At 40.3% G+C, this 72,089-nt stretch overlaps 1 long non-coding RNA gene across 1 annotated transcript; it reads left to right on the top strand.

The window, feature by feature from the left end:
• Positions 1-11,544: 11,544 nt before the first annotated feature.
• LOC114017855 (uncharacterized) lies at positions 11,545-55,626 on the top strand. The gene is made up of 3 exons (XR_003563141.2): positions 11,545-11,656; positions 27,591-27,653; positions 49,737-55,626. It is a non-coding gene; the product is annotated as an uncharacterized LOC114017855 (long non-coding RNA).
• Positions 55,627-72,089: the final 16,463 nt, after the last annotated feature.

Here is a 72,089-nt window from a genome sequence, read left to right as displayed (position 1 = left end):
GTTATTCTTGGTGTCCTCATGGCAATTTGATCATGTAAGATACAGGAGAGATTGGCTTAGTTGGTTCAGCTAAAGGATTTGTGGCAGAACTGAAATCTATGTGTCTTTACTTCCAGCCCTCTGCTTTGAGCACTAGACGATGTTGGTGGCTAGATTCTTTGAGATTATATGAAAGCTTGCTCAGACACATCTGTTTCCAGGCAATACTACAGAGATATCTCCTTTCTTTAAAACTGATTGTGATTTAAATACTACAATAAACTCCATTTAATATATTGCCAAGCAGACATATAGCTCCAAATTCAGGCTGTGGAGTCTATCATTTTATGAGCAGAAACTCTTCAGTCACTGAGGAAGACCTGAAAATCTCCCACAGTCTGAACCTCTGGTGGAGATCTGTCTTAATACACCAGAGAACAAGGGTCAATGTGGTCTGACAAGAAGCATGAGGGATTAGCAGAAGGAAAAAAAACTTCTAATAGCCTAGGGTATAAACAAGATTATAAGGGAAATTTATAATTTTGCCCAGCAAATTTCAAGCAAACTAGCCAAGCTGCATTAGTATTTTAATGACAGTTTCTTTTACTACCAAGGACGCTGTGCCAGAAGCCCTCAGGCCTGCCTGCAGTCATATTACTATACTTGCAAAGCATACTGATCCCAAAGACGATGCAGTCTATTTCTGTCACAGATTAAGTGACCTCTGCACTTTTTGTGTCTAGCTGTGGAGAAAGCTGCAGGTGGAGGAATGTTCATCCCTCTGTTAGGCTAAACCTTTGTTTGCTGTGTTCACATGAATAACTTATAGGGCCTTGGCATCATGAACAGCAGCGCTGACACAGTTGACATGACAGCACTATAGACTGAATCCCGATCTGCCCTCTGAGGAGAAGATGGGATGTTTGCTCGTTTCACATTTCACCAAGTCGGGCTGTTCAACTATTTATAAGATGAATAGAAATTTCCACTACTTCAGCTGACACACCTGCCTTTACCTAGCAACTGCTGGGAGGGAGTCAGCTGAGACAGAGGAGGCTTTGAGAGGCACAGCCCGGCAGGGAGGCTGCTGCCACCCCTGCCAGCCCCCCCCCTCCCCGTGCCAGCTCTGTCCTCTTGGCAGGACGGTGGCCCCTCTGCTTCCCTCAGCTAGAGCTATTTATACCCACTGCGGCCCAGCAGCGGAAGGGCCTCCCGGCATCGCCTGCCCTGGGCAGAGAGTGGCACGAGAGCAGCATGGAGCTCTGCGGGCACCTCGGGTGGCTTGGGACACAGCATGGGGAGGCTGCCCTGCCTGGCGTGGGGTGAGCACCGCGGTGGCACGGGGTGACCTTCCCGGTGGCACGGTGCTGCCGCCCACCCTGCAGCAGCACAGCCCTGCGTGTTCCCCATGCCATGTGGCCCCTTCGGGGTGCCTGGTGGTCCCTGACTGTGGGAGGCCCACCTGGCACCCAGCAGAGGCCATTTACAGCCAGCTCCAGGCCCATGGGAATGCACCCACCACCTCCTGCCTTTTTGCTGGTTTTGACACAGATAAGGGAGGGTGTGGAGCTTCACTCAACCCACGGTGCTTGGCCAGAACTGTGTTTCCTGCTGAACTGTGGCCTGGCACACATGTAGTACCCACAGTCACTGAGATTTCACATTTGTCTCACATATTTGTAGGGTCTCTCAGGCAGCTGGTTGCCACCAGGCTTCCAGCAGCAGAAAGGGCAGAGCTCCATGACTCAACCATGTTTCTGTGGCAGCATGTCCAGGGGCCCCAGCCACCACAGGCTGATCATCCAAAGAAGCCTCCTAGGGGGGAACAGTGATTAAAATATAGATGAACTAGTACAACCAGGGAAGAATGCATGAAAAATGACACTTTCCTACTGTCATGTTGTAACTGTGGCGAGAGCCTGAAGAAAGTCTGTGGTAACAGGCCCAGAGCCAGAGGAGCCAGAAGACCTGCTTTTACAGTAATACTGAATCCAGTCCTAGCCAGAAATAAAGTTCCATAGTCCTGGTGGCTTCAGACACCAAAAACTGAAGAAGGGAGGGTCCCTACATGGGATGCTAAAGCCCAATTTAAGGCAGCAATTGGCAAGAATATTGAACAGACAAAGAGGGGGTGGCAGCAAGAAGAACATGTGCTAGCACAGATTCACCATGCATGCTGTTGCCAGGCTAAGGAAAAAAAAAAAAGAAAAAAAAAAAAAAAAAAGAACAGATATCCCAAATCAAATCTGTTTGTATTTACTAAGTGTCCCTTCCATGCCCATTGTGAGCAGGAGTGACATGGGGATGCAACTTGTAGCAGTGCCCTGAGTCAGTCAGGAGTATGGCCTGGGGCATCTGGCGAGTCAGGACTTCCTCTCCTTGGGGAAGGGGATCTTGAAGGTGGCTGTTTTCTTTACTCTGATACTTTAAATGTTTATCCACCAGTGTCACGTGGTTTTGGAGATGGAGGCCTGTAACTAAATGTGAGGTACTCTTGTTGCTCACAACATCATACCCGTGTGGCAGCTTTACAAAATGAATATTTGACTACACAGTTTCAGTGCTGAGGATGAAAAGACCGTAACTTCTGCAACATTGTGAATTGTGTTTGTGAAGGAAAGAGTTTACCAAACAGCAGTCAGGAAAGAAGATAAAGCAGGGTAGGTTTTATGTTTAAAATTAGAATGACCTAGGTTCAGATTATACATGTCAGAAAGTAAATGTGGTTTGGAAAGGGAAGGGAAAAGATGTTTCCAGGAGGCATGCTTCAGTTTCAAAATATCTTTTACTTTTCACAAAGAAACAGTCCGTGCTCAAAATATTCAGCAGCTTTTCTCCCTTGTGCTTGACACATGCTCTTAAATGTAGAGCTGAGATCAGATGTGACAGAGGGCAGGGGAGAAGGTTCCCAGCAGCAGGTGAAGCTGAATTAATAGAGCCATCCTTTTGTAGTTCAGTAAGCTTGGCCAGAGACTGATAGTAATCTGCGGGCTATTTCTTCCATTCCTCTCCTCTCCCTCCCTTCCTTTCCCCATTCGCTCTCCTCATCCCTAGCACTGCTGTTCAACTTGGTAGCGAGCTGTTTGAGCTGTTAAAGCTATTCACTGGAGCTCTGGGTGCTCTTTTTAAAGCTGAAAATCATCTTGCCACCATCCACCTTGTTTTAACACCCACCCACTTAGGAAATCTGAAAGCTGTGTTTCTCCTCAAAGGCTGTTAGTGCTATTAATTCTCCTACCTTAACAGTCTACCCAAAATGTGAAGCAGGTTTTCTGCAGATTCTTGGGCTATAGCACATTCTGCTGCATTTCCCATACACATTTCAGTGTCTGTTTCCCATGGTTAAAAATAATAAAAAAAATGATTCAACACGCTCTTATTCAGTTCTTACATGACTGAAACACCATTGTTTTTTACCTGCATAGCATAAGCCTTCACCCCCTAAACCTTATTGTGATTCTTTCTCTGTTTCTTGGCAGGTAGGTTACCCTATTTAACCACACCATTTCCCAAACTCAAGCTAGCTGCTTTAGAGATATCTTGGATCTCTCTAGCTTGCAACATAAACATATCTGTGTGAGGGGCACAACCACTGTTAAAGGTACTATCCAGTTGCCATGGGTCTCACACAACTGCCTACCTAAGCACTGTTAATGATTTACCTATCAAATGAAGGTAATTGCTGAATGACCAGATGCTTTAATTGCCCACCTTACTACACTAGGAAAATAGTCTTAAGGTGCCAAGTTTAGCCCCCCACAATATCATCATCTGGAAATGGAGCAACACCTACCCTGCTCTTACAAAGTTCTCACAGCTTGATTTTCCCTTCCACAAGGCTCCACCATCCCAAGAGGATACAGAAAAGCATGGCACTAAAGCTGATTTGCAGTCACACAAGGGTCTTACTGTTGAACACTGGCTTCAAAAAGGATCTTTTAAAAAAGCAAAAAAAAAAAGGGACATCCCATTTCTATGAAAGCAGTTTCAGCTATCCTAGATTCTATACAGGAGCGCTGGATAAGCTTAGTCCCCTGCGTAGAAGAACATGGGTCCAAGGAGGGCTAGAAAGAGGATGCAAGGCAATTAGCAGGAAGAGTCTGCTCTGTTGGTGACACTCAGCTCCTTAAGTGTGATGGAGACAGTGAAAGCAGACTGTGCTTCAGCACAGAAAAGTTCAGAATGCTATAGGTATAAATGAGGCAGGCCGGCCTTGGCACTGCTTCAAAAGCCCTCAAAATAACCTTACAGACTCAGTTTACCCTATACCTCTTCCCTACCTGTTCTTGATTCAAAGCAGAGAATCTTGCCTGAGAACCAGAGCATGGGGCCAACACTCTTAATGCAGATACAATATAGTGTGCAGTCAAAGGCTCCACCACATTTACTGTATAGAAACAGATGAAAATATTGCAAGGATTTGATTGAGACAGCTTTAGCAGCCCTTGCATTATAAACAACCTTGGTCCTAGAAAAGCAGCACATTTCACAATAAGGCAGAAGAGACTACCTCTGGAGCTGCATGTGTGCTGCTCATGACATGGCCAATGACTGTACTAAGATGAGAATTGTGAGAATAATTTGATTAGGTGAACTGCATTCATGATTCTTCTGATCTAGGGAGAGATCTGACAATATTGATCAAAGCTGGTAAAATATAAAATGCTAACTAAAACAAAAAAATGGGCAGATGAAACACAATAGCATGGGAATAGCTTAATCTTTCCAAAAGGCTTAGTTAATTCAAAAGGTAACTAAGACTCGAGTGTCCCTTGGGAGCCAACACTGTAATACTCCATTTCATTCCACACACTATGACTGAGACAAGATCTAAGGAGGTCATGAGCAGCATAATAGGAAAGATCTTATTTTAAACCTCAGCCACTGGTGGAAATAAAACTCATTCTTCTTTGGACGAATGCTAAAAAGTAGGTTAGAGGTTTGTTTGCAATGAGACCTTTTTGTTTGTTTTACCAGATTTCCAGTAATACTGCCTCGCTCTCAATTGTAATAGAACAAAACATTCTTTCCTTCTGTGGTGACTTCATTTAAGTAGCATTATTAAGTTCAGAGGAGCTTCATGAATAGGTTTGATGTGGTGGGTCTTTTTCTATACATTAAAAAAAAGGAAGATACTGAGTATACAGGCATGGGAATTCTACCAGGCTGGGGAGGACCAGCATCACTCCATGGAGGTGCAGGGAACCAGAAGGAACATGGGTGGCTGGCAGAGCAGCAGGCCCCATTTTTTTGCTTCTATCATGCCTAATGTGCTGCAGCACAGCACTAACCAAATTCACAGCAGGCCCATCACTATAAAGGGGTCCTAGGAGTGGATATAAATGGTCATGAAAACGAGAGCTAAGGTCCATATTTCCTGACTTTCAGATCAGTCTTTTCCCTTTGTACAGCTAACAGTGAGGAGCTCTTTTAAAGATAATGATGTAACAAATTAGGTTTAAAACCCCAGCTTTTTGTAGCTACAGATTTCAAAACCATCCAGAAAATCACTGTGAACTGAACTGCAGCATGTGGAATATCAGCTGAAGACACACATGACTGAGGAAAGCCGTTCAAGCAGCTTGCTTCATCGTCTGTGTAACATAGGCATGAGATCTGAAAAGCTAACAGTATGTCTATGCTAGCAGTAGGGTGATAGCCAAGCTGGATCTGTGACAGCCACGGTGATACCCAGCCCTGACCCCACAGAGACTCCACAGCCACAAAAATGTGGCAGTAGCATATCTTATAACAGAGCATGAGAGCAGCATTACCTGGAGGGAAATACTCACTTATCCTACTTCCCACCTTCACTTGCCATCTGTGCTTGAATTAGCTGGAAGCAAGATGGTCTCAGGAGGATATTATCTACCTTCAGTCCTAAGCTGGTTGCTGCTGACTGCATTGTAATATGTGTGCACTAGCCCCAGTCTACCCTAGCTCAGGGATCTATTTGCTCCATTATAAGGTGTAAATAAACCCTAATTATCCGTTAGCTTGTCCCATCCCTTTAATGCCAATGGACTTACACTCACAAACTCATTAAGAGTTAAACACTGTGGTCCTGAAAGAATAAATAATCCCAAATCTGCTGTTAGGTCTAAAGATGCTTAAATAATTTTCCTGTCCAAGATGAAGTTTTTGCTTTGTTCTCAGGGTTGCACACTCACTGCTGAGTGCTGAGGAACAACGCTGGGGTTGAGAGGATGTACCTTTCAAATGTCATTATAAATGTCCTGAAAAGTTGACAAATCAGAGAACGACACAATTACAATTTAAATATTTGAACACTAACAGAAGAAAACATGCATCCTGGAAAACATCAGTCAGTTGTAAGAACAATCCCTTCAAGTAAGCTCTCTTCATGTCCCAAGAACCTACATACCTTAATGGAGTGCCACGGGCTATTCCTGAACCTAGCGGGAGCCAGGCTGCTACAATGTTCAATGTACCCATTTTTCTAAATTAAAAAGCCTCTGATCATCATCATCATTATCATTGTACTTAGTGTCTGTTTACTCCACAAGGATTTCATTCCTCTTTCCCTGTGGGGCAGAATGTGTTTCTTTTTTTTTTTCCTCCAGGGACTGAACAAACCAACCCACTCACATGATATGGACTGTTATTTCCCCAGAGAAAGCCTATCATAACTTTATTCTTTCTTTTCTGGAGATCATTCCGTGGTCCTCCAGGTTATCCTCTCCTCACCCTGCCCTCTTTTACAAATATTTCACCAACTGTTTTTCCTCCATGCATTTACCTGTAAGGCTCTGCAAGGACAAAAGTATGGCAGCTACTTGAGTATAAAGGTAGTTTAGCTCTACACGCAAGGGCAAAGATGGAGATGGAAATGAGATCGCCAAAAGCAATGCAGCTCTATTCCCCTAATGAAGCAGAACTCTTACACCAAGCTGGGCTTACATGCTGTAATCAAGTACACTTCTCACAGTGCTGGGGTTATGGAGAGCCCTGTGCAGAGCAAGGTAATTATCAGCTGCCACAGCTCAGAAGGGCTCCATTCCCCTCTCCGTTTTGCTCCGTTGTCAGCTTATAGTCAGGAAGAAAATGGGAAAAAAAAAAACCCAACAACAAAAAAAACCCACCACCTGCCTTGTTGGAAGTGTCTGTAGCAGGAGAAAGACATACTTAATATATATGTATTCCCTCCCTGGCCCCTTCCCCATCCCCCACCCCCCCAAAAGAAAAAAAATGGGGGAGAAAGAGGCAGTATTGTTACTTCGGTCACCTTTGTGAAACATGCTTTTGCAAGCATGAGCTAAGTCTAGCTCTCAGTCTTGCATCTGAAGGACTGCATTGTGGAAATGACTTCATAAGTGGTCTATAGCACCGAGTAACTTCAACGGTTTTGATAAAGGTTTTCCCAGAACTGAAAGGCAGAGACTGGTAGACAAGCTAAAGGAGAATGAAAATGATGGGAAGATAAAGTGAGGCAGAGTGAGATAAAACCATGGACCTCCAGAAGGCTTTGGAAGTTTTACTGTTCATCTTACTAAGATTATATCTTGCTCTTCAGGAAATTTGTGCTTCCACTGATTTTGTTAAGATTCCTCCCAACCTTCTTTCCCTCCTTCCTTCCTACCTTCCTTCCTTCCTTCCTTCCTTCCCTCCTTCCAACTGGTGCCCCCCCCTCCCCTTCAGAAAAGGAGCTGAGATTCACAGCCACCCACATTAAAGCTCATAGGGAATTAACATTAGTACAGATAGAGAAGTGTGGTTCTGATGGCATTTAGGTAGTGATAGTAATACAGAGTTGGGGTTTTTTCTCTCCAAGTGTGCAGAAACTGCTTCATGAAGAGTTTGTTTGGAAACTTCTGTGGGACTGCAGGACCTGAGACAAAGTAATGTTTTGATACCTATATGTATACAACTTTCCAGGCACTGCATGCCATTAAAACCTAGCCAGGCAACACATAGAAGCAAAAGGAAATGAGAGGCAGGTCAGAAAATTGCACTGAGCAAATTGTTCTAGAATAATGAGATACATTTGGTGCAAAAAATCACCGGAAAGTTTGATCAAAAAGAATTTATTTTATTTAAGAGCATGAGTAGATGTGAAAGAAAATCACTAGGCAAATTGTTCTCAAAATGTGACCTGCTGGCAAAACTAAAGGCTTACTCCAAGTCACACCAGCATGTGATGCACACACAAAAGCTCTTTACATCTGAACTGTCTCAAAAAAAGCAGACCATGAAGGCATGCAAAATAAGAAAAAAGTTAGAATCTTATAGCAGTATGAGGAAGAACTTCAAAACCACAAAATGTTTGAGGTTGACAGGGATGTCTGGGGATCATCTACTTCAACCCCCCTGCTCAAAGCAAGGTCAACTACAGCAGGTCGCTCAGGGTTGTGCCCAGTTAGGTTCTGAAAACCTTCAAAGATGGAGACTCCACAACCTGTCTGAGCAAACTGGTCCAGTGTTCAATCACCCTCACAATAAAAAAGGGAGGCGGTTGGTTTTAAACCATTTGTGCCTACTGTATCTTTTCCATTAATTGAACACCACTGAAAAGAATTTTGCTCTGTCTTCTTCATCCCCCTCCATAAGGTATTTATACACATTGATAAGATTCCCTTGAGCTTTGCCTTCTACAGGCAGAACAGTCCCAGCTCTCTCAGCCTTTCCTCATATGAAAGATGCCCCAATCCCCTAAACAGCTTTGTGCTCCTTCCCTGTGCAAGTGAAATTTTCATTCAACTGAATGATGATACACTTAACGGTCAGGGAACTACTCTCACAAACACACCAGTGCATATGAAAGCACACAAAAAATGAAACTTCTGCATGAGCTTCTCAGTGACCTGGAAGAATGATCTCGAGAATGATTTTTCCTGATAAGAGCAGTGCAGTCCATGCTTACTTCATCTGTGACAAGGTGGGGTGTGCAAGTGAGATCTTCATTCAACTGAATGATGATACACTTAACGGTCAGGGAACTACTCTCACAAACACACCAGTACATCTCTCCAAATCCATTCCCTTAAGAGGGAACACAAGTTGTGACCTGACCATATTGTAAGATGTTAACAAAATATGTAACTGGCTCCATGTGGAAATTCAATTACATCCATCAAAAAAGCATTTGTTAGTCATGGTCCAAATGCTAAGACATAAATTTTCATATCTGAAAACTGAGCAAAATTGGAGGCACTGGAAAAGAACTGAGGTCATTTACCTCAGACCTCCTCTTTTAAGAGGCTAGCTGGAGTTCTGCAATTACACTGTGGTTCTGTATCACATTAATTACCCTATAATACAAGTATTCACAGTCCCAACCTTTGCCATATGTTCTTAGGACATCTGCATGCTCCTGACCTCCCATCTACTTTCATAGTAGCCTGATTCTACAGCTCTGTCTCAGGAACTTCCTTTCTCCAGCAGTTAATGTAGCTGGGGTTTTGCTTTGAAAAAGAACGTTTCAATGTTTTGGTTTGTGTTTTTTGGTGGTTTTTTTTAAATGCCTGGAGAATCTAAACCACTTACCAGGACCAAGAATTTGGTGATGAATGGAGGAAATGAGCAGAGGTCTGTGCACACAGGATGCCGGAGGCTGGAGGAAGGAATCCTGCAGGGAACAGTTTCACCCCAGTTTGGTTTGCAAGTCAAATAGAGCTCCAGATCTGAATCATAATTAGACTCCTGCTGAAAGCTTAACCCTTGGTTTCTGAATTGCATAGTGAAAAAAACCGAATATGAATAATGATGCCTCAATGCATCCCTCATCAAAAGCAACACCAAGTAGCCAGCAACATTGAGGACCCAAACATTTAAGTGGGCTAAGATATCCTCAGAACTTGACCCATCCCACCTAAGCAGGTAGCAGCAAGGCCATATCAGCTGTATTTGTTTTGATTGTCTTGGAAGAATTCATTCTTCAGGTGTATATATTCCTCAGGAAAACTATCGGTATTCTATTTTTATAGAAAACAATTCATGGCAGAAGTCCAACAATATGAATATAAATCTGGGCATCTGCCAAAGAGTGGTTTGGTAAACATTCAGGCTTTGTTTCAAGTTTCCAAGAAGCTGTTATATATAATTCAACAATTCCCACTAATAAGACATAGCAATAAGAAAAATCAGACTTAGCACTGAGTTGGGGGAAACCTAAACTAAGGAGCTTTGCTTGAGGATCCGAGTTGATGGAAGTGGGCTGAGGAGTTAGCAGCGACCCAGAAGAATGGCAGAAGACAGTAAAAAGGTGGTAGGCAAGGAGGCAGAGGCACACTGCTTGAGGGCAGCAGGTGATCCAAGAACTGGAAGGAAAAGAGAGAAAGCAGAAAGTATAGCAAGGGGAAAGAGTAGGGAAGGGGTGAGGAGTCAGAAGATTGAAGGAGGTGGGGTACACAAAGAGGAAAAAGCAGTGGCAGTGACACCTAACTTTAGAAAGGCAAGGAATCACTCATGTAACATCAAGAAGAATGTAGCATTGATTTTAAAGCTTTAGAGATTAGAAAACAGTAATAATTTTAGCTAAAATGTAAGTCTTCTAAACCTCTCCTAAATCTCTAAATTGGGTGAAACCCAAAAGGTGAGCATACTGCTAAATGAATGAACAATTGCAATAGCAATGGAATTGAAAGTGAATACAAGTCCTGCAAAATGTAACAAGTGGTTATTAAGAGCAGCTGGGGAATGTTTCTGAAATGAAAGGTAAAGGCACTTAACATTTCTTCCTGATGAACCATTAATTCTATCTAATCAGGACCTCAAATAACTTGTTTCTTTCTTTTTATTATTGTATTTCCTTATAACAACCAGGGGAATGCATTATTCCCATCAATGTGTAGGTTCTGATGTTGAAGCATATGGAACCACAGCTATGTGGGTTGGGAGAACTGGTATTTTTCTGTGATAATAACACCATCTCTGCATAACTAGCCACTGACCTTTGTTCTTCTCGTCAGCAAATAGACCATCTTTTCAACAAAAGTAAAGCTGAGGGATTTGAAAATGTCAAAATAGCAGAGCAACAAAGAGCCCTTGGCCCATATAAATATTTACATTTGAAATACCCATTTGCTGAACTGAATAGTTCAGCTGTTGAGGGCAGCCTGAATCTCATTACATCAGCTCGCTAGGCCTATTGGTGCTCTTGCTTTGAACACAGACAAGAGCAGCACTTTTATTGTGTGATATGCACATTCCAAGCACCCAGCACACTTACAAAGTGGGTTGTATTCCAGCAATGCCATGTCTCTGCTATTCAATTCTTATGATAGCATCCAGACTCCACAGCTGTGTAGCTTTCTAATATTGAATACAGATCCCTCACAAGACAGCTGTCTTGGATTTTTTAAATTTTTTTTTATTAACAAGAAGGCAAAAAAGCCCTTCTACAACCAGCCTCAGCAACACATTGCCTAGTGGAAAATCCATTTTAATTCACTAATTATTCTGATCTGGAGCAGCAGTGAGTAAAATGCTATTCAATCCTTTCAATTCAGGCAGATTAGCACATGCAGCCCTTCATCTAGTAGCAGCCAGCTCAGCTCCTCCTTGAGCCAGTGATCCTCATGATAGACACATAAAGAGGAGCCTTTGTATACAGACCTGGTCCTCCGTCCTGTCAGAGATCCTTCTGCCCCCATGCCCTTCTGTGGCACCAGGTCTTTGCAATAAGACTAGAGGAGAAGAGGGAGGAAGGAATATGAAGGTATGTCTTCTCCCTTTCACCTTGTCTTGCAAAGGAAACCCTTGCAAAAGGCACCCCAGCTCCTTTCTGAGAGCGTCAATATAAGTGGACTGCAGGGACACCTGTCAGGTCAATAGTCCTTGCAACCATGGCTCTATTTAATGGCTGCCTCCCAGGAGAAAGTTTGGGGGCAATAGGCTGCAGGTGTAATGCTGGGAGCAAAGGGTCTCCAGTGCAGTCACCCTGGCCCACACCATAGGTGTTGTCACCCTTGCCCCTTCCACTGGAGGCAGCCCACCCCAGGAAATGAAACAGAAGCCCAGGAATGTGATGCATTTTTCTCCTTTACGGGTGTTTGCTCCACAGAGAGCAATCCAAACTGGCTTTTTTATGTAATACAGTGTGGTTGCTCTATAGTTCTTCCAACTTCAGTGTGTATTTTGCATTGAATACTCCCAACTAGATGTATATTTACTCTTCCAGATCATTTGGAAGTGTTTTGGACAGGCTGCTCTGTTATTTCTGTAGATCTCAACATGCCAAATAAATAGCTGAGGTGCTGTTTTGGGCCCCTTTTTAGTATCTGCCAGTCTGTTTCCATACGCATGCTAAATATCTCCACTGTGTTGCCTTCACTTCAGGAAAGGCTCTAAGTCAAGCATTAGTGGCTTGAGTAACTTGAGTCCTCAAAAGTCCTACACTTCCACTTATTTCTAACAGATTTGACTCAATTATTCCTTAATGAATAACCTGGTAAAAGGTGGAGCTAGAGAAGTTTCCTGGTCTTCAGATTATATTCCAGTTTGCTTTTATTTCATCTTACTTGTCGGCATTTCTATGACAAATATTTTCTACTGCTCCTGTTAATATTTTATAAACCAATAAACATCTGTGAAATGAATCAAACCAAAGTTTAGTGAGTTTATAAATGGCAAATTGGCAATATATGTAGAAGTTGGCCTAATAGTGATATTTCCATCTTTTTCTAAGGTTCTTTATAACCGACATTATCACTGAATACATCTTAAGGGAACAGCAATAACATAATGATCCTCAGAGATTTGTGTCTGCAATGATGTGCCAGAACATGGAGTACGTTTATGATGAAAGCATCGTTCTGGCTTGGCACACGTAACTATTAATGCTTTGCAAGTATGCTTTGCCTGGGATGTAATGGACTACAAATAATTGCCTGTAGTGTGCTTTAGCTTTGTCCAGGTTCTGTGAAAATACTCTCTTCCTTTAACCGAGCTGATTTTTTCTCATTACCATAGATTTTTTTTCCTCTTCACTACCTAAGGTATTAAAAGGAAACATACGCTCTCAGATGGAAAAACACACTGGCTGTTACTAGGACTAAAAAGCAATCTACAACGCACTCTAGTCACCAATAGATGACATTCATAATAAGGTTTACCACTGTTTCCAAGTACTTCTCTATTAAGTCATTACTTTATTGTCTACATTTAAAGTATATAGTTATATAATGGCAACTCCTTCAAAATCAAAGTTCAAGCATGCAAAGTTGCCTTTATTGCAACAATTAAGTAAACTTTATTACTCATACTAAATGCATGGTGTGTGAGAGCTAAAGAAGAGCTGGTAATAATAAAAATGTACAGGGGACTGTTGGTAAGTGTTATAAGTCATTTTTAGCCAAATAAAGGAACAAGTACCTAAACACACAGACACATACATACATCAGCACACGAGGCAACTTATGTACTTTAACACAAAGGACAATTTTACAATTCAGAGGCTAACGTTTACGCATCTACAACAAAGTGTTGGGAAGCTGTCTGTCATGTCTGTAAAACTTAACAGCTGCTTGCGGTTCACACCTTTGTGAAGCCAGAGCATGGAGGTGTGCACATCTGTTTACATGTAGTTTTACAGTCCCATGTGGAGGCCCAGCACAGACAAAGATGGAATTGCAGTTTCTATTGTACATCATAGTCACAACCACAGTTTCACAATGCAGAAGCCACAACTTTTACAGCTCATTGCCGTTAACAGCCTGGGTTATGTTGTTCTTAACCTTTCTCTGTGAGGAGGTGTTCAGAACACAGTGAGCTTTTTGTCTTACCTGCCCAGATGCTTTCTCTGAGCAGACTGGGGCTTCCTTATGTCATGTTGCTGGATCAGGAGTTCTGCCACCTCCCAGCTTCCAGGTGGGGAACGACAATGAGCATTATGTCTTCCAGCCTTCCTGTTGGCCCACAAAAGCTACAACAGCAGCGTCTTCAAGCATGTGTTTCCTTACAAAGGAGGTAGTCATGGAGAAAATGAGCTTTTTGAGACACCACCTGAGGGGAGGCACCTGAACAGTGTCCCTAGCAGGAAGACATCAAGACATCACTTACCCTGCTCCTTGCATCCTGTCAAGGCACTGAAAGACATGTTCAAACCAGCTACAACAGGATATCCCCATGTATTGTCTGGAACCTTTCCCTCACAAGGACTGACCCAACCTCACTCTGATTAGCCTGAGAGATCTGGTATCACCTGTGTACATGAAAAATATCTAGGCACTTATTAAATATGCATTCCCCTTCCTACTAACATCATTCCATCAATATTTTAATGACAAGTTGCCTTTTCGATTGTGTTCCTACTGTAACATGAGGTCCTTGCTGGGGCAGACAGACACCACAGAAATGGATGTGTTTATGGATGACATTTGTTTCTGTCTGGAGAGTTGTCATCAGTGGTGATTTTCTGTTGCAAATGCTTACGACTATTTCTTCAGGAAATACCATCTCTACTCCCTTCTACCAACAAAGCCAATGGGGCAGCATGAAGGTGTACAAGGTAGGGCTGAACTTATTCAAGCAGTAAAAGATAATTCTTTATTGCCAAAGAGAGCTAATTTGTGATCAAGTTTATCAGATTAAACTTAACCCAGTGCAAACATGCTGACTTTATTAGCATATATGAAGAGTAAATTTGATCATTGACAATTTCTGGAGTGAAATTCATGTCTATATGAAGTCTGTTTATGGGGTTTATTTCCTGGGTTTTTACAGTCCCTTTCACATTTTGTTTTGTGTTTTTCCTCTCCTCTCCTCTGGTTATAGACTAATCATTGCCAAGTCTCAGTCATTTGCTTGAAAAACAATAGCTGGCAGTCATTGTGCTAAACAGCCCATTTTGTTATCCTTGCCACAGTCTGCAGTGTTCTCAGTTATTGCACTTGATAGGTGTCATTAAGGTTTCTATGTTATTAGTCACTTTCCTGATCTTTCATGTTTCCTTTGCTCAGGGAGCAGCTTTTCCTGGAAACATTCAAAGGGAACAAAACCCGATTACAGCCAGCACCTTGGGGTAATGGCATCTAAAATCCAAATCCCACACTTTTTTTTTCTTTTTCTTTGGGGTTTTTTGGGGGGTTTGTTTTTTTTTAAGCTGGTAACTCAAATTATGAATGTGAAAGGCTGGATTATACCACTTGTGTCCACAGTAAGCCGTTCCACAGAAGTCTACAGAACTAGTTATGAAAGAAACATTGTTCAGTGTAAGTAACTTTTAGATAGGTCAGACTAAGAGTTTGTAGCACCCCATATTAGCATGAGTTGGGGTGTATTAATAGGACACTATAGAGTAGCATAGACCTGTTCATCTCAAATACTGTGAAGGTACTCTATGCCATCCACAAAAAATTAGCGATGGGTTTGTGGCTCTCTGAAGGCTTTCAGAGAACTTCAAAGCTCTGTTTGAAGGATGGATGTGTAGCCACCACACAGGGAAGGAGACCTTCCCATTTGCAGGGTGAAAGCTTTCTCTTTTCCATTGCTGTCAAGAAGGTCTCTGGCATCTTTTATGCAAAGCAAGAGAAAGAAGCATGATAGAGTGCAAGAGGCTGACGTGAGTGCAATGACACCCACATTCATATGGAGCCAACCAGGGTCTCAGTATGCATTGTGACCCACCTGTCCATAACTTCATTCTGGTGTCTAGATTCCAACCTTGAAACCCGAGATTGGCTGAATCAGCTTAAATCTAAACTGCTTAGAGCACACGAATCAGGCTGCCCTCCCTTTGGTGGGAAATCATTAAGTAAAAGGGGAGTCAGTTCCCCCAGGAAAAAAGTTTGGGTTCACAGGAAAGAAGGTTCAGGTTCATATCATTTCGGCAAACACCCTGTCTTCAGAAATTGCTAAATATCAAAACTGGAAAGACAGATCTTGGATTAGTTTATACTGTTTCATCTAAAACCTTCTTACACAGTAAACTGGATCTAGCATAGCAAATGTTAAGGGTTCAAACCAAAGTTAGTTTGCAGTCCTAACATGAGCAACATGTTCCACAGGAGAAAAAGATCAAGACTTTAGTTAGGGTCTTTTTTGATGATGCAGGCAGAATATTGTGATTTGAAAAGAGAAATTCCAGGCAGCTGAGCTTAATTCTTACATCATATATTTTTAATATGAATTTACAGGTCTCAAGAGTGTCTTACAGAAATGGCAAGTATATGGACAAAACTTTCATCTTTGATAGAAAGCTGAGAAAATAGGCCATTTTTAGTTAGTAATGCAATGAGATATAAGTGTTTTCATTTCTATTGCGGTTTATATGCCAAACAACAGTGGGATGCCAAGTACTGCATTAGCATGCACCATAAAGCAAGTATACATTTCCTATCCTCCTCTACCATTAACACTCAAAAAAACTTTTCATGGCGCTGTAATTTTTTTGTGCCCAGTTTTCTTAGGAGGTGATAATTGAGGAAGAATGAGGGAAAATCTGTGCCATAATTTTTGAATTGGGCAAGACTGTCAAAGAAAAAAAATCACAAAAACTCTCCAGGGTGAGGGAGTAACACCATATCTTTCCTTTGGGGCACAGATTCCTCCAGAAATGACACAGCTGTGAAACTAAAAGCTGAGCACAGTAACAGTTCCTGGACACCTCCTGTGTATGCATATATATAGTACACACGCAGTTATGTATAAGGGACATACTTATGTGTAGCGATACATAAGAAGCAGAGTCACCATCAGCTGAACTAGTAATTTCAGATAAGGTGAAATACTTCTCCAGAAGGATAATAAGTTAAAGGCAACACTCAAGCTTTCTGTTGACCTTTTCACTGAAAAAAGCCCATCATCTCAGGGGCTCAACAGAACAGGGACACACTTTGTATTTCACCAGAAAGAGGAGGGTGCATGGTGTGGCTGTGGAAAAATCATAATCCTACAGGCTGGGAAATATTCCCTCATGTCCTCACTGGTTAAGCCTCTTTTTGGTATAAGTGTAAATCGTCATCTTTTTGCTGGGGAGGTGGGAGAAGGGAGAACTTGCACTGAGATTTCTCCTTGAGAATCTGCCAGTGCATTCGCTGTTAGGAAATGACTAACATAAGCCTCTGCACATATGTCCTTAAAAACACTTTGACTGCATTCCCCTGTAATTATTAAGCTTCTTCAGAGTCTGTAAGCCAGTGAGAAAGGGATTAGAGGGGTTACTTTGTGCCTCTGTGCCCATAAAAATCCCTTGGCTACTGAAACACACTGCTCGGAGCATCCTGAAAGCTTTCATATAATCCCTGCCTCCCAGCCACCACCACCACTGCATTCCCTTTATTTAGACACATTCAAATTCCATACTGTAATCCAAAAGCACTCCAACACAGAAACAAGATCCACATTATAAATCACATTTAAAAACTAACCTGCCAGTTAGAGTGGAGCAGCAAGGCAGCTGCATGATAAAGCTACCCTCAATTTTATGCTGGAAGGAAAACCAGGAGATGTAAATTGGCAGTTAGCATCTGCTGACATTTCCTATTCTCCTGGTAGTTCAGGACAGGGATGATTTTCTGTATCTGTCCTTGTGAGAGAGGTCACAATAGGGCACTGATCCCAGACTGGAGTTGCATGTAAGTATAAACACGATAGCAATAGTAAAAGAGAGATCCGTGTCACCGTTCAGGGGGTTTTCATGTCAGAAGAGAATTTGCAATGCTCAGTAGTGTTGCACTGAAAATAAGTCGTTGTTTCATAGGCAGCAGTAACACAGGACTGCAAGCTATCTTCTGTGTCACAGAGTCTGTTTCTAGTGCCAGCACGATGTTACATAACCTTTTTCACTAACTCATCTCTAAGAACCCTAATTTTTTAAAGGCGACATTTCCCCACAAAATAATCAGGGATGAATTCTGGGCTGCAGAAAGGTTTGAATGAAGCACTGCTGTTAAACCCAACAACAGCTGTAAACATCCAGAGTGAGCAGCTTCCAGATCATGATGTTAAAGCAGAGAAACAACTGCAAATGTGCATTGAAAAAACATCTGCAAGACGGATATCTCTTTTGTGGAGCCAACCAGTAACAAATACTTCCTGGGTAAACAGGAACCTGGCACCGCTTGGCAGAAATCAACTGTGAGGGCAAAACCAGGGCTGCTGTATACCAAGAGGAAGCTGCTTGTCATGCATTCCCTGTCTTCGAGCAGAGGGAAACCCGGTAGTTGTTAGGTTTGCAGCAGGTGCAGTGAGGAAGCATGGTCGTGGTCAGGGCAGCCTGGTAACCCCACTTCAGCGCTTGGCTTGCTCCCTTCCTGCCCCCTCACATTTGCGCCTATCCCTTGGCACAACATATCAGCATATCTTGGTCACCATCTGTGAAGTGGAGATAATAACACCTCTTGTCTGAATGTCTATTTAGGTTGTAAATGCCTTCCAACAAAGACCATCTCTTACTTTGTTTACCAACAGTATGTAGTACATGGCCTTGGTCTTGTATACAGATCCTGGTCACTAATAATCATCATTTTAATACTGACAATAAACAATGTAATTACCCAATATGAATCTAACAACAACAACCAAGCTGCTTTGGGTTGGTTTTTTTCTCAGAATTGTTATCCTAAGTACATGAGGCCACAAAAGTCAGAACCACGGAACAGTTTTACCTGTTGTGGAGGGGCTGCTGGCGATCTCTGGTTGCACACAGGATGCACCTGAAAATGCGATGCAGATACATAAGCATCCAAAAAGTACAGAAGCGTTCAGACACTGACTACATCTGACTGTTTAAAACCATCATCTATGCACTGACTCTTTGCAGAGTGACCTTCAGGCGAAGGTTCACAAAATAAGAACTCTGAAATATTATTTTATAACAATCCTACAGGGCAAAAAAGTAACGAACATGCATTACAAACAGAACAGACTTTATCTTTTCCTGATTAATTTACTCACTTCTTTTAGATTAACAGTAGTAAATTACCAGGAATACCAGTTCTTCCTCATTCCAAATAAAGGATTTCATCCATCCATGGTGCAGAGCAGAAGTTAAAACAGTAGTTAAGAACTGCAGCCTGATACTAAAGCCCTCTGGGGTTTGAATATACTCTGCTGACACTGCTTGGCTAATTTTAAAAATTGCTACAATTAATTTTTTAAATAAATGAGCTCCCAAAGTGACATATTTCAAACATAAAATCTTAATATTCCTTTCTAGTGAAGTGTGTGTCATTGTTAATGGGGAAAGAGAAGGAAGCTCTGAGCTAATTTTTAAACACAAGGGAATATTGACAGCCAGCCAGCTGCTAAGGCTTTTTGCTTGATCCCTTGCAAATTCTCTTCAGATATTCATGGCCAAAATGTATCATGTGCCAATCTGCAATAATGTTGGAGGAACTGGTGGAAAGGGTCTCCTTTTCATACTCCTGGCAGGCTTGTGTCAGAAGTCTGTGAAGGATAACCATTGCTATTTATAGGTAATCCCCCTTTTGAAAGGTCACCTTTCATTATGTGTTAATTTTGACCCATGTCTATCCAAAAATCACTCTCCTGCAGCTCATCCATAATGAGTATTTTTTAAGCAGATAAAAATGAAATAAATCATGCAATAAAGCAAAAGATAGCACCTATATTACAGCTACAGTCCAAGCAATGCATAACACTCACATTATCTCCTGTGGTTTTAATTACAATATAGGCAGGTTTATTTTGTTTGGGTTTTGTTAACAACTTCACTATCTTTGTCTAGGAGCAGACACTTCTTTTACATGTTGTACATTCTTGATAATAGGACATTTGGGCACTGAATCACTTCCCTTATCATGAGCTACTCATGTGCAAGCACAGAGCCTCTTATCAGCCCAACAAACCATACCTTGCAGTGAGCTGCAGAGCAGAACAGTGCCTGCTCTGCGTTTCTCAGCACTTCTGATTCTGAGAAAAAGAACAAAACAGCTCTTTCCATATATTTGAGTGGTCATCCTGAGCTGAAAGCTGACTGCCTCTCTCACCTTCTGCTGGGCTGCGAGTTGGAGGAAGCAAGTAAAGTGATGACAGCACTGAGCACTAAAATAACAGAAGCATTGAAGAGAAGAAAGAGAAAAGCATATTTTTATGGAAAGTGGCACACAGCAGTACACCAGCACAGTGAAACTTTATTTCGACACCATCAAAGTTCAATTAACAGAAGCAAGAGGATAGTCATTGTGGCAAGAGGTCAATGCAGAGAAGAAGAAATATGGGAGGGGAGATAAAACAGGATGAGGCTTTGTGAAAGAAGGAGGCCAATGTCACCTAAAAAGAAATGGGCAGGGGATTTAAGGTGTGACTTAAAAGCACAGAGATAACGTATAACGTTTCTTTCATTAAAAACTCTCTCATGCTGCTATCGTTCTTAAAAGACAGAGGTAAAGGTAATGAGTGAAACCTTCTCATCACGCTTCCAAGAGCGGGTAGACAGGGATGTGGGTCAGCTTTCCTTAGGATTGACAGTGTTGCCTTTTCCTGAGCATTATCATTATGTCAAGCAAAATGGAGCACGCTGCTGCAGGGAAGACAAAATAGCTTCAGGTTATGCAGGGCTGCTCCAGAAGTTGTTCTCAGGGCCATTATTGTTTCCTTCTCCTGATTAAATTTTGAGTATAGATCTCAGGGTTTGTTCCACGGGAAATAATGTCTAGACTGCAGAGGTGGACAAGGGAATTGGTGATCTCACCAGGGCCACCACAATGAAGACAATTCTGTAACATATACTGCAGCTTCTTTGTTCTTGCTGTTCATTAAAAAGGCCCTGGCTTAGAGGCAGTCTTTACATTTTCAAACTGTTTAAACAATTAAATCATTAATCAAAGCAACAACTTCGTTAAAGAAAACAGAAAGCACTGAAGTTGTTCCTCAAAGGAAAATGAAAGGATTACAGAGAACATGTTTGAACAGGAAAAGAAGGACTATAGTTCTTGGACTACTCATGTAAATGACTCATCTGCAGAGGGAAAAATAATCAACCTGTAAATGTGTGCTTACTGGATGGTGATTTTTGCCAGCTTCCACTAGCTAAACTGGTATTTCCAAAATTTCTTTATGGATCTCCACACCCAAATCCCATTTTATTTCAATAGGCATACAGGTTTAACTCAGCCACATTTGTGGTTTAAAGTGCTCTTCTAGATACTGTTTTGTGTCCTTGGAATTTATGTTTAGATAGGGTTCACCTTAGCTAACTGCAACCCTGTAAAATTCAAGCATCTAGTCTGAAATTGTCATCTAGGTTAGTTGAACAGACAGTGCAGAGAAAATTGTTCCTCTAGAGGGTTCATCCCATCTATTCTACACATTTAATTTTTGATTATATGAATCATCCTTTGGAAATGCCTGTACCTCTCAACTACAGAGGGAACTTACAGGGCCCTTTGAGAAGACACTTGTCTCTTAGAAGACTAAGTCCTGTCTCCTGCAGCCACTATTAAATCAATACACTGACATCAGGGTTGCCTGCATTTTGGATCCAAGAAAAGAAGTGGGGAGAAGGATGCTGTATGCCCAGCATCTCCCATGCCTGAATTGACAAGTAGGGATGAGAACTGAGGTGATGAATGCTCCCACCTGCAAACTGCCTGTAGGAATAAGAGGTCAGCAAGAAGATGTGCCCTGCTGTACTTGCACCTTATCTTACCTCCCTGCAGGTGGGAAGAAGGAGGAAACAAGCTAGAAATGTCTGAACAAAGTGTCAATCTGGTTTTCATTTTGTCTCAATTAGTCTTGATTTTAGATAGCTCATTATTGTGACAATGATTTTTCAATGTTAAAGGAAGAGTATAAATGAAAAGCATGTCACAAAATGTGTTATGACCCAATAAAAGCCCATGTGACTAGCAACAGGGCCTTGCTCTTCCACTTGCCAGTATAAAGCTTGTACAGGATTTTGCAAGATGATTTAAATAGATGAATAAAGTCATTAAGTGGCACCCAATCAAGTTAATGTAGACATAGTGAAGCTTCTCCTCTCATTAAGATTGCCATCTGTCCAGCATTCTGGAAGGTTATTTTTTCAAAGTGGGTGCCAGGTATGTCTTCAGGAATTATGTCTTCATCTTTCCTTTTCCAAGCAGCTCCTTGGAGACAAGGAAACCTTCCTGGGAATACCCCTCAACTAGTACCCCAGGATAAGTTTGTAAGACTAGCCAGAAGCCCACCCTACATGGTTTTGCCTAGGTTTAATGGGTCAGTAGATGTCTTCTTCCAAGTCCTCTTCCATTGGAGTAGTGGAATAATGTTATATAGGTGATGTCTTATACTCCCAGGCAGTATATACTCTGCTATTTTTGTACTCTTTTCCACTCAACCTTTAATTCCAGTGGGGTAGGAGACCCCTTATTTTAATATTGCTTCCAATTTGTCAGCAGCAGCCTCATTTGGAATGAGGTTGGATGATTGTATGATTTTTATTTGTCTCATCTGATGGAAGGAAACTGCTTCAGAGACCTGCAGATGGTGGTTGACTTTGAGCTGTTAAAGTGCCCAACAGGAATTCCTTATCAAGAACACAGTTTTGGTTTCCTGGTGGGGTACAACAAAGCCTGCTTTCATTTCAGAATGAAGTATGTTTTCTCCCTTACCCTAGCAAATGGAGAAGGGTATTTAACTGAGAGCAACATAGTTTCTGGGTAACACAGAACTATTTCAAATGGTCCAGAGATTTCCATAAGATTGTACTCCTCAGCAAGCAGACAAAGCATCTGTCACTCTTCCTTACTGTCATTTTAAGCTAGACTCACCAATGCATTGTAGGCTTTGGCAGAAATAACAGTCCTGTATGCGGATGGTCACCTAATTGGGAAGGTACCTTAAAATCTCTCTGTTGTTTTTTTCAATATTTTTTAGAAGATTACTCAGATTTTTTTTTTATTCTATAAGTCTTAGATTCACCTGTTTTGAGACTTTGTGCAACCCCCTGGCTGTCTTCCCTTTCACATGTCCTGTGAATCAGTTAGTCTCAACCATGGAGTTTAATTTCTCAGTATATTCTTCAGAGCCAAGATGTAATTTGGTCTTTCCTATTGGACAAAACACAAAGACCCAAGTCTTTGGCTTTTTCAGCCCCTGCCCCTGTGTGTGTCTCACATACCTGCTGTCACCACATGGGAGGATACACAAGACACAATTTTAAACTTACTAAATATGTTGTATGTGCTATAATTACACCATGATACAAGGTTGGCTTTGCCTATCAATGTTACCAATGGGTGGATAACTGCTATTGGAAGACTGCTGTTATAGACATTGCATATCATTATCATTCTATCATGAGAAAGATTTCTGTTTAAGGAAAGGATTGCACTACTTTATATCCCAGACCATTTTAATTTCGTGCAACAAACTTTAATCATTCACTCTGCTGTCCAGTGCTGAAAACAAGCAAAAAAAAAAAAAAAAAAAAAGCTGTATCTCACCTCTCTATAGTCTCAAGCATTTTCTTTTGATCTTTTAGCAGGTGGGAGGCAGTGTGTGTGTGTGCATGTGTGTCTTAATAGATCTTTAAAAAAATCAGACAAACAAATAATAAAAAACAAACAAAAAACCCCAAACCCCCCCCCCCAAAAAACCCCACCCCAAAAAAACCTTTCTAAGGTCTGCTTGGTCTATACCTCATACACAAAGGAGATATATTTCATCTCATTTAATCTTCATCAGTAGTCCAGAGCATCTCCTATGATGGAAATTTACACCTTTGGTTGTTTTCATATTATGTCTCAGAATGCCTTTCAAGTGCTGGAAATGTACTGGCAATTTTTCTAAGTCTCTACAGATCTTCTTGGAAGTGCTTTTAGAAAATATGCTGGAGCTTGGGGAATGATTCACAGATTTCTAAGTGTTTTCTTTAATACATAGCCTCACGCCTGTACAAGGCTGAACACTGCCCATGATTCCTCCAATCTCTACAACCACAGGTAGCACAGAACAAAATTTTGGTATCTTGCCTCTGTAGAAACAATACTCTTCACCTTTCTACAGACCACTATGAAATGGAGAAAGGCAAAGAGAGAAAGTACTTACATTTTGTGCTGGCAAGAGGTACAGGCACACAGAAGCTGACTTATATACAGGCCTTAACATTTTGTGCAACAGCTATAATTAGAGCTTCCCAGCAGACCTGATTTTAATACCCTTTGTGATTTTTTCCCCCTCCAGGTTCCCTGCATAACATTAAGCAGCTCTGTAATAAAGTTGCATTGCCACAAAACAGTAGCTGCACTCTGCCTCTGTATGCTGTGGTTGCCAGCTACCCGCTAAATGTGAATCTGTTGTGGCATTTATAGCTCTGTGTGTTTTGAAGAAGCCCTGAGTTCAAGTTTAAACTGACATTATTAAGAATGACAGGTCCCATTTTTAACTATCCGTTCATTTGAGAATGCTATTTTTGTCCACTGCCCTATAGAAGCAAGATTCCTCCCAGTGACCAAGTGCAGTACTGCTAAAATTCAGCTATTCTCATGGTATCATGGCCACAGCAAACCCAGAGGAATAAGTGGACTGATCATAATCTCTGTGCAGATATATGTGAGTCACATCACCTTGCCACTCCACTTCTCTCCTTTGCTTCTGTGTGCAGGCAAGGTAGAGAGGTATGCAAGACTCTCCTTTCCTGGACCTCTCGGGGAGCATGACCCTTATAACATTTACTTCAGTGTCTATCTACTTACAAGAACTGAGTGGACAGGCAGAACAGAGGGGTGGTGTGACAAGTGCATACACATTCACAAACAGAAAACGCAGAACTAATGGATCCAATTTTAGGCTTACCAGCAATCTCTCTTTATGATAAGAGGAACAAAAAGATGTTCAGCTCACTAGTGAATGGAATATTTACTGTACCAGGAATATCTATTGTACCATTTTTAACAGGCATGGCTCTGGAACAGGACAAAGAAGCTGTTGTTTGAAGTCCGATCTCATGAACCACATAAAAGAAACTGGGAGACTTAATTAGTATCTAGCCCAGATCAGACACAGTCATCCTGACCATTGGCTTACAGTCACATTAGCAACCGTTGTCCTCATTGGAAACATTTTTAAACCGGTGACTAACCAAAAAAAAAAAAAAAAAAAAAGCCTCAATGAACACAAGTCATGACATTCAAAGTTACCCATCCACACATGAGCTGAGGAAAGTGGGCATTTACAGCCTTGGTTGTCAATAGAGAGCCAAAGGCAAATTTATTCATCAGGCCTATTTCAGATTTCTACTCTGGGACGAGATGAAGTGAACTCTAAAATTGTCTCACCATTGACCATAGTTACCACCTGACGTGTAGCCTCCAGCACTTGGGAAGCAAGGAAACTGCATCATGTGCATCAGGGGGCAGGTCTCCAAATTGTAATGCTTTTGGCCAGTAGGTGTATTGATCCACAAAGTAAGGTACTCTAGAGTTAGGTAATACAGGGCATCAGGAAAGAAAATAAAGGTACATATGCAAGCAGCCTAAGCAGAAAAAAAGAAATGAAAGCAAACAGGAACATAATTACACCCATGGAAAAAAAAACATTTACCCCACACCACTGTATAATTCCTACTAACTTTGGCCATATAGCATTGAGACAGTATAAAAGATACTAACAATCTTGTCTTGAAGTCTTTGTCAGCTTTTCCAGTGAAAGGATGAAGGAATAGAAGCACGTCTACGCTACGGTAATATGAATCCTTACTGGAAACAGAAATGAGTACCCCATCGATTTTCGATAATACTTAGTCATGCAACTGCTTGACATCATGTCTATATTATCAAGGGAACTCAGCTGAGAGATCCCTGGAGTAGCTCTGTACAGGTTGCTGTATCTTCACAGAGCAGCACATTGCTACATGAGGATAATGGCTTAAGTCCCAAAGCCCAGACTTGGGGTGTCCTTGCACAGAGTGCCACAGCACAGAGTATGTTTGCACAAACTTCCTTTAAAAATAAGTTCTACAATTCCCAAGTCACTGAGGCAATCTTAAATATTAGTCCTTTTGTCTTCACAGTGAATCACATGAGAACAGAAATGAAATTTTACTCTTTGCCATGGATGCCTAAATGACTTCAGGATTTTTATTCTTTTTTCAAGTTTACTATTTGAATCATGTTGAATGAAAGAATTAGAAGCTCTCCCAACTTCCACGATCTCCTGTTGCTGTCCAACTGGAAATAGGCTGACTCATTTCCTAATACTAACAGGGATAAAACAAGTTAAAAGTGGTTAACTGCTACTATACAGATCTAATCACTAGGAGCAAGCTGAAAGTAAACTGCACATATTTGTCATCATTTAAACAATTCAATTTTTGCCAGCAGTAAAGAATAAGTATTTGAGATGCTGCCAGTAGATCCTATTTTTTGTTTAGAGAAAATGGTGTTACTTTGGATGCTACAGTTAACTTGCCTTATCTTTAAAATAATAAATTGTATGTGTAAATACAGGTGTAATAATTCTTCAGCATTACAAGTGGAGAGTTTTAACTGGAAGTCTTGGCTTGATCTAAGAATTTGTCTTAAGTTTGTCCATGTTTCTTAACAATACAAAATGGTCTGTGTGGTATTACAGAAATACAGTGTCCAGTCTCTGGAGATCTGGTTGAATTTTCAAATGTTGTTTCAATCACAGCAATAACAAGGAACAAGCTAGAACAATATTCACTCAGTGCAGATAAAAAACTTACCATGTGGAAAAGAGATTGTGCAAAATATAAGCAGGAGAGATGGAAGACACGCTATCACATAGTCTTCATCCTAACACAATCTATGTAGCACAGAAGCAGCTGTGTCACAGCCATTGCTGTGGTCCACCAGATCTATCGCTTTTGCCTACAACAGTGTTCAGGATGGCACAACACCAGTTTGCAGCAAAACGCTTCTCCTCAGGTGTCTACACCATGTCCTGCCAGCTCTGTAACTACAGAATACACTCATCTACAGCAGGGAAGAAAAAGAAAAATGTTGCAGACGTGACATGAGAAAATGTGAAACCTTCATGAGGCTTCTTTTTTACTTTTTAACTTGTTACCTGATTCTACTAGTGTCATGGCTGTTTATAAGCTTTGAACCCGTCTTGTCACAAAAGAGACACATCCTAGACTTGGTCCCAGAGCTGAAAAGCTTTTCTGAAATATTTGTTTTGTTATCACTTCAGTAGCTCATAGTAGTTAACATTTGACTGAACTTCCTAGAGCAAAGAGCCTTATTAAGAAATATTGCAGCAAGGACTAAGATACTACACCTCCTTTTTCTTTATTGACAAATTGTTACAGTGACAAACACTGGCAGATATATCAGAAAGCATCTGAAGGAAGGAAAATGTAGTGTTTGCACAAAACATAATTCAGTTCAATCTTAGAAACCGAAGAAGGAAAATCAGAGGCAATGGAAGTGAGTGCAGCCATTGTATTTATTTAGTCCCATGGGCAGTGCCATGATGACAGACACTCTTGTAGTGCAGCTTTTGCACAGCATTTCATATTTCCCACAGTATCTATCATTTCCACACAGCCTTTCAGGCACTCAGCGATTTTCAGAATCAGATTCTTACCCATTTTCACATTCTGCATTTTAATAAATCCTCTGTTACAATGTTTTGTTAACTCACTTGTAAGTAAATTGAAGTGTGGTCTGCTTCCTCTGCAAAGTACTTGATGCATTCAGTGCTCTGTGTTCCTATGAATATATTCCTCTATCTTTATGCAGGTGGATGAATTCATGAAACGTGATGCTTACACAGAAGTGTTTTGAAGCCTCCTGCAGAAAATGGTAAGATATACAACTGTAGACTTAAAATCTTAAATGTGGCCTAGGAGGATTCATGGGAGGTGCTGTTAAGATTTGTGAACTCAGGGTTATGTTTTTCATATGCATGACTCTAGTCATGATAACATCTGCAGTGGCTCTGGCTTTAGTCAAGATCAGTCCTTGCCTCCTGCCGCAATGAATTTCTTGTTAACTTTACAAAATACTGCAAAAAAAATCTGGTCATTCTTGCCAGCTGCTAACAGTGCGTTGTCAGTACCATCTCGTGATTAATGTCTTAGCATCAAGTTACAAATCTATAAATCTGGCCTAGTAAAACAGAGATACAATATTAGGAATAATACTTGGGACGTTCTAAGTGTGTAAACCAGGGACTGCATTTATTAGAGCTAGGACTGATTGCACCTGTCAAATAGTAGGAGGTCTTAATCTTTCCTGGAACCCCGCTATACTCAGTAAAGTGCGGTACTTCCAGAGAGGTACTCTGCCAGGATAACTTAACTATCCAGTTTAGAATAAGACAAATTGCCAACTAGACTTGCCTCCTTTCTTTTGACAGGGATCGCATCTGCCCACTTTCTGGCATTACATAACTTTATATACACTTAACTTTATATAGGGTGAAATTAGTTAAGATCACTTTTGTGATTGTCCTTTGTGAAAAAGTGCCTGGATTCATAAAATTCAAGAGGTGCACAGATCTATATGAAATTTAATTTTATCCCAGAAGGCTGATAAAAGAGTATGCATCTATATATTTTACAAGCGTTTTTGATAGAGCTTTGGAAATGGCTCTACAAAAAGCAAAGATCTTAATCACAGTTTAACATTCTAAAAATGTAGATGGCTTGACACTCTCAAACACTGGAATATTCTGTTTGGTCTTAGTGATGCTTTTGCATAACACACTGGAGCAGACATTCAATGGACTGCACAAGCATCCTATGGGAAGAAACACAGTGCATGTAATTTACTGATGTAAAGTTTACTTTTCTGACAGTGTTGGTAGATTGATTTATCTGTCCTTTGGGAAAACTCTTGGATGGCCTTTGAAGGTCGCTGATCTCAGTGGATGTCTGAGCCACATTCTGAAGAACAAAGAGCAGCAGATCTGACGGAGGATCAGAAATTAGTTGCACAACAAAGATTTAGTGATCATTTCTGTGGTAGCAGATACCTTCTACATAGACCCCTTAGATGCTATCCATGGAGTTATGATGTGCACAGAAAAAAAAATATAAACCAGGAGTGACTATTACTTAAAATTGTACACCTTTAATCAGTACATCATTTCTTATTCACCAGTACAGACTACTGGACTAAGACCCTGGAGCTATATTCACGACTCTGGGGAACTTTCTCTGTGAAGTCTCAGGCAGCGCAGCTGCTTTAGGAGTGTGCTGGGAAGCACAAGGGGGTTATCAGTGCCTCAGACCCTTCTCATAAGGGGCTGGTAGATGGTGCCCTCCTGGGAGCCCATCTGGACCTGTGAAGTCCTCAGGCTCTGTCGTGCCACCCACTACCCGTAGCACGTCCTTCCCTATCCTGAAACACTGATGAAGCAGACCAACAAAAAGAACCTCACAGCGAGACTCCTGCTGAATTTTCAGGTAGAACAGATGGTGGTTCCACAGGCGACAGACTCTGCTCTGCACTTCAGGTGGCACTGGTGCCAACTTGAACCAACCTCCAGCAGAAAAAAGCAAAAAAAGACACCCATGCCATTCACACTGCTAGGGAACATGTCTCCAATTACCTCCTATTGCTGTTTGTGTAGGAACGATAACTTCACCGTAAAAAGAAGCAAGAAAATAAAGTAGAAATCCCTGTGCTGAAGACAATGTGTTGATAGCATCAGTCTGGTTAGCAGGAAATCTCAAGTTAAAGTCTGTGACCACACAGAAACTATGTGATCAAAATCTGTGCTGCTGAAGGTGTCATCTCAGAACAATGAGCTCTATCTCTAGGAAACAGACAATAAATAACCTCATGTCAACTTCTTCATGAAGTAAGCCACAAGCCTGCATACGAAGAGTGCTCTGACTATGCCCTGAGTAAGTGTGTTCTGCCATTTTTATGTAATAGTCCTACACTGAGTAGAAATGCATAGATAACTCCCGGCTCTTTAATACTGTCCAAAAGACAATTGCTGGCTGAGTAAAAACCTAACAAAGAATGACAGAGCTGGGAAGCAAATAGAGCAGAACCTCTCCCAGCAGGCCCTCCTTAGCTTGGCCCCATCTGCACTGTCGGGACTGTACTTGCGGTATTGATTTTAATCAGCAGGCATGGGATATAATAAGATTTGTCTTTTGTTTAATAGAGGGAATAATGAAGTTTATGTCACTGGGGAGGGGGATTCTTGGATTCTCCCATATTTTAGAATTTACAGACTATTGAACAGCAGGAGCTCTGAGATTTTCTTGAATGAGATACACAGCAAGTAAAATGTTCTATATGAACTAGAATTTTATCTGAGTCCTGATTAGATACGCATTTTGAATGTCCTCAGGCTTGAGTAGAAGTAGTTTAATTTTCCTTCTCACCTTCCATTGTGTTCTCTGCACACACTTAGTGATTCTTCACCTTCTTCCCGGAAATCAACAGTGTCCTCTAAACTCCCCTTAGACATTCTGAAAAATGTTTCTCCATCACAATTACCCTGACATAGAACTAAGGACAAGAGTTTCCACCATCTTTGGTGAAGTGATAGAACTGTTCAGCTCCCCCCCACCAAACAGCGTGGCTGTTTCCCATTAGACAATAATGGTTTGTGGTGGGGAAAAGGCAGAAAGGAAGTTCGGAAAAATATCTCTACAGGACAAAGAAAGTTTCCCTTTCCTAATGAGACCAATAAGCGAAACACCTGCTGGAATAGTATTGCACCTGACAGGCTTGAAGTACATAGGGAACCCCAGCACTTGTGGAATGCAATCCACCAAGCAAGGAACCCTTCAAGTCTGTGAACAGTGTCAGCTTCTTGAGCTTAAACCCTCGGTGGCATGTGTCACAAGGTCATAAGCATCCAGCCTACACCAGCAGAACTCTATAAATTTTACTCATCTGCTGAATTCTTACTGTAGAAGTCAATGAGTTCTGCAGGTTTCTAAACAGCTTTCAACTTGCTTGCCCTCACATTAAATGTAAGATAATGTATCTGACTGTTTAAAGGTTTTATTGTCAAGGCATAAAACTTTTTCCAAATTATTGTCTTTTATTTTCCAGGTTGTAAATTGTTCAAATAAGCAAATCTGATTTTATTTTACCTTATTCTATTGCTCCATGACTAATTTACTTTTATTGCTTTATATATGAACTCCATGGACATTTTACTCTTAGTTCTGAGTGCATTTTTTATGAAAACACTCTATAAAAGTTTTGTTTGTGGAATGATTATATTGAACATGTTGGCATAAGCTACAAAGCCCTAAATGGTCTGGGACCTGTTTTTTTCTTTCCTTTATCTTTTAAGCCATTGAGTTCACCTGACCATTTCTTTTGCCAGTTCCAGTTTCAGTAATGGACAGGAAAATATTTGCTGTGAAGTATGCTCAGCTCTAGAACTTGTTTCCCAGCTGGACTGCTAGTCCTGCTAGCCTTCAGGGCTCACAGAAAAGCTTATCTGTTTCCCTGTGCTTCTTCCTAAGAAAATCCATGAGGCTTGTTATCTTAGCAGAATTAGTGGTGAAATTGGTTAGAAATGAAGTTTCTAGAGGGCTTTTGTGCTCTCGGATACTAATTAGTTTTGGGATTCTCTTTTCTCTAGCAGTTGTTGGCAATATGTTGTGAATGATTTATTAGGCTTTTTGTGAATGTAAATCCACCCAGATGCTTAGGCAGTGGGCATGTATTTTATAGATGTGATTGTCAATCGATAAATAAATAGTGTGAGTGCTTCTCCGTATAGGAGAGTCAGGAAATGATCAGAACAGGGGTGAAAAACAGGAGTATTTTGACACCAAGACCTCTTTTTGGCTGGTGTCATAGCTTTCTTTCTCCTCAATGTCCTCTGACTCCTATTGTGGTATTTCCTCATAAACTATTGCAGCACTGTAAAGGGCAGGTGCCATGGTGCCATTTGCATAACTTCAAATGTATTGCATTTTGCAAAGTGATATGGACATATTGGTTACAAGGACACACTCAACAAAAGTCATCTCCATTCAAAATATTTTATCTTCAAAGTTCAGGTACAAGGCCTTGAGCTTCATAAAGAATATTTTTTACTACAGACATAGCCTTCTTTTCTCTGTGCAAATGATCCAAGAGTAGATAAGGGTGCTTTTGTTCATCATTTACAGCTGTCCAACAAATATTCTCTGTGAATGTATTTCAGACTACAGGTGCTTCATGAACTATTAAACTATTTTTGAGTATATGCTTTTCTCAAGGCTTTGATTCACGTTCACTGAGCAACCAGCTGTGGTGGCTAAGACCTTACTGCCTCTTCTCCCCCTATCCCAGCTGTTTGTTACTGACCCTTTGCCAGAAATTCTTGCTCCTGTTCCAGATACAGGAAAACCTGCTGCACCTCAGCTGCTGCTGCTCATAATCTGGTATCTTACTGCAAAACAACTTCTGTTGATAAGTTAAGCTCATGTATAGAACTGTACAATGGAACAGCTGAGGTGCAGTAAAATGCTCTATTCTGCCAGCTTTAGCAATTGGGGACCATATCTTCTTGAAAAAAGTGCTGATTTAACTAGTTCATCAAGACATACCAGAGCTTCTCTGTTACTGTTTTCCTGACCATATATTGGCCACTGCATTGCTTTTGGATGTCTAAAAACATTGTAAGCAAAGTTAAGAATTTTTGATGAATGTAGTGACATCAACTACAGTAGCATCACTAAAGCATTTGCCAACTCCTGTTACCTGCATGGGTGTTACGTATATATTTTCTCAAAGAGTAGGAATTCTTTACTATTCAAAGAAACAAACACCCAAAATTCATTGAGAAGCAAAGATGTGTGAATTTATGAATCTAAGATGGGAAAACTGACTCAGAATGTGCAAAACTATTCTCAAATGGTTACCCACATCTACCTCAAGCTTAGCTGAAAAATAAACTGTCTAAAACTGGTTGGGGGAAACTAGCAAATTAAAAGAAAACTGTGGAAATAGAAAGGGCACAAATCCTAGCCATATACTAAGAGTAAAGTGAAGCATTTACTCTTAGCAGGTTTCTGAATACAAATTAATAAAGCAGACAGGGGAAAAATCTTAGGTTTTTTTATCCTTTCAGTGTAAGCGAAACATGTAAAGGACGCTTGTGCAAAAACAGCTACTTTGACTTAGGTCACTATTGGGTACAGTAAATATTTTCAGCGATGTTCCATTCAGGTTTGCCCTGTAACTATCTGTGCACAAGGGAAGGCTATATGCAACACATATCACTCACTCTGTTTCCTTAACTGGATTGCACAAGGAAAACAGGGGCAAAGAATTTGATCAGATATGTACGTTTCAATGGGATGAAAATATCATCTACTCCAGCTGAAGTCAATCTCTTATTATACTTCAAAAGGTGGAAAACATCCAGACAGAGAATTCCCAAGGTAGGAATCAGTTGTTCTTTATAAATATGACAGTAAAATGCAGCACTGTGTTGAATTAACACTCACCAGACAAACAGGACAACCATTGAAACACAGCCCAATTTGCATTGTTTTACAAACATAATGTGCTGTGAAGTAGCCTAAAGCAGCTGTTACTTAGAATCAAACTGAAGAGAAATTCAAATGATTTATACTGTTAGACCTTTCTCCATTAACAGCTGCTTCAGACCTTTTGCCCCGAGGCAAAATACAGATGGATTTTGCAATATAAAAAGCACAATGCATTGGACTTCAATTATTGGAAATAACAAAGTTTTTAACAGGGAAAGATTAATACCAATGAAGCAGCTTAATAAGATTTTCATGAAAACAAATTACTTTTTCTAGCATCCTCACATCTTGGGATATAGGCATGTAGGGTATATAATTACTCTAATTACAGGGAAAATTGAAGGGATTTGACTGTAATTGCCCATTAGCTAGTTATCCTGAACATGACAGTCACCATACCTGGTTTTGCAACAGCAGATTTCTGAAGGGCGGTACAATACTGGTGACTCTCCATTCTGCTACATGGTTATTGATTATGTTTCCAGCTTACAAGAACTAGAGCTTTCTGAATGTAGTCCCATCCTCCAGCACTCACTTCCGATGCTGTGCTTTTTGCTTTGAGTGGGAAATCCAGGGAAAAAGGAAAAATTGTACCAAAATTTACTATTTACCTTTCACAATTTTTCTACGCTTTGTTTTTGCTGCACTTCATATTTACAACAACTTTCCATGCAAAAAGTCTACAAAACAAAAGCTTTTATTTGTTGCTGGAGCAAGCTGTAGCTTTTAAAGCACAAAGCTTTAGAAAAGAGTACGTTTTATCTTTTCTTAAACTTTCCCTTGGACTTTGAAATTACAGAATTACAAAATTACTGAGGCTGGCAGGGACCTCTGGAAATCATCTAGTCCAACCCTACAGCTAAAGCAGTTTGCTCAGGACAATGACCAGTCAAGTTCTGAATTTCTGTAAAGAAGGGAGACTCACAGCTTCCCTGGACATGTTCTTTTCCAGTTGTTCAACCACCTTCACAGTAAAAAAAATATTTTCTTATGTATATAGTTACTGACAGTAAATACAGATTCATGAACACATGTAAAAGCTCCTGTTTAATACAGTAATCTTCCTATTGAGTTTTATTTTTGCTTCTACATGGCTTATAGACTCAATCATTATCTTCTGTTGTTACCCTCATCTATACCACTCAGTGGATCCAGTTAACCCTATTAAAGTTGAGACACACTTGCATTTTATTCAATGGAAGTGAGATTTTGTGCTAAGGAAATAAACCCTAGAGGAACTATTCTGTTTTTACACTACCTACGAATAAAATTTGCCACTCCTATCTGATCTAAAACATGCCTCAATTACTATCAAATTCTTATCTTCAAAATGTGATATGATTCATGGAAAAAATATGCAACAAGTCATAAATATACCTCACTACAGTATGTTAGGGTCCTCTTGGGATCTTTTTGGAAAAGTAGTATGTAAATGATGTATTTCTGTAAAGGACTATCTGATTTCCTAGTTAAGTTTTCAACTCACTGGAACAACCCCACAAGGAAATTCTGGCCATTGCAACAGCTTTGCTTACCGTGTAGCCCTTCATAGCATCAAGCAATCCAGACAGTAAAACAAAATCAGGCTAGTATAAATGCCAAAAGTCTCATTTCAGTTATACTAGACTTCCCTCGGAATAAAATAATTTGGACTCTCAAACTCATTTTCCACCACGTAGCATGTATCATTCAAAACAGCAGGAGGACCAGAGGTTAGGGCAGGCCTATGAAATCTTTCTATGAGCTCAGAAGATATGCCATCACTGCTGTTCTGTCTCTTGGAAGGAAGGGTTGGAGGTATGAATACTCTCGTATCTTCCTAGAACAAGACCTACCATTGCCAATTCCATGTTGCCCAGAAGAGATCTAAAATTTGCCATCAAAAAAAGATGGATCACCTTGATTAGAAAAACTGATATGTATTTATTTTTTTATTAAAAATATTGAATGAGATTCAGCTCCCATCAAAGCTCATCAGTGTATATCCATGGTCTTTTATGGAAGAAGTATAAGACAAACTTTTGATGCAGTAAACAGTTGTCCGCAAAAAATCAGGGAACACCTAGACTTCTTATTAGCTATTTCAGAATGTGTTGCATCCCCACTGATCAGAGGGACAAACAAATTGACCCAAGAGAACCCTTTTGCCTCTCACTTCCAGGAGAGGGCTGTTGTCATGCAGTGGCATGGATTCCTGTGCGTCTATTTATACAATTGGGTTTGGGTATGTTTAAAGTCAGCACACAAGGGGACATACAAAGGGTGAGAAGACAAGGTGGCACTTGATGTGTGTTGAGTTGCAGTCATCCAGACATGCATGAACTAATATTCTCCAAAAGAAAGTCAAACGTGTGAAGAGTGTACGCATTTATACAGCAAGCTCAGCTAAGGAAGACAACTGGCAGCTCTACCTGCATGTCTTCTCCCTGGGAAAGTGTAACCAGCTAGGCAGCTGCAGGAGCCTGGCAGGCTTCCCTGCACACACCCTATCAAAACCATTCACACAGGAAAGGAGAGGAACAGAAGCAAAATTAGATGTAGCTCTCTATAGAGCTGTCCCCTGAGCAAAGGGATGATACCCCTCTGCCTCCTTCCAACTTGCTTCTCCCCGGAACGGCTTTCCTGGGTCAGTTACAGACTGCGCCATCTGCCCTGGCTGGGAGGAAAAAGGTGAAAACCCAGGAGTACAGACATAGATTGGTAGGAGGCAAAACTGCTGCATAAAACAAAAGTGCCTGGGGTGAGCTGTGGTTTGAGTCACAAGCAGGACAAAGCAGACTATCACAAATGTTATTAAGGTGGATACATGCCCAATGGGGAGCAACCAAAATGCCCTTTGTGGTGTCACTGAACAGTAACACAGCTGGCCTGCGGGGCAGGGCAGTTTCACTGGCAATGATGCTTTTATCCTTTACAAAGCCTGCAAAGTGCCTCCTCTGAGTATTTTCCTCCTAGTGCCCTGAAGGCATTCCAGCCACTGCTGCCCAGAGGCTACACATTTTTACACTTGTGTTCTCTTCCTTTCACCCTCCACCTCCCCACCTTATCTTAGGCGTTAAGAGCTATAATACAGATATTAGTTTAGTGTTTGGGTTTGCTGTTCTAAACAGACAAAGTATACCTGAACTTTTTAGCAGCATGATTCACTTGAAAGCTAGTTTTCATGCCCAGCACAATAGCTGAAGTCAGGATCCATTTTACATGTGCTGTAAAGAGGGTTCACAGCTACTGTGCTGTAGGAGGATGGCAGGGGAGCAGGTAATTACAGCCCACATATACAGGTATCCTCATGCCCTGCCAGGCTTCTACAGAAGCCTTTTTCTGGGATTTCTGTGGTCCTGCAGATGGGAATGACTCAGGATTTATAGCAGTCCTCAGGAGAGGCAGGGGCTTGAAGATTTGGAGACATAAGGGCAAATTCTTCTCTTGAACCCACATGGTGGATCGAAAAGGAGAAATTGGCTGTATGAAATAAAGCCAGGTACTGTGACTCTTTCTCATAGGTAAATATTTCTTTAATCTTTTTTTTCCTGAGGGTTATTTTTTGGTATATCCAGCTGTGGCCTGTAGCAGAAAGGAATATCTCATAATGAGCTCTGTTATAAATGGCTCTGAAACACAGTGTTGGAATGCCACTAAAAATATTTTGTCTGTGGCTTTTGCTAAGGCTCAGCTCCTCAGGAAATACTTTCATTGTTTAATGCTGTCATTTTGTACATATCCAATATTTTCTTAATCTGTAACTGGGAATAGTTTATTTATAACAAGCTTATTTTCCAATTGCATGCTGTAAATATGTCTTAACAGCCTTGCCAAAAACACTAACTATTCACTATAACTACTCAGTTATAGGGATTTAACCAGTCTATTAGCTTTTAAAAATACCAGAAGTATGTGTCAAATCCTCCCTTACCCCTTTTTTTTCCACTGAAATAGTGGATGTACAAGTTTGGGTCAGGAGTCACTTTATTTATTAAACACAGTTATAAAAATGAAGGACCGATCGATCATGTCTCTAGCTTTAGCCTTGAGTGTCACTCACACCTCTCCAGAAGTAATTCCAAGGGGCACTGGGACTTAAAAGACACCTACTCTATGTTTCTTCCTTGCTCCTTAAAAATTTGCCACTAGCCTACAATAAAAGCAATTTACAGCAAGACTCAAGAAGGACAGCTGCTCTTGCTGAAGATTTTTTGGGGAGACTCCAGTGCCATCATTAGGGCATCTCTTGTTCTCCCCTGGAAGATGTGAAGGGAGAGAAAAAGGCCCTCTGTTTCTTAAATCTCAGGGTTATTATGTAGATTGCCTGCTGAATTTCACAGCTGGCAAGCAGGTAAGGTTTATAAAATGTGTTTCATAAGCAGCACATCCCATATATTCTGCAACAGGATCCTGTTTGTTTGGGGGAGCTAGCTGATCAAAATTACCTCTCTTAAGAGTCTTGTACTCTTTAAACCCTATTAAGTCTATATATGCAAGTGTTTGCATGTATGCGTGTCTATGTAGAGAATAAAAATGAAGCTATGTGGAGTACAGAGAACTTGTTGAAACATTCATATGTCTGCCAGCAAGTTTGCTGACAGTTTGGGGTTTTTTAATATATTTACACAGCTGTAATATATATGCTTTCATGGGGAACATTTTCCATCATTAGCTTTCCAACAGGTTAAGAAGGTTATTCATAGATATATCTACACACAATGAGCCAAATTCTGGTCTCAGCTGTAATAGTGTAAATCCAGAGTCACTCCATTAAAATCGATTGCACTTTTTATTATTTTTTTTTTCCTTAAACTTGTACCTGGTAACAGAGAGGAATTTGTCCTCCCTGTATTCCAAGATCCCAGCAAGATTGCTGACCTTCTGTACTCAAGCAGATAATCTGCTGGTCATTTCTGTGTCATAGCTGTGGAAACGGTCTGCCGCCTCTTGGTGCATTCTGCAGTCATATGCTTCAGCTGATAAGACGATAAGAATCAATCTTTCTGAAAGCAATGTCCAAAGGCTGTCTCTAGGACTGTTTTCAATTCGTAAGTGTTGCCTGTATCTCACCAATATATAAAAAAAAATGTCTAGAATTTCCCCAGGTATTTATTCCTCCCGTCTAAAATCCATATACACACTTTAGCCACACCTGGGGCAAATTGTCCTAAAAACAACATTAAAATGTGGCTTGTGACATGGGCCTGAAGCTGATCTTGCCTCTGCCAGTGGAAATCTTTTGTAACTGCACTTCAGTAATTAGAAAGTAATTCCAGATTCCTGTTGCCTTCATAAAGACTGGAATTTGTTCTTCTTTGTTGAGTTGCTCTTTTTAATTAACATAGTTAGACAAGTTTTTAGAGAAAACATTCTTTTTTGGCTGTGTCAGGAGATTTTTAAGTGCTACCTTGTTGCTTGTCTTAGTGTGTCAGCTTTATGGCTGTAGGGATGCTGTCTCTCAGCAGCTCCTGCACTGCCATTTCTTTCCACTGCAAGAAAGTCCGTGGATAAAAAAGAGCTGGAAAGAATTAAGTTGTGCTGGAGCTACAGGGCTTTCCACAGAGACTAAACTGCGCTGTTTTCAGGGTTGCATTAAATTAATTATGTGGGAGGAAACAGTCAAAGTCATCTGAGAAACTGGGGTCACAATCATGTGGTATATGAGCAAATTAAGCAGACTGGAAGGCCTTGATAAAACTTGGACATTGCCTAAACTGAATGATATCTCTATCAAAGCAATATTTTTTTTTTTGCAAAAGCTAGTTACAAAACAGTAAGTTCCCACACACTGCGGTACTCCATCTCATTGAAGGACAAGCTGCAAGACAAACACAGAAATCACTGAAATGAATTGGACTGGAAGCTATCTTCTACAGGGGCCAAATCTTCTCACATATTTCTACTCTACCAGACAGAGCTAAGCCATGACGCTCCAGTTTAAGTCTCTCAGCAAGGCTGGAGTAAGCCCCAAATAGGTTGCTAGATTTCCAATTTAATATGGGACTTCCTTTCCAAACAAAGACATAGACTAAAATATTGGGATGTTACCTGTTTCTGCATTTTTCTATGTCTTTAGTAGGAGCCACTGGACTTGAGACTGCAGTGTGGGCAGTCCCCCAGCCTCTTGCATCTTGTTTGCCCAGTCTGCTCCTTGCAACCATCAGCCACCTTCATCTGACAGCAGCAGCAGGGACAGCAAGGGAACACAAGCAAGGGGACAGACATTGCGGACCAGAAAACTGTTGCTGGCTGCTTCAGCACCTGGGTGGCAGCAGCTGAGTGACAAGGAGAGAGAAGAGCGTGAGAGATGGGTCTGAGCAGTCTCATGAGCCTAAAGAGTTAGAGCCCCAGTGGGCTCTGCATGCCTGGCAGCTTCCCAGGCTTGGCTGTATCACTGCCCAGAGCTGGGGCTACCTGCAAATCCCAGCTGCCTTAAAGGTCTGTTATAGAGTGCCTGAGCAGAATACCCTGTGCAAAGATATCCCTGTGGTCTGGTTACACACCAATTTCTGTTACATACAAAGGAAAGGAAAGGAAAGGATTTTCCAAGGAACGGTTAATAAAATCTGTGATAAGGTGCTAAGAAACTCAAACATAAACTCCCTCAAAAATAGTGGTAACTGTGTGAGAAATTCAAGTGTTTGTATAGTGTATCCTATATAATGTAGCTCTGAATGTTGTAATCTTAACCATACACCAGCATGTGTTTTTAAATGTAATGCATTTTGATGTCCTGTTTGCATTGGACTCACTACTGTAGGTCTCTGCAGGACATTCTGTTTACAAAAGAGATTACCAAAAATAAAAATTACAAAACAAAGTGGTGTAAGTTACAGAAATGAGAGTAGGAATGCCTCACTCCGGAAGTTTTTGCCACAAGTCCAGATATAAATAAGGCCAAAGGGACTCACTATAAATCAAGTTGTTTTCCTATTACCTCAGTAAGACAGGAGCTCAACAGCTATCCTGGCCTTATTTTACAGGCTATAACCTCGAACTAGTTTAAATCTACCTTCATTCAGTTCATAGTTCATGAAACAGCTGTTTCTTATCCTCCCTCCCTTATCTGTTTAGTTACTCCCCCAAGCACAAACCCTCCAGGACCATGAAGGTATTCATCAATTGGCATCCAGGGCACTGCTGAACAGTTACTGCTGTTCACCTTATTCCTTATCCCTGCACTAAGTAATTTGGGCACCGCTTGATAATGTCCTCAGTTTCTGTTGTAGTACTACACAGTAGTCCTGTTCAACATCAAGGTCCCTTTAGTGTAAATGCTGTTCATCTAAATAGGCTGTAGCTAAAGGGCACAGCAGAGTGAAAGGAACTAGGAGACAATATAACTTTGTCAATGTGATATTTGTCTGGATTAATTATCCTCCACAACAATTTTAATGGTCAAATGCTGTGCTGATGTTTCTGTACTGATTCTGGGTTTGGGGCATGTACAGAGCTGGTGATGAGTTCAAACTAGTGCATCATTCCACTCTGCATATCGATAGAAACAATCCCTGCCCCAAAATTGCTTGTAGCCTGAATAGGCAAGACAGACGAAGGGTACGTAGAGAACAAAGGCGTAGAAAGGAGAATATCTATGGCCACAGCCACAAGCCTGTTCCTGATATGAAGCCTATGCACTCAGCTTGACTACCCGCTCACGCTAAGTAGCAAAGGCAGCCTTGAGCACACAGCTGAGTTGTGAAACATAACTCGTCAGGCAAGTTCACACCCTTCCTAATTACTTTGTGCAAATAGTCTTTTGAGTGAACTATTGTTCACATCAGCACTTAAAGGAAACAAATATAAGCCCTTGTTGTTTCAGCAGCTCCTGGCTATAAACCTAATATGAGATAGCTTTGTGCAACAGCAGGTCTAGGTTGCCCATGAGATCCCCTGCATTGCTACAGAGCCAGACTACTGGGCAATCAGCTACAGCAAGGATTTACCACCCCAGGCAGGTGATACACTCTGGTTTGTAAGTATAAATTCCTGCAGATAGGAGAATTACTTTGTCCCTCAGCCATAATATATGCTGATATGTGTCCCAGCTGGGATCTACTGTGCTCCTTGTTGATGGTTGTAAGGTGGCATGGTAAGTGGATCCTGTGCTGGCTGAAAATATTGCAGCAGCAGCAGAGTTATGATAATCATAAAGTATGGATAATCACCACTCTGTTACCTTGCCTCACTGCTCAAGAATTAGCTCTTCACTTCAGATTAAGGAGCAAATTTTACTGCAGCCACACTCCCTGGTTTTGTGCTGCTCCAGGCAGGACTCTGACCTGAAGCTGGCCCTGCAGATGTTTTTCTGAAAGGCTCAGAATAATATAAACATGTAAAGACTATACTTCATTTTGGAAAAATTGGCCGCTGAATGTAGGTGTTCATCTCATCTTCAAGAAGTGTGAACCACAGATCAACTTAGCTTAATGGTTCTCATTTATTTCCCTAAAACAATTAGTATTGTGCAACATGACCAACCACTTCACTGGAATTTTTCACTGTGACTGGAAAATCTTTTTGTAAGGGCCTAATCAATAGTTATCCACACACATATATATTAATTAAAAAAAAAAAGATATTTTGAGAAATAAAATACTAATTTTTTTGCAGAAAAAAAGTGCTCACCTCAGGTTATATGCAGCAGAAGAAACAAGGGCTGTTTACTGCAGCACACGTGTCACAAAAGCTGCTGGTACTCAGCTGAGCATCCGAATTCTCTGTTTGGAAGAACAGTCCACAGCATGTAGTTAAAATGCAGAGGAGAATATAAAAAAAGTGCAATCCTGTGTGGGTGAATAATCATTTTCTTTGAAGCACAAATCTGACACATATTTCAGAGCTCATCAGAAGCAAAAATCAATTCTGAGATTACTCTTCATTCTAGCTTTGGATGAACTTGAAAAAGAGAACTGGCATCAGCATGTACAGACAGGTCCACAACTATTTCTAGGCCCTTTGCATTTCCAGGAACAGGCAAAACCAACAAACACAGAGGAAATATTCTGTCAAACAGAGCCAGAACATTGTCTCAGTTTTCTTACTCCTCTCACCTGCCTTGAGGGACTGATCCCTGGGAGACCATTGCTGCTTCATAAAGCTCCCAACTGAATAATTGTCCCCTGGGGAATGGTAACTACAGATTCCAATGAGAACAGAGGCAGTGTGGCTCTGCCTCCCATGCTACCAGCTCCAGGATCAGAGAAGCAGAGAGATGTGTATTATTCCTCCCCTCCATACCTCTCCTCCAGCCAAAAAAGTTTCCCTCTGCACTTGACAAGCGGGGGAAGAAGGAGAAGATGGAGAGAGAGGTGCAGAGAAATCCCCCAGTAGCTCAAGGCCATTAGATTACCATCCAAGCAAGAGCTGGGGCTGACATCCAGAAGTACCAAACCGCATGGCCAGCTTTGCAGGGGAAGCCTGACATTCTGCTGGCACCCTGGGGGCCTGCACGGGCTGAGGACCCGGTCCAGCACATTGTTCCACAAAGAGTAGGGGAATCCACTGGCAAGAGCACAGCATCATTTACCCTTGGCCACGTGATATTGAGGGAAGGCTCCTGTCCTTACCCATCCTATGGGCCATATAACCAGGAGCCGCATCTGCCCATTGTCCCCAAGCCCTTACAGAAAATGTTCATGTGTTTGAAGGCCTTTGAAAAACGTGGGGCAGCAATTTTCAATGTAAAATGCCATGCTTAGTGGTGGAAAGAGTTTCATAGAAAGCTTATTTATAATTATTCCTGTTTAACTGAAAGAGAAAGGTATAGTGTCATTTTTTGATTACTGAAGTGCTGCAGCTGCATTAAGAAATTTGTCCAGCAGTAGGGGGTTCACAGGCTCTTCCCACAGCTTTATGTTCTGCTTTGTGCAACATCCAAACTGAATTCAACATTTGTGATTTCTTGAGGCAATGGTTCTCTTAATCTAAATCTTATCTGCCCAGCTGCAGTTTTTATATTTTCCTCTGACTGCACACGTCACATGAGATCGAAGGACACTAGAATTTAGTAAATCTTTTAGAGCTTAAGATTATAAAAGGTGGAATTTGTTTCATCAGTTGACTTTATTAATGCTCTGCAGTCTGAACTGGATTTGAAATTGAGCTGAGCAGCACTCACTAACAACAGAAATAAAATGCACGGTGAGAAATATTTAGTTTATTAATGTCTATCAGTTTTCACTTATAATAACAGAGACAGATGAACTGTACAACAAAGTGAAGAATAAGAAAATCCGTCTATTTCTCTCTATCTTTGCTCAAATAAGATATATTTAGGTATACACTGTCATATTTTTTTTTAATCTTTATTCAAGCAAAGCTCCAATAAAAGCAGAGAAATTATGTTTTTCTCACTTGGTATAAATCAAATCTCATTGATTTATATAGATCTATCACTTTTCAGGTGGCATCAGCTGTGGGGTTTATAAGTTTTTTAGGCATAAACCCTATCTTTACAGCACAGGGAACAATGAGGCCCATATCGTGGCTGACATTTCTGTGTGGGATGTGAATGAACATGTGTGTGGATGTTTATGGACATGCAAGTGTTCCTCTGTAAAATGCATCTTGTCAGAAACTTTTCTAAGGATTAGGCAGCTGGCTAACCTCTGCAAAACTGTCATCATTTGCCCAGCCTCACTCACTGCCATCCAAAGGGAAATTTTCTTCACAGGAAACAGAGCACTAATTGCTTGCCTAGAAAGGAAATTAATGACTCAACAGTTGTGACCAACAGGCTGCATTTTCAAGATAGCCAATCCTGAGAAATGTCATCTTTGCCAGGCTATAATTTCCATTCACTGCTTACAGGTTTTTTGAGTTTAAGTGGGTCTTTTTAATGGTGGAAACAAATATAAAACGCCATGCGGCTGTGGAGCTGTATCACAGGGCAGGTCGCTACCCTCCCTAGTGGTGTGCATGTACTGGAACTGCTCATGCTGGGCGAGAGACACCACTCTGGCAACTGCAGTCCCAGCCCTGCCTCTGCACCTTATCAAATCCACGTCAGCACTAATTAGAAGCCAGAGCACAATTCTTGTGCCATGGTACATCAAAGCTCCACTTTGGAAAATGTCCCTAACAAGCAGAGCTGCACTGCTTTGATAATCCATTACTACGCATAGTTTCAGGGCAACATCAAGCAAGGAGGCACGTTTAGTTTTTGCTGTTTGTTAAAAACAGTGACAACGTGAAAAGGAGAAAGGCTTCATTTCTAACAACTCTCCTGGAGGTGGAGAAAGGCAGTTGTTCTCCATCCACGACAGATGAGTCATTAAACATGAAGACGTGTTTCTTGCAGAGCTTTTACATCATATTTATCTAGATCAAATGGTCCATTGTTAAGAGCTTAGACACAGCCACAAGTCACGGTATTCTTCTTCCACTTCTTATAAAGTGAGGTAACTGTACTGCAATAAATATATTCTATACAGGTAATTTTCTATCAAAGATATGTTGATATTTGATCAGTAAAGAACCCATTCTACTTATAGCACCACATGGACCCACAGCCTACAGCTGCAATGAAGAGAAGTGCATTGCCTTTTGCATGGCCCTTCCAGTCAAGAACAGTTCACCAGTTCATCTCTGTTTTAAAGACCACCAACTGCCAAAAGCTGAAGCGAGGCAAAGCATAATACTCTGATTTTGTGCAGAAATCTAGAAAAAAGACAACATAAAATGCAGCTGTGATGAATCAGATTAAATTTCTCCAAAGATAAGAGAAGTTGCAAGGTTTCTTTAAGGTAATGATAAGTAAATAGGCTACAAGCATGTATGTGTAACTACTTTGGTGAAACCAGAGTTGTGTTCCCACCAAAGGCTTTTATGACCCTATTCAGCTCACCTGTATGTGGCAAAGTGTCTCTGGCTCTGATTAATATTGTATGTATTATAGAGGAGCCAACAAATTCACTCAAGAGACAAGAGAGCAAGGAAGAATCAGAACAGAGCCAGAACAAGTACCGGTAGCTATTCTTCAGAAATGCCTTAAACGACTTTTACGGGATGAGTGGTCCCAGAGGGGAGCTTAGATGTGTCACCAAAAAAAGTGGTTTCTAATAAGTTTCCGCTGCATGAGGGGAAATGGGTCTTTGCTTATTCCTTTTAAATGAACAGGATGGCAGCAAAGATAGTCAGTTCCACAGAAAGTTAAAATTTATTTTCCTATTGGATCCTATCCAAATGTGATTTCATGCCGTGGAAAGGTTACCACTGATTTCAGTTCCAGTGGATGTTGTCTTTAGGCCCCAGCCAGAGGCTTCCTGTTGCACCCCTCTTCATGCAGCGCTTGCCGAGGAAGACGTAGCCTGGCCTTCATCTGCCCCACTGCAGGTCTGGCTTGCAATTAACAGCAGTGGCCCCCAAAGGTGTATCACGGAAACCATGTAATTTCTTACCCGCCTTTTGCCCATAGACATGAGTCTGGTTCAAGAATTATTTTCCATACAGGCTATGAAGTATTCTAAGACAGAGATTTTTAAATCTGTATCAGTAACTGTAATTTCCTGTTTACAGCTCTACCCAGGGATGTCAGAAAGTCAAGTACTTATATCTTTAAGATGAATGGCAATTCCATTGAATTAAGCACATATGCAAGTGCTTTATTGGCTGGCTTCTCTAGATAAAGTACATAAAATATATAAACTGTATAAAGAAATAATAGCCAAAATAATTTGTTCTTAGGCTCAGAACTAAACAAACTTAGAAATGTATGAGGAAAAAAGTTCCTGGGTTTGACTCAACCTTTACTGGGGATTAAAATCCTAGTACACACGGTCAGTGATGTAAAACAAGAAACATGGTGTCTAAATTAGGGAAAGATACCAGATGTGAGGAAAACAGTTGGAGGGAAGTATTTGGGAAAAAAGGGTAATATGACAGATGATTTTGAATCTTCTGCAAGTTTATTTTTTCATATTTAAAGCTAAATCAAGTAAGAAGTGGAGATCTGTATTAGCTCTATGCCCAAAGCAGCCGCAAGGGCAGAGCAATACACGCTGAGCTCTGCATACGTCACAAGATGAGAACCTGCAGCATGTGCAGCAGGTGCAACAACATCAGAGACCATTACAGCTCAAAAGGAGCAGCAACAGTGCTTGCACCTGTGAGGTGTGATGTATTTATATGGCAGGCCCTCACAGATCCAGGGATATCCAACGTAAAAGCCCATCATTTAAATTCTTCAATATATATGTTTACAGAAGGGGCTGTGAGCCATTAAAAGGAAAGGACTGGGAATTCCTTATGTTTTGGAGGAGGGGGCTCTGTGTCCCATGCAGCTTTTTTCAAAATATGAAGGAGACACATGAACCTCAAGTATTGAGCTGGTCAACAACAGCCAGGAAATTCAAAGTCAAGGCTGCCACTGTGTCCTTGGTTGACCCTTTGATGCCCTGGGACTGCAAGAGCTTCAGCTCAGTATGTGGTCTTGTGTGTCATTTTTGTCACAGTACTTATTAACAGGTGTACAAATTCTGCCTGCAACGCTGCTGCTTTATCCAGTGTGCATCCAAGATGAACCTGACACAAGGCACAAACGAATGCCAGAATCCTGCCCTTCATGTTGCAGGTCTGCCCTCGCATTATCCCTTGTGTTACTGGAAGCGGTCTGCACAGATTGATTTAAACCTCCTTTTATCATGTGACAAGAGACAGAAATTATTAAAAAAAACCATAAAGCAAGTGTTTACTAAGATGTCTGCTCCATCTGACCTACATTTCACCCATCTGTTACAAACCTGATTTATGGAAAACCCGAAATTATAACACTTCCTAGAAACATAAAGACTCATAACTTGGCCTTATTTTGTCAAGTCACATCCTTTTTTCGATACCTGTCTGTGTTCTTACTAACCCAAGATACTTACTCATAAGACCTAGAATGATACAGTTCCTAAGCCACAGCTGATTATCTTCTCTGATGTCAGACATGAGAGACACATAACAGCTTAGAAGTCAGGATAAGGGAATGGTGGAGCAGCACCAAACAGGAGAAATGACAAGCTTTGCTGTGTGATTGCCAGCTAGGAGCCTTAGCAGGTCAGTAATCGGAATGATTATTTATGCAGTGCAGACTTGCAAGGAACCACACATGTCTTCTTGCTAGTTTCAGTGTCAGAGCTATACGATGTCCTGTCACATTAAGAAAAGGAGGGGAAAGAGCAAGAGTGCTACAGAAAGGGGTCTGGGAAATGCAGCTTTAATAAATTCTGCTGCAGTATGCCATCTGTTCTGATGGGAAATCTATGCTGTCATAAATCTGAGTGTTGTGGCTAGAAAGACTATGGGCACACAACCTAAATTTGTAGATACTGTGTTGTGAAAACTACAGAAGAGCTGAGGCATTAATGTGACAAAGCTGGATTCTTTTCTGGTTGGGAATAATTCTTGAGAATGTTTTTCTCTCCTTTAAATAATTTATAATTACATAAGCTCTGTAGGTGACAAGTTTTGTAACATATAGCTATCACAAATATTGACAAAAAATGGACCTGTGCTCATTCACTGTGAGTAGTTACTGAGTATAATAATGTGTTTTCTACTCCTTCTGGTGGGCAGTCCTTTTACAAAGATAAGGGTCTGAAGCAATCACCAGACCTTGGGCTCTCTCCTGAGGAAAATCCAAGAGGGAAGCTGACAATAAACAAGATTAAAGTACCTGGGGAAAATCTGAATCTTTCTTCTATGTGTCTTTCAAGTCCTACCTGACTGAGCAGAAGTTAACAACAGCAAGATGCAATATAGTTAATTATTTTTAATTAAACTTCCTATTGCCCACATTCATGAATAAGGACTCCTTAAAGGTAACAAAAAGAAACCAAAAATGAGTCTCTGTTCGATGGAAAGTCTAAAATAATCTTTTTATTGCTATCTTTTATGATTCTCATGTGCACAAAGTACCTGCTAAATGATACTTAGAACTGGGATAATCACATCACAGGCAGGCTCATTTGTGTACACTGTGACAGCTCTTTTGAAAAGAATTTCTGTCTTTCTTCTGTGTCTACCGATGCTTTGTCCAATGCAACAAACCAGTTCTAACACAAACACCAATGGACTGTCAGTTTAACATTTGCCTTTTGTCAGTATCATTGATGTACAGGCTAGTCACAGAAATGCTGTGGAAAATTCTGACATCTTTGCAGGATTTCAGAAAAAAAGCAACCTATTTTTGCAGAACAGCCACTATCCAGAAAATGTCATAGACCACTTAGAACTGGGACAGGAGCTAATGCATATAGAGCAGGGGTCCTCAAACTTTTTAACCAGGGGGCCGGCGCGCGGATGCAGTGGCAGGCAGTCACCTGCGGCTGCTTGGTTTCCCCCCCAACCCCCGGCGGGGGGTGGTGGTGGGGGGGTTCTGTAAATACCGGGGGCCAGATTGAGGACCCTGGGGGGCCGTACCCGGCCCACGGGCCGTAGTTTGAGGACCCCTGGTATAAAGCATACAGCTACTTTTGTCAGTGTTAGGCATGCAAGGTCTCCCAAGGTCCCTTCAAAAAAGGCCATCCTTTCCATCTTGTATCAGTTTCCACAGTGTGCAGACCCACAGTTTGAAAAATCCTTTATTCAGTCATGGAGAAACTTTTTTTGGACATTGTTTATATTCACATATGTTTGTTGAAACAGTAAATAGAATATATAAACCTTTTAAATATCAAGATACATCTCTAAGCAAGCAAAACTTGAATAAAAAATGTGCAGAGCAGTGGTAAGATCAGAGCTTGCTCATAGCTAGCAAGATAAAATATTAATGTCCTATATGCACCTTTTAAAGTACAGGTAATTGTGTGTAAATATGCATAAAAATCCACTAGTTCATTCACTTATGATAACCTCAAAATAATGAATTTTGAATGGACCGAAGGTGTAAGTCAGTTTCTTCACCTACTGGTATTAGCAGACTTTTTCCAATATACCACATTGCTTACAAAATCAATATTCATTCTAAATGATCCTTATGAATAAAGTGCAAGACAGCAGAGCATAGGGTTACTGATTGGAAGTGGTTGACTCACATCCAGTGGTTCTATTGGATCAAATCCCTGGATGGCTTTTCTACTCAGTATACCACTTTTACATTTATTTTGCCCAGGAACAGGAACCCACTATCACCAGGTTTTACTAGCAAGAATACTCTTGGGATAAAGATGTCCTCTCCATTAGGTGGTTCCAGGAACGGGCCACTTACACAAATGTGGGAGTTGAAAATTGTATGTCCAGCTGTGGTGGGGCTTATATGCACTGTGGAAGTGTGATTTGCCCACACCTCTGAATGCTAGAAGCTCCTTGTCATGGTGTAGTGATTTAAAAAAAAAAAAAGAAAAAAAGATGTCAGTGTTGACGTCTATGAGAAGTAGATAACGTATACATTGTTCAAACCAGACATGGGATAAACTTTCTTTATCCTTCCCACACCTTTTGCCCTCAGGTAGAAGATGGAGAGGACCCTGTGATGGCAGAATGGAAGACAAGGAAGCTCCAGCAGCCCTCATAAGAGGGAGGGTTGCTGCAGTGGGGAAATGCTGTGGAAAATATTTTGGACTGCTCTGCTGCAATAACAATCCATATTTACTGTTTCCCTTGAAATGTATTTAGAAACTGAGCAACCGGCTACAGCACCATGTAGTTAAGACATCACAAGTTGGAAATAGCCACAGGTTTTCTGCTGGAATCAGTCTAGGATGGTCTCACACTAAGCATGGCTGAGCTATGACTGAGGTGGTTCAAGTTTTTGCTTCATTCTGCAGGACTCATGACCTCAAAGAAAAGGATTGCCTTGCTGAAGCAAAGGGAAGGAACAGATGCATATATCCTGATTCTCAGTACACATCAATGTAAAGAGCACAGTTGAGCCACAGTAATATACAATACCTGTCAACATTCAGCTAAATATTTCACCAAAAGAGCTGAGGAAAATATAAGAGATGCATAAAAGTATCTTCTAGAAACTTTATGATAAGTTTTCACTGTTAAAAGGTAGACTTTCTCTAGGAGTTCAGTAATCAGTGTCATACTATTCTAAAATCTGGACTTGAAGAAGATGATAGCCACCAAGGAGATTATGGTTTTATTTATCACTTGTATTCTGCAGGAGAGACAGAAACAATAAAAATCAAAAACTCTGTCCTGTTCCTTCAAAGAAGTGTAGGTACCTGTCTCTGTGAGGTCGCTCTGGGCACTGGTGGAATGAAAGGAGGCCTCTACCTGCCACCCTGACTTAGGCATCAAAAGCCTAAAGTTCAGTCTGGTGTCTAAGTGTTTGTGCTTAATAGGAAAGCTATTTTATGCCTCATATATAACAAGTCACTACATAGGAAGCCTACTACCAGGCACAAAGCTCTGCATTCTGCATGCCTGGGCATTGCTTTGTAGGGCACTGGAGTCCTTTGTTGGATCTAGACTTACCCAGTATCCCAGCAGACATGACATTCACAAGGAATTGAATTCAAATGTCCTGAGTCCTAAAGTAATAATACCTCAAAATCCTGTTTCTCAGAACAGAACTGCAGTGTCAACCACACAGAAAAGGAACAAACAAGCTATTTGTTGTTGGTAGGGTTACACTGCACTACCCACCCTCCTCGAACAGAAAGCTTAGGATGATATTTTGAGATCACCATCTGTATTATGGGCACCAGCTGTCAGAAAATTACTTCATTCTGTCAAAACTGGAGACTGCCTGTGATTTTGCTGAAGTGCCAGGACAGTCAATGTCCATGGTGTATCTAAGGAGTTGTTCTGACCTTCAGGTGAAGCACCTTGGAAACACAAATGAAGGCTAAGTGGTTTCCACCAGGCAAGAAATGCACCATTGATTTGAAACACTTTGCTTACTGTCTTATTACTATTATACAGCAGAGATTATGAAAAACGGGAATAAACGTCACATTTGTTGAGAGTCATGTGACAGGCTGACAGAAAATTCATCCATCAAGCTGTCTCTTTGGTCTATATAAAACTTATCAAATACATAGTATTTCAAAGTGCTTTATCTCTGCTTAAGTAATGAGTTAATAGCTGTACTGTCTTCCTAAGTGCCCTTGTTCCCAAAGAGCTCAGGAAATCATCCCACTCCTGTAGGATGTTTTCATGTCTTATGCTGATGCTGGACTGTTTTTCTCTTACTTCTATTGAAACCATAGACAAAGCTGTAAGTCTGTTCATATTCCCTCTTAACACCTTGTGCAGAATTTCATCTACAACACCTACAGAGAAGGTCAAAGGGAGATTGTTACATCTGGTTCAGGGAGGAAAGACTGAATCAGCTATGCAAACAAAAAAGATCTGTACCATAGGATAAAGAGATTGACATTTAGACATAGCAATAATAGTAGAATGAAACAGTCATAAAGATGTTAACCAAATGATTTGATCTGACAATCCCAAATCAAAATGAAACTTTTTGATCTTTCATTTTTTAAATTCTTTGTTGCTGAAATAAAATTGGCTTATGTGGGCAAGTTTAGTTAAGGGTCTAAACAAAATGAAGAATCCCACATTTGTCACATAACAAGTCCAGAGCTGATGTGCAACTGGTCATCTTCCGGACTTTATTTTTTGAACATAAATATTCACAGTAAGTCTTAGAATTAAAGTTTTATAATCCTGGTCATTGTGATAAATGGTTACAAGCTTTAAAAGGTGAACTTTTAGCTAAAATGAAAAATTCTCTATACACAAGAACAACCTCAGTAGCTGCAAAACTGGACCTTAAAATCCAGATTTATAACTCCTCAGGTTTTTACAGAATATCAGCGATACATGGACTGGAGTACATTTTCAGTGCAGACACACCTGAGTTGGTTCAATGGCACTAAAAGCATTGTCCAGTCTCCCCTTGAAGCTGCCCCGTATGAGTCACTTAAGGTCTCAAAGCAGCATGAAAATGAACAAGCAGTAAGGTCTGAAATTTTTTAGCATTTCACAGACTCTTACTAGGAAATGTGTCCTGCTGTAAGGAGTCTGCAATGCGAATAAGGTAGGGAATGACAGGGAGAGATAGCACTGAGGAAGTGGTCTGTCCAAAAGACCAATGGCTGACTGCAGTGTAGCATCTGTCTCCCCTCACTTTGTAAGATCATTGCAAGTGTTTTGCCCATTTTACAGGCACATTATTTGCCCAAACACAATTCTGATACTTATTTTGAAAGCAATATCAAAACATGATGTTGCTAGCTTCCCAGTGAGGTTAAAACACCTTTAAATGATATACATCTTGAATTTTCTAATCTGCTCAGCCAGAGAACCACACTGTTAACAGACTTTTGTGCTCCAGATACCACTGAAAAAATCTTTATTCTCTCTACTAGTGAGTGACCAAATGATCAGTGTAAAGATGCATGTATCCTATAACCTGAGAAACCTGTGTTCTTAAAAGACATGTGCCATTTTTTCATTTGGATACTACTTGCCAGAGTACCAGGGGGTATAGAAACACAGGAGCTTCCCAGTATAAAAGGAGAGAGAAAGAGTGTGTAGCTACCATATAGACCTAAGACAGCCTGTGTCCTCTTTCGACCAAGGTGCAGTGCAGGATGCTTTCAGGAAAGGTGCCAATGCTCTCATAATGGATAATTATTTTAGATTATTCTGTTGTCTACCAGTGATGAATCTCATCTTAATGGCAGCTTGAGAGATCTGTGGTCTGCTACACAATAGAGCATTATCTGAGACTGATTATCTGAGTTCATTCCCCTTTTTGTATTCTCAGTAGGCTTTGGGGAATAACAGATGCAGCCAACTGACAGGCAAACTTTTTACTTTCTTTCCCCTCCCTCCCCTCCCAAAAGAACTGCTGTGAAGATATCCATTATCTCAGTCAGCAAACATGCAAGCTCTTCTGTACCCACACCAGGAATTACAAGATGGTCAGCTGACTAAGATGGAGAAGAAACACAAAGGCAACCCAGGAGTCTGAAACATAAACGATCCTTTCTCTGGATGGCTACTTGGCAAAGACGAGAAGCTGCCTGGAAGGAACACGAGTGATATCTCAGCACCATGAACTCTCCGATCATTGCCACCTCTCTAACACATTTTTACAATGCATGCTGGAAAGTTGCTGTCAGTGATTGAACCAGTAGGTCCAGTGCAATGGGACTATTTCTGAATTAATGGTTCAAATCCAGGAAAGAAATATTTCATCCTGAACCTATCTCCTCTTCTTAGCCTCTTGCCTTTATTATGCCTTTAAGTTGCAAACTCCTTCTGAGGAACTTTTCCTAACAAAAAGCATGCACAGTGCCCAACACACTCAGGCCTTGCTCCTGGGTAAGGCCTCAAGTTTCTACCTCGGCAGAGTATCCAATACTATGAGTATCATCCTAATTCAAAAAGAATCATTAAATGTTAGTTGGTTTGGTTTTCTGAACATTTTACAATCCTTAAGGAAAGAAGTCAGAAAATATTATTGCTATATGAGTATTTTACTTAATGCTTTAAGCTTCCAAACTGGTTAGAGGTGCTAGAGAACACTGTGGGCATGTCATGATGCCAGAAGCACCTGAGAAAGAATCACGTTGTCCAAGTCAGTAGAGACTATTAACCAAACACTTGAGGCTTTTAACTGTGAGGAATAAAGAGCTGGAGGCATGATATTGGAGGTGAAAAGGCTACTGAAGGCATCCTTGGGGAATATCTTTTGTATTCTCCTAGGAAATAAAAAAACTTCCAGTGAGAGGAAACAAAAGACCTGAACAGCAGGAATATTTTGGGACTGGAGCCAGGGAAAAGAGTCAGTAACAAAGACTGGTAATTTTGCATGAATTGCTGTTTTGTGTTGTTGAGCACCAGGACACAGCTGGTGTACTGGCAAACCTGAGGATTTGTATTAACAGTATTGAAATTATAATGAAGTTTTTATTTTATGATTACAGATGTTGGTGAATTATTGTTATTAAACCTATTAGTGTAATAGTACAAATATGAGTTTCTCTTTGCTTACAGTCTTAAATGTTGTAAGTTTGTGAAATTAATTTTAGATAGCTAATGAATAATTCAAAATAATATAAAAGGTCAGTTGAGTTAAAAGCACGGAGGCAAAGGTGAAGTAGTTTGTCAGATTCAAATCGTTGGGAGTTTGGAGTGAATTCACTGCCTTCCTCTGTTACACTCTGGACAGGCACTTAGCAGTTCTGTAGGGTGATCCCAGGTACAGCAGAAGCAAGAGCGAGATCTGGGGTTGTTTTATGAACCACTGAAAGACCAACAGTCTGTTTTGCAAATTGGTTTCTCCCTTTGCCTCATCTGAAAAAAAAAAAAAACCCAAACACCAAAACCACCAAATATCTAATTACTCGGGACATCTAGATTTCTGTCTGCGTTAAGTGGAGCATCTCAAAGCTGCCCCATTTGCAGAAAGGAGGCTCATTGTGTTTATGTTTTTAGTGAACTAGTCTTTTCTCAGCTGAACAACCAACGTACTAACCATAGTTGTGAATACTAGCTTGCTACATAAGAGATGCAATTTTCAGCTTACTCAGTATAGTGACCGAGTTTCTTCCTTTTTTTTTTTGTTTGTTTGTTTTAATATAAAACATGTAAAACAGGTGTACTAGGATATTTGGCTTGTTATGTATGATTTAGGCATATATGAAATACATTAAGGCAGTTCACTACCCTTATGAACTTGCAGTCTCTCTGGCTGTTAGACAATAGTTGGGATTTCCCCAGCACAGCTCTGTGGTTGCCCCTCCCTAAGCAATGGGATTTTTTGAGACAATAGTTACTGCCAAGCCACACTAAAATGTGAAGCTCTAGTTTTTTAATATACCTCTCCAGGCTGTGGTAAGCAGCCTTTGGCAGCTAACCAACCAGCCAGTGACAGGTGGTGAGGCGCCAGAAGAAAGTCATGCTGCAGATAGAGTGAGCGCTGCACTCTCACAAGAAAATCTAACACGGGAGTCCTCAAATGTGTTAAGAGCAAAGAAAATTGCAAAAGGATCATTCTGGCCCACTCTTGCTACAGGAATTTGGAAATACACTGTGGCTGATCCCGGGCCTGCCGATGCCCTTGAAGCATTGGCTAGGACACACACGTGGACAATGTGCAAGTGCTACAATGAATCTCTCTGCTTCTGTACGTGATCAGCCAGCTCGACTACAAAATCATGATAACTGGTTTCTGCTAGAGAGTACTAAGGTTTATACCCTTTCTCTGATCTGTGTGTTAAGCCTCTGCTTGCAAAAGGAGGAATAAACTGCTTGGTTTGAAGACCTTGGGAAAGAACTTTAAACTCTTGTCTGTCTATGCACATACTTTGAGACATATAAACAAAACAGCCTTTGAAAAGCCAGTCCTTGGAAATCATAAAATAAATATTTTCCACTTCCTTTTAAGTGCAGTAATTCCTCAGATGTTCCACCCTCTCATGAAGAAAATTCATGATAAAACTCTATAAAAACCTCTGATTAGACAAAAGGTTTATAATCCTTAGTGCTTCTACTATGTTGCTAGTCATTCTTTTTTTAATTCACTTTGCAATGAAAAAATGTCACCCAAAAAAGTGAAAAAGTTGAATGAGGGGTGATAACTGTGAGGTGCAGAGAAAGGCTAGTGAAGCTGGGGTTTTTATGTGACTCCCTGTAGCAGCAGAGCCATTTACGTTATGCAAGTCTGTATGTTATGTGTTGCACACGTGTGTATGCATGTTATATATAATTGTGCACTTATACACAGATGCACACACAAATTTTTGGCTATTCTTAAGGAGGCTGTAGCACAGTTTCCTACTTGAAGGCAATTAGAAAAAAATAAGCATTAATCTTCCAGCACAGCCTAGGCAGTGACAGGGTAATATCCCTCATTATGTTGCCAGCAAGCTTCCTGGGCTGAGAAGTTTCTTCCTTTCTTGTCCTCTTGGCTGAGCCTACCTACAGGCATGCCAACAAGCATTAAGAGTTATAATGCTTTCTGCTATGACACCTGACTCATCAAGGTACTAAACCACCTGCTTGATTTTGAGCATGGGAAATATTTCATTATTCAGGCACATTCTCAACTCCTGTAACTGAACAGGCATTGGATTAGTCAGAAAATGGAACTGGCAGCATTTACTATCTCATTTCACACAGACTACCAAATGGTGACAACAAATAGTCACTGCTTTCCTGGCCTCTATCTGAACTAGTGTGTTGGAGCCAGCAGGCAAAGAAACATTTTCTGTAAGTCCTCTGTTCTCAAATTTTTTTTGTACATTCATTTTAATCCAGGGCAAATTTCTGCTTCCCATATGTACAGGCAGTTCCCATTGCTTTATAAAAGATTATACTTGCAGGTGTGGGAGGGCAGTAATATCCATCTTTTCAGTATGAGCGATGTTGGAAGCCTCACTGTTGGGGTTTGTTTGCAATGGAACAATATTCCATGTATTTCCCAGATACAGCATCAAAGCTTATGGCTGTTTAGCACAGTTCCAGGTCAAAGCCTAACAGTAAAATATTGTAATCTTAGTGAGAAGATCATGTTCAAATGCAAGTGGAAATGGGAATGACCCTTTCCTTCAAAGTACAGAAAGCTACATAAAAACGATTGACTTCAGAAAATGTGGACAACCTGCATCTTCCCCTGAAGTATATGACTGTCAAGAGGCAAGTCTGAAAAAGATTGTATCCATTTATTTCTTTCACATGACTCAGCACTGGGAAGCAGAGCAATGCTCAAAATGGTTTCACAACCAACAGAGCAGCTTAGAGTCCCCAGGCAGAAGACAAAAGTAAAAAATTTCTCAAATTGAACTGTAAATGAAAATAATGTGCTTCTGTTCAGTACTTAAGGCGATCCAGTATTTGTATCAACAAAGTACTGTTGATTTAGCATGATTATGCTGATGCACAATTTAGTTGATGGTAGCTTGGAGCCAAAAGTGCCTTGTGATTTCAATGCACATCAGAGTATTGAGGTAAGGCCAACAGAAGATTCAGATACGAAGCAGTTCTGAAAGATCAAGTTGTATTTCTTCATTTTGGATGCCCAGATAGTCATTAGGTGAAAAGACAATGACTGCTTTCCAAAGCTGACCTTACATGACCAGCAACAGCACGTATCTACCTCAATATCATGCCCATGCAAAGGTTCTCTGTCACCACTTAAAATTGTACTGAAAAGCTTAAAAATTAAAATTCTACAAACAAGTCAAAATAAAACCCTGACATAAGGATATAGCTATTACACTATTCAGCTGGTTTGTTATGGATGCTAGGACAAGAACATGAATCTGCGTATTGAAAAATAAGTAGATTTCTTCTTATTAAAATCTATTCACAGGTATAGTTCTGCAAGAGCTCAACCTACCTGGATACAATCTTGACTTGGGCACATGTCCAATAATAGTCGAACAGGAAAAGGGTCTGCACAAGAAATTAACCTTCGTGAAACAACTTTTCAAAGCAGAACTTCCACAGCTTCACATTGTGGCACATAAATCCAGAGACCATCCCTCAGTTATACCTGTATTGACGGTTCTGCTCTACCTTTGTCATTAGCAATGACTTCTCTTCTGCAAAGGGCTTCTGTTAGGTTTTCTGAGTGGTTGCTTCTGGCAGAGTTTACTGCGTAATTAGCAGTATTATCTTCCATAAGAGGGATGGTACATATCAGACTGTGCATTATTAACTAGTCATTGCCCTCAGATGATCTGTTAGATCTTTACAGATTGATGTTATTAATTACAATAGAATAATTTGCTTTACAAATACTGTAATAAGTAATTCAGTAAATTCTAGCAAACTGTATTTTCTGATCAAAATACTTTGGGGGTCATTGTCTTAATATATTTTATCATTCTTAATATGTAAATAAAAGAGGTTAAGGCTACCATCCTGAATAGAAGTCAAAATTAAGCTTATTTTTGAAGGGAGAAATATTGCATATTCAGACACATGCATGAGAATGTTCTATTTCACATATCACTAACAAATGTACCAAAGGAATATATGTTAATTAATTTTTTAAGATGACCAAGTCATAATCTTAAGCAAATACATACCAAAAAATTACTGAACAGCAACACCAACAATCCAACAAGAACTGCAAAAAAAAGAGATTTTCAGGATTGTTTTCTCCTAAGTTAACAAGAAAAAAATAGAACCTAGTTTTAAGAAATAGGCCAGGAAAAATGCAGTGTCCTGTGTTTTTAGAGATGCGGGGTTTCTGAGAGCAGCAGCCTGCCAAACCAGGTGTTACAGCACCCTGAGATGCCGAGATGGTCTGTATTGACCCTTTCTTTCTGAATAGAAATTTCACACTGGGTAAGAGCTGTCCTCTTAACAAACCTTTTTCTCAAAGTAAATGCATTTCATGGAAATTTTTCTTTAATGATAAATTAGGATTTTTCCAATATAAAAACATTCCACTTACTTCTCAGCAGTTCAGCAAGGTTTCTTACAAGTCATTCTACGACAGTGGCATCTATGACAGGTAGCCACCACATCGACATGGTAGCAGACCGGCATTCCTCAGGCCAAACTTCAGCCAGCAGCTTAGCTGAAATCGCTGTGATGTGAAAAATCACCTTCACTTGGGAAAATAGAGAAGGTAATATACTACCCAGTTCTCAATAACTTTACAATGACATTGCTCTCCATATCTCTAATGCTTTAGGAAATTTTAATTTATTTACAGGTATCCCATACATTTTCTTATATTGTGTATTTCTTCCAGAGGTGATGTCACATAGAGCTACTGGATGTGTGTGAATTCATCCTGTTTCCTTTGAGCAGTTTCTGAAGGCTGAGTTTATTTGGTTGATAGCAGACGGAGCATGTGCAGATGTTCCTGTCTTATATGAGTAGAAGCTTTGGAGTGTTAAATCTAAATCCAGTTGTGGGAAGGATACAGAAAAGACAAAAGAAAATTGCATTTTCATTCACTGCAGGAAAATTGCTACTGACCTTGAGAAAACCCTAAGAAAAATGAGTTTGTATGAAGTAATTTTTACTGATGTACCATATGAAATTCTGTTTAAGGTACTGCAGAACCCTGTGAGGTAGTCATATGCACCAACATTTAATACACATTCTGTGAACTATTAACATTTAATTCAGGAGTATTCAGTATAAATTCATTTCATATCAACAGTAATGAGTGCTTTTTTTCAGATTGTGGCAGTATTTGTTCTTGACTGTATACTGACTGTAGGCTGATTGACAATTTCAAACCAAATACCAGTAGCCCAAAATAATGTACTCCCACTCTCAGCTTGTGCTTGAATATTCAAATCTGCAGATGTAGGAGTAAAATAGAAGACAGTGAAGTGGAAAAAAAAATAATTAAATCTTACTGAGATTCCAGGTGCTGGATGTTTGACATTGTCTCACCTCAATAAACATTCTTGCCTTAGGTAATTGGACACTGCTATCAACCCCACAGAAAAGTTTCAAACTTAAGATTCTAGTCTTGTGAATTCTTGTGTAACAATAATTCTCATAGAGTGGACCAATGAATCACTAAGCTTTTTTACCCATTTCAGCATTACTGGATTAAATCCTGAACATGCATTTCAAAAAGATTCCCATAAAAATAAAAGTTCCAATTCTCAAAATCAGACAGCTCAGTGAGGCTGGTTTCTTCCAGTGTGAGCTTTTGGGCTGGAGCTGTACCAGCAAGCTACTTTGTGCATATGCCTCCTCATGTCCAAACGGCTGAAACCACAACATTTAATCCATGTTAATATGTTAATATTAGGCACTGTATATATATGCAAAATGAGTTTAAGTGCCTGTTATTTCACTTGCATAAACAGTTTGCTTGTGAAACAATTTAGCGTCTGGCTTTACAGTGATAATTAATTATTCATGTTCATTACTACATTACTGCTATGGATAAAAAAGGAAAAGGCACTTCAACATGGAGACAAAATGAAGTTACATCTTATTCTTACACTGTTTTCTTAGCACAGAAGAATCTGTGATACTTACCACTTATGTCGTGTAAAATGGAGGCTATTCAAAACGAGAGATGTTCCCCCGCTCTCTATATTCCATCAAGGCTGATACCTGGAGAATAGGCTTAATTGGCTTAAATTTTGTAGTTCATGCATGTGGGACATCAGTCAAAAGCTACAGCCTCCCCCACTGAAAATTAACTAAAAGGTCTTTTTCACATATTCAGGCTTTTAGGCTTCACAGAAGATTACAGAAATAGTATCAAGACTTTAGAGATTCTGCAGCCTCCATGGTCATGCAGCAAGTATGAAATATTTGGGTGTTTCCAGTCCTTAGTTAATCTCCTCTCCAGGCAATAAATGCTGCTCTGTAAAGAAAGGATAGGCTTCAGGAAGCATAGTGAGGTTGCATGGTTTGCTTCTCTGAGTTGTTTTAATCATGTTACAGAGACTAAAAAGACAACACGAGCCAATGAAAATAATTTCCATCAATATATTTTTTTCACTGCCATAAAGTATTGCACTTTTGTGATTAATCCCTTCAACACAAAGGAAAAAGTTTAAAATGCTACCTGAAACATACTGAAGATTTACTGGTTTCTTTGGTGTATCAGTATGTGAGTAGACTAAGAATTGTTTTGCAGAGTAAAAAAAGATAAAAAATGTCAGACTGTCTTTATTTCCTTCCCACTTCTGCCCTTCCTTCTAGGTGTAGGGTGAGTGAATGTTCAGTATATAGAGAACAAACAAATTACAGGTCAGATTATCAGTATATGTAGGCTGGCATAGCCCATCAGAATCAAGAATTACTTCAGTTTAACTAAAAAATCCATCCCACAAGTAGGACTATCTCAACAATTGATATCTCTGGGTCTGTGGCAGAGCAGAAAATAAATAACATGCAAAATGATTTTTGGACTTTTTCTAACATGTCAAAATGTTTGGGGAGGAGGGGGGTAGATATATTTCAGGGTAACTTTAATGTAGACCTAAATGAAAATTGGAAATCAGGCTAGAATTACAACAAACCAGCTCAGAACAGGGAAGCGGCAGAACTCGTTGTGATAACTCCTCCTCTGCAGCCATGATGAGAGCCTAAAAGCCAATCAAGCGGGAGGTGGCTCGTGTTCAATGCCCTAGATTGCCCTATAAAACCTTATGTAAACCAAGGAGCTCTTCTCTTTATAATAAACAGAACTGTTGTGTTTCCTTGCTTCACAGGTATGCCATGATTTGGGTGTTAGAAGTGAGTGTTCTGGGTAGAAAAACAGAAATACAGTCAGGTTCACTTTTCTCAGGAAGAAGTTGTGGGAAACAAAGAGATCTAACAAAAAAGTAATGGTGTTTCCACAGAAAATGCCAAACTGACAGAAAGTTCATCGTGAGTCACAACATGGCACAGAGTGTTTTATGTTTATAGTTAAAGGAAGGGATGCATTCCAACCCCTGAAGACACACCTAGTGTAATTGCAAACTTTATTTCAGGTCCTGATGTCAGTGGTAGAAGAAGCAGCTGCAAGCCCAAAGGAGGCTGCAAAATCTGCCCCAGAAGCAGATAAATGCAAGGGTAGCTAGCTTGAGCTGCCAGGATGGTGATGTCAGCAGGTCCCAAATTAGCCAGCTTCTACCAAGGTCAGTTATTTGAGCACAATGTAAATATATCTACAGCATCTAAAAAGTCCAATGCAGCTGTGACTCAGAAGCCACAGGCTACAAAACAGTTCCTCTCTCATGTAAGTACAGTTTTACATTTTACCCAGCTGTGTGTTTTTCATAATTGTATGTAAGAGGCAGCTTCCAAAAGGATCAACTTGGGGCACTGACCAGTCAGGAAGGATTAAAGAGTTCTTCCCAGGCCGTACAAGGCGAAGTTCAAGAGGTTTACATCTTTGGGTTTGTATGAGTAACAGTTACTAGGCACATGAGTTAGCATGTATCTTTGCTTTCTGCAGTCCTATATTTCAGTGTCTCCAGGATAATGGTAGAGCAACGGCAAGACAAATTATCTACAACCAGTCCATGGGTTGTACCAGGCACATACAAAGGAGAATTTGGATGTAAAAGGGTATGGCACTGCCAGAACTTCCACATCTTCCAAGCCCCACACCAGTGCTGGGCCAGTACGAATGGAAAGGAAGAAGAGCTGGAGAACACGTGCTCTCCTATGCTGTCAAGTTTATTCTGAAAATCCTCAGTTCTTTTCTTCACAAGATAAACACATCAAAAATATCTCCAAAGAGATGAGCTGTAGGAAGACAGCATGCATGTCTCAGGAATTACTAGTTTACGAATACAAAGAACAAAGAACCATGGAGGCTTACACATATAACTTTAACAGACTCCTATTCAATCCTCAAAGTTAATCTAGACTTGTCAGAGTACTTTAGTTCTGTAGGAGTGTGCATCAGTTCTCTTGGAACACACAACCTGACTTAGTGGGCTTGAAAATTAACACTACAGCACTCAGCTAACTTTCTTTACTGTTCTTAAGAAATTTTCAGTCTTGCATCTCCAGGAAATGTGATCAGATGTCTTGAAATAAACATAATTTATCATTATTATGCTGACAGGTTGACTTTTTAATGTTTGTTAATTCATTTCCCTGAGTCTGATGTGCTGAGAGAAGGTATGCCTCGTCTCAACTTCATAGAACAGGGGTCATCATCAAATCACTGATACGTCCCACACATGGTTAAATAAGACCACCACAGATCTTTCTCCTATAATTATAATGCAAGGTAACTATGGTAACGATAGTTGGCAAATCTTGTCTTTTAAATGGCTTCTGTTGCACAGGTTTTTATATCTTCTTCCCCCTCCCCCTTCCCACACACATTTTCTTCTTATTATATCAAGAAGATACGGGTAACGATTACAAGATATATGGATTCCTGTCCTCAGTACTACTAAAGATCATTGCTTCATCGAGATTGGCAATTGCATTTAACCCAAAGTCAGCTCAGAACACCTTCATATTTTACGTTCTCAAGACTCATGCAATCCAAGATTCCTGTTTCCTCATACATTTACTACACCAATTCATATTGCCTTTTTTCACCAAATTCTAATACTTTCAAGAAGCATTACTGAGATGAATCAGCTTCAAACAAGGTTAAAATCATAACATTTAATGCATCTTAGAATTAAAATGCATAGAAATTTCCTTCTTTGTACTGCATATAGTTATTGGTACTCATACTCTGAGCTAAGAACAACCTAAAGGAAGGCTACTCAGTTTCTGTAGAAAGTGTTGTCATTTATTAGTATTTCAGCCTAAAAGGAATCCTGGTAGAAAGCTACTTAACTCAAAGATTTATGTTGCCTGTGAGCTGACTGGCTACATCTCCCCTGTTAACGTCTTTTTTCCATTGACTCACCTTTGGTTTTTGGCAGATGCTGAACAACCTGTTCATTATAACACTGGTGATGTGATCATAGTATGTCTGGAACTACTTGTTTTATAGAACAAAACAGTACTTTGTTCCTCTGGCTAGTTTAAGATTCATTGTGTTTCTTCCATCCATCAAATCATTTTAATCATGAACCAGATATAAAACTACTCCCAAAAACTTGGGCTGCACATTACTTGCAGCCAAAAGTACAAGGGCAGAGTTAAAGGACTTTTTCTAAGAAAAGCAGCATTGATCTTCTAATTATAATATGTAATGTTATCTTATCAGTTATCAGTACAATGTTATCGGTTCCTTGACTATTGGAAGAGTAAGGTTTAAAAACAGATAAAAATAAAGCTGGAGCTGCAGTATGCAAAGAGATATGGAAAAAATTAGGTACGCAACAGGATCTGCTAAACTATCTCCATATTTGGGTTTTAAAAATGGCTTAAACCACAGGGATAAAATTCCAGAAGGTTAAAAAAATGAAATCTATGGGCTAAACTCAGCACGGATATAAATCTAGAGTAACTCAACTGTAAACAGTGGTGGTGTTCCAGATTTACACCAGCGTAATTGAGACCAGAATCAGCATCATTTATTAAACTGTAGAGGCCGTGTTCGTCTCTCAGTATGTTTATTTAAGTCTCATTAGCTACTGAGAGGGAACTGTATACCTAATGGCCTGCAATGGATAGCAGGCATAGGAGCAGGGAAGGCAAAGGGATTTTCAGGGCTTAAGAAATGCAGTTGGTTCCCCAGGAGAGGGGCTGCAGTCCCTCTCTTATTCAATTATTTATTTAGAAAAGTAGCAATGACCATATACAGGGGGATCATGAAGTTACAGTGATTATATCTCTATAACCAGTCCACCCATCATATTAAAGTGTAGCTAAAAAGTTCTAGCCTACTTTGATAGGACGCTGCCAGTAAATGGTATAGCTTTTTGAGAGAAGGTTGGTCTTTTCTCCTACCTACACCTGTTTTATTCCAGCCTGTAGACACGTGTTCAGGTGTGTGAGGCAAGGCCTTTTGGGAATAGGACAAGAAATGTAATTTAGTGGCTGCTTGACAGACTTTGCATTCTTGGGTCATGCCACTATAGTCACAGCTCTTAATGAAACAAATAGAAATCATTTGATATCTGTGCTAGTTACAAATACAGATACAGTAAAATGTAGCCTTCGTTCTATTTGGAGAAAACCCAGGGAAATGTAAAATCAACGAGCCCATGTGGCTCAAGAAAAATTCCAGTTTATCATGAAAAATGGTGCATAACAAGTCCAGAGCTTCTTATTTCACATAGCACATACACAGAGAATGCCTGTATTTGTGATGTAGGTCTCCATACGTTGAAAATCATTCTCTCTGGACTTGGTGTATATGGCCATATTTTATAACACAACTTTAGCACTAAATTGTGAAGATAAGGAAGCCTTATATTCCCATTTTCTTCTTGATCCTTAGATCATTTAGATGTCAGTCTAAGGTGAGTTAACCAAAAGATCCCCAGATGTTGTTACAGAAGGTACTTCAGCCCTGCTCATTCTATTACGCCAACCAAAATATCACCCTGTGTTGAAGACCTGGAAATTTCTGGGGACTAAATTTTTCTTTATCTGAAAATTCATGCTTCACTGTAACAAAAATAACAAGTTCATTCTTTATTTATCACAAGTAATAGATGAGTCTAAGGAATGTACTTTTCCTTCTGTGGCTTAGATTACTTTCTCCTGTCTAGTACTGGCCATTCAAGAAGACTCATCATTTAGTTTATTCCAAGTAAGAGTTGCATGACCGCACTGAGAGTTTAAGTATATATTCCTCATGCACATATAATTCCTTATGCATGAAAATTGGCATTTTACTTTGTTTTTTATGCAAGCACCAAAAGCAAAGCCCTCTCTCTCCTTTAAACCACTCATAGTGGTAAAAATTCTCAAAACAAGGGAATCTGTATATACATAAAATACTTTAAATATTTCCTTCCCTCTCACCCCCTTTAAAAATGATGTTTCGATGCAGTTAAGGCCTCCTGACAAGAAGTGTTGGAATCGTTTTGAATTGTTTTCTAGCAAGACCCAGTGAGCACACTATCTTAATTAGCCCAGCTTAGGGCAGCCTTTGGTCCATGCTAAGTCCTGAGCTAGCTAGAATAAAAGGATAACTTTTTTTCTTCCTATTTCAAATTCTGCAACAAGTACAATTCAGCTAATATGAGAGTCTGGCCAAACAAGAAAGATAAAAACTTTTTAAAATATCATTCCTCTGCCAAATGGTTTGTCAGAGAAAAATCTTTTTGTAACAGACCTTTCTAGATTCAAAATCAGCATCATGCTTAGTCCAAGCTTCCTTTTAGATTTTTAAGAGCTGAAATGATATATAATAATGAGAAAGACTATGGATCTCTGTGCAACATATAAAAATGTCAAAGCTGATATTTTGGTTTTGAAATAACAGCATGGTATCTTAGCATAAAGCTGGTGAGTCATTCACATGCTAAACATTTGGAAAGTCCAGATGCTCTTGGGAAATTTGTTTTTAATAACAAGAGAGATTTGTTTTTCTTCAATTTCTTTAGAACTGGAGATGAGAATGATTCTCTTTTCTCCAGGTTCTGAACATGGTTCACCAGGTTGCTAAGTATTTCCTGAGGTATCCTAAGCACCTTCAACTGTCACTTGAACAGGAACTGGAGTCATGCTGAAGCCTGTCTCCCAGTTTGATTTTTTCACATTCACTTTGACAAGAATGACATCAGCACCCAGGCTGAACTAAAACAACATAATTATTTTGCTGGCCTTTAAACAGTATCACTGCTTAATAATAGGGAGTCATAAAGATACAATTATTCCCAGGGAACGGACCTGCAACACTCGCACTTCCGTAATCAGACCAATGACTTACCAAAATCTTTCACATTGTGAAAAATATAATTGGAATATTGCAACATTCATAGGTTTTAGGTTATACTTACTCAATTCTTGATTTGGCAGTTTACTTAATTAATATCAGAGATGCACAGATAATGGATGGTGAGAAATAAGATAAACTTGTTAACCTCCATACTTGCACCAGGTTTCTGTTACATTCATCATCAATTATTTCAGCCTTCATTAATCAGTTAGTCGAGATGGAAATGTAACATACAGTATTTTGGATGGGCAGACGCAAAACAAACAGGTAGGCATGCCCTCACAAGACTTTGCTTAAGGCACTGCGCAACCAGTGCATGGCTTCCTCCAGTGACTCCCATTCTGTTGCGCAGCTTGCCGTTAAATTATGTTATGTGGCTGGTGTGTGCCTGGCACTGCCAGGAAGATAAATAAATTTGGAATGAAAACAATTTCCTATTGCATTTATCATTAAAAGTTTATTGCCTCTATGGTAAACTTTCTTAGACTACAAGAAAGTAGAAAATAATCCAGGAGGAGATATAATTTCATTGGAACAGAAGCATGACATAAGCCACAAGCTATCTAGATTAACAAGATATTCTGAGTAGTTATTCAGCTGTGTTTTTCTCTCACTTATAACTAAGCCTTGATTAACATTAACTTTTAAAACAGATGCTTTGTAAGCATAGCCCTGAGAAATGATTCAAACAGCATTTCAGGACTTACAGACATTTTATACTATTTGGAGGACTGACACACAGCATGAGAAGAGTTTGTTCCAATCCATTTTGAAAAAATAATGCGCAAGTCTTTCAAACAACCTTTAGGCTTTCTCAGATTACTAACAACTATTTTGGTTAACACTCCAGGACTTAACTCAGACACCTATTTATTAAGAAATCAAGAAAACATTTTCTAAACAGTAGACAAATGAACCGCATTCAGAAGCTCACCACCAGTCACTTTTTGCATTACTGAATTAGCATTTTGGAAATTACTGCAGAAGAGATCACCATTTTTATACAGTGTCATTAGACTAAGATCTTCAAATGCCAAAGATGAAAATGAAACCTTATCTGCCAGAATACACTGTAAGTGATATCAGTATCTCCTGTACCCTTAGGATACAGTTAGAGGGAATTGTTTTCCCTGCTAAGTATGAAACACAGTAAAGGTTAAATTGGTTAGTGGCTTGAGGTGACACATTTTTCAGACGTTCTGGATGAGATCGCCCCTGAAATTCTATTCTAGAGGTCAAAGTCCTTCTTTTTTTTTTCTTATGGTAATAGGCAATGACTAACTGAAGCACAAGAAGAGCGCACAGGTTTATTAGGTGTTTCACAACTATTTGGAAAATGTTTACAGCTTTAAGTGAGTTAGTGGTTGAAGCTGGTGATCAAGCAGAGGGTTTGGTAATATAGAGTGCTCTGTGAATGAATGCACTGAAGGAAGAATAGCACTGGCTGGAACATAAGCGATTGCTTGTGATTCTAGCAGAGGAACTGCAGTCATCATTTAGTCAATGATGTTTATTATTAACTGTGAAGTTTGAGCTTTAGGCAGCAGAGTGGGAAACCACTATGGGTGCCGTGGAAGTAAATGAAGACTTTTGTCCACTCAAGATACTTACCCATTTGAGATATTTATTTTCATTCTGAATAGAATAAATTATATTAAATTCACTCTTGTTTCCTATATATAACATAGCTGCATATTCCTGTCCTCTATCAGACCTTTATTGCTCACAAACTAATATGCAAATTAGGATTAATACAAGAAATATAGTAATTATGAAACAGTAAACCAAGAAAAAATTTCCTGACTGTTACTGTTAGCATAAGAAAACACAAGATGGTCTCTGCTGTGGTGACACTGTCAGCAATTTACTACAACAGAAATAAGTTTTGGGAAAGTCTCTTTGTTTTTTGCACCTTTCCTAAGCCATAAGTTATTTACATCCAGTCCACCCAAGTGCAATCCATGAGTGTTAGAGGACTCCCCAAACAACTCCAGAAACTAAAAGCAAACCAACAAAGATGATGTTCCACATTTTCCTTGAGCCTCTGTCCTTAGGAAGCATGAAAGTCAATTTGTGCTTGTGCCTTCTTCAGAATCATTTTTCTTTTATGCTCCATTGTACTTTGAACAATTTGAGTTATAATATGATACATTTGCTCAAAGTCAAGGTGACATAAAATGGTAAGCTTTTTTCATAACAGATAAATCCTGTCCACTATAATGTCATTTTAAAATTTTGGTCATCAACCTGAAGTTCAGGGACCTATTTAAACTGAAATGAACCATGTAACAAGATATTAATCAATAGAGAATACATATCAGGATCTCTTATAATTCCAGTGATTTTATATTGTAGCAACTTTATTACAGGAAGTATTTTAACTGTAAAGGTGGCACTCTTGGCTAAAGTCTTGTGTAAAAGATTTTCTGTTTATGTTTCAAACAAGAAGTGTAAATTTAATTTACAATAATGGTAATAGCATTACAGCTTCACAATGACTAAGCTGCCGTGGTGGCAGATATTCTAAAGCCATACAAAACCCACAGAAATGCAAAAAATGTAAGGCTCAACCTTAATATTTCTCAATTATTCATCAGAAATTCAAAGTGACCTGCCACTAAATTTGGGTTTTTGTAAACAAATACTGCACTGACAGGAGTCACAGGGTTTGCCACGGAGTGCTATAAGCATGCATTAAAGCAGATGGCTTCTCTAAGTTGCACCCAAAACCATAGGAGTTCTCATGGTGGCATGTGGCTCTCTCACAAAAGAACGAAGCTGGATATTTATACAAAACTTGGGAATTTCTTAAGGTCTACATTCAGGACTTACCAGTCTCAATCTTTACACTGAGCACACAATCAAAATAAAAATATATCAGATGTTTCTTAAGCACGTGGTTGACAGGCACCATATGGGAAGTGGGCTCACCCATGTCCTCATTATCTTCAATGGGTGTTTTGTCCCTTGGTTCAACTGCAGCACAAGGAGAGCCTGCCCTAGCAAGTTTGAGGAGCACAGACACAGCACACGTCCTTGGGACGCTTGTTGGTGCAGCCTGGTGCTAGGATATAGTGACCTCAAAGTGATGTCAGAAGCAGAAGCGTGAGGTTTCTCAGTTGCTGCAGCTGCTCATGAAGGACCATGGAGCAGATACTGACAGTAAGCAGTGACAGCCTTCAGCAGACCCATCACACCTCACACACTGTACAAGTTTTGTAACTGACTCCTGCCTCACCACGTGATCTGCTCTGCCCCTTTATGCAGCACAAAGCCAAGGTGTCCATTGCACTTCAACACTCTGTGCCGTTGCTGATCAGCCTAGTCTGTGGCTTGCTGACTAGCTGCTGATGTCACTGAGCAGAAGACCACAGTACTATGCAATAGCCCAGGGATGTGTTAACCAGAAAGGCACCTATACACAAGGGATAGTCCCTGGAGTCACATCCAAAGTCATGCAGCCCAAAGATGCCAGGTACACCACAAGTCACACAACCCAGTCCCATGTTATCTCATGCCTCAGTTGACAAGAAATGTCAACAGTCCAGTTCTCTCCTGAAACAGAAGTATGAAAGCTCAAGAAATTAGCATGCATAAAAAAGAGTAGATCCCAGTTGTCTTTTTGCCTACAAGACATGTGGACAAGGACTTTAGTGAGAGAAAGGACAGAAGGAGAGGGGATTCCTTTTAACTCTAATAGTCACCACAGAAAGTAAAAACCTAAATAAAGACACCAGAGAGATGTCCAAAAGTCTTTTGGGAGGTACCCTTTCACCTTTATAACAGATTTTCTTCTCAGCCTAGCAGGTGTGGTCTCCTTCAGGCATAGACAGCTGCCTTGCACTGTAAAGTGGACATGCTGCCCAGTTTAGTACATGCCTGGGCACCTGGACAGAGTGTTAAGCTGTGTGGATGCCACTTTACCTGTGGCCACTCATTAAATATAGCTGAGGTTTTCCATGGTATCGAGGCAGAACCATATTTTCTTTGCAGGATGCACCAGTGTGCCAAGAACCCTGGATGCAAACACTTGAAATGTGCCTTGAAATGCCAGCTTTCATTTCATCCGTCAAAACATTACGTATAAACAGCTTCATGTTTGTTCAAGATGTATAGCTGCAGTAAGCAGAACTTGCTCAGTTTGCCAGAAACAGCTCAAAGAAATGAGAGCAAATGTGACAAAATATGTTTGGCATGAAGAGCAAAGTCAAAGACTAGAGACCCTAGCAGACCTACCCCTTTTTCTCAAAGTGATTGTAGAACACTTTGCCTTGTCTTATAAATTCATTCAAGTATCAGAAATGTTCTTCCTTTCCAGGAATAATGCTGTTGAGTATGTTTTTGCCTTTCTTTTGGTTTCTGAGAATTATTGATTCAGATATGAGGGCTAGACTAGAAAGACTGCCATTTGTATAGGCAGCTTCTAAAAAATAGTCTGTTGAAAATATATTAGCTGTCCTTTTACTTGCACCTTGAGTGCTTAATCATAGAGGAAGCTCAGGTTTTATTGGCCAGCTTCATGAAGGATATATATTGGTATGACAAGAGGCAGACGGGGATAGTAGGAAAGAGGCAGATTTTATAGCATGAGAGAGACAGCCACAGTGAGCCTCAGATACTTCCACTGGCAGATTCTTTTCCAGCTTGACCAGCTCAGGTTGTTAGAAGTCCTTCTAACTTCTGCAGCTGAACTCCCCTTCGTTTCTAACCTGCACTTTTACTCTCCTCCTCTCTTGATTTCATGCGATAGTGATACCTGGTGAGGGCACTTCTGGCCTACAGGCTGTTTAAATTCTGCTGTATCTGCTGGGGTGAGCTAAGGTACATGGGCCAGGCAGGAATCACACCACTCTTCTACCTGGTCTACATTTTGAACAATCTTGGAATAGTGTACAGAGGTCAAGGCAAAGAAAACAGCTTGTGCACATCTACAGTTGTCTGCATGTTGTGTGGCTTCAAGCCTGCAGCAGCAGCAAAGGCACTTAAATAAACCTTTCTAGTTTTAGGTCCCTTCTTAAGGATGCTGATGTAAGTACCACTGCATGGGAGGTGACCTTTTCAGCACTGGGAGATTCCTCAGGAGACTGACTGCAGTGGTTCTTGCCGGCAGGTCCATTTTTCATTCACATATGCACTAGCATTGTATCACATAACATGCAGATCTCATACATCACTGGCTTAAATAATTTTTATCTTTTTGACCATTCCGCATTAGTACAGAGTGTATACCCTCTGAAGTCCCCATAAGGCTGGAAGAAAATTTTAGCCAGATGGCAAACTCCATGGGTAGCAGACAAGCAGCTACAGTGCAAAGGAGGTTTCTGGAAGGCTGCCAGCAAAATAACACTGAGGCTTCTTCCTGTGCATGTGCTTAGATTTGCTTCCCACAAGGCAGTACAAGCAGTGGTGGAGTGGGCTGGATTAAGAATGAGCAACAGTGAGTCACTAATCATTGTCAATTCACTGATAATCACCAGAGCACCACTCCACAATGACAACCTGGCACAGCCATTGATGTCTTGCTGTTGATGAGGGGATCCTTCACAGGACCGCAGGCAGCTTTACTGCAGAAAACAGGTAGTTGCTAGTAAG

This window comes from Falco cherrug, chromosome 5 (genome assembly GCF_023634085.1).
Source record: "Falco cherrug isolate bFalChe1 chromosome 5, bFalChe1.pri, whole genome shotgun sequence".
In the NCBI taxonomy this organism is placed as follows: Eukaryota; Metazoa; Chordata; class Aves; order Falconiformes; family Falconidae; genus Falco; species Falco cherrug.
This window is presented reverse-complemented; position numbering and strand designations above follow the sequence as displayed.